At 37.7% G+C, this 54,046-nt stretch overlaps 1 protein-coding gene across 2 annotated transcripts; it reads left to right on the top strand.

Annotated features, from left to right (window-relative positions):
- The first annotated feature begins 21,054 nt into the window (after window positions 1-21,054).
- Window positions 21,055-49,879, top strand: HPGD (15-hydroxyprostaglandin dehydrogenase). Of its 2 annotated transcripts, XM_017498537.2 has the most exons (7): window positions 21,055-21,257; window positions 21,561-21,684; window positions 24,710-24,816; window positions 33,853-33,949; window positions 45,091-45,167; window positions 47,381-47,544; window positions 48,606-49,879. In XM_017498537.2, the coding sequence occupies exons 1-7, from the start codon at window positions 21,165-21,167 to the stop codon at window positions 48,742-48,744; spliced, it is 801 nt and encodes a 266-aa protein (XP_017354026.1). In that variant the 5' UTR covers window positions 21,055-21,164; the 3' UTR covers window positions 48,745-49,879. The 2 variants fall into 2 exon arrangements, with proteins under 2 accessions (XP_017354026.1, XP_037583813.1); XM_037727885.1 differs by lacking the exons at window positions 45,091-45,167; window positions 47,381-47,544; window positions 48,606-49,879 and adding an exon at window positions 34,465-35,955.
- The last annotated feature ends 4,167 nt before the right edge of the window (window positions 49,880-54,046 follow it).

Raw genomic sequence — 54,046 nt, 5'->3', positions numbered from 1 at the left:
GTGCTGGGATTACAGGCTTGAGCCACCGCGCCCGGCCCATGTGCGTTATTTTTTATCTTCCTTGTATACGTGAGGGAACTCACGTATACAAGGAAGAACTTTCCCTTCTGAAAGGTGAAATAACTTGCTTAAATTCACACAGTAAGAAGCAGTGCCAGTTTCTGAAACCAAGTTGATTCAGCAGCTTCAAAGCCCATAGATTTTCCTACCACATTCTGATAAATCATTAACGAAAACACTCATTAGAGGCTAAGCACAGTGGCTCACACCTATAATCCCAGGACTTTGGGAGGCCGAGGTGGGTGGATAATCTGAGGTCAAGAGTTCAAGACAAACTTGGCCAACATGGTGAAACCCTGTCTCTACTAAAGATACAACAATTATCTGGCTGTGGTCGCATGCACCTGTAATCCCAGCTACCCAGGAGGCTGAGGCAGGAGAGTCGCTGGAACCCTGGGCAAACAGCCTGCAGTGAGCCAAGATTATGCCACTGCACTCCAGCTTGGGCGACAGAGCAAGAGTCTCTCGAAAGAACGAAAGAAGGAAAGAAGAAAGGAAGAAAAGAAGGAAGAAAGGAAGGAAGAAAAGAAGGAAGGAAGGAGGGAGGGAGGGAAGGAAGGAAGGAAGGACGGAAGGACAGAAAAAAGAAAAAAGCAAGAAAGTGGGAGGGAGGAAGGGATGGAAAGAGGGAGGGAAGGAAGGAAAGAAAGTGGGGGAGGGAGGGAGGGAGGGAAGGAGGAAGGAAGGAGGAAATAGGGGGAGGGAGGAAGGAAGGAAGGAAGGAAGGAAGGAAGGAAGGAAGGAAGGAAGGAAGGAAGGAAAACACTCATTAGAAAATGGGCAAGAGATGGCCATATTCACTGGACACCTAGTCTGGCTCAAGGTGACAAGCGTGGAAAGGTGCATGGGGAGGCTTTCTTCCTACTGCAAAAACGCAAGTCTGAGAGCTGGCGCCACCCAGCAATGACTCTGCTTTCACTTTCGGGGTGCCAGGGGAGATGATTCCGGTTCCAGGATCCGCCTTCCTGGTCACCTGCAATTCTCGGCTCATTCCACCTACAGAAAGAGAAGCCATCTCAGTATGATTTTTATGGACATAGCTGACCTTTCATGACTTCCATGAGGAATGGAGTTTCTTTGATGAGCCTCAGAGAGAGCTGTGCCATGTGATGCCGGAGAACTTTGCATGTATAACCTTGCTCGTTGTTGTTGGGAAGCAGTGAGAGCAGGCACCCTCTGTGGAGCGTTTCAGTAGAAAGTGTCACAGCTAGGTCCATGCATCCAGAAGGTTCATCCCTGTGAGATGTGTGTTTTGGTCATGAGGGACATTTTGCACCTGGCTGAGCACCAAAAAATGCTGTCTGGGTAGAGATGGTACACTTGTGAGGCATGTGGGAAACAATTCTGGTTTAGTGCAAACCTGCACCAGTACCAGAAGGAACACAGTGGAACAGAGATGTGGACGATGCTTCCTCTGTGAAAGGCTGCAGATTGTGTCAGGAAGGCCCTTCACCTGTGGGAAAGTTGGGAAGGATTTTCCCGGCAGCTGTGCCTTCTCCAGCACAGGCTACTCAAAAACTGGATGGAAGCCACACAGCAGCACCAAATGTGGGGAGGCCTTTCACAGCAGAAAAAGTCATTAGAAGTGCAGTGAGCCAGGAAACCTTTCAGATACAAATCCAAACTTGTTCAGCATCAGGGATTTCACAAATGGAGAAAAGGCCTTAGGAGTGCGGCAACTACGGGAAATTCTTTAGCCAAAACTCTAGTCTCATTTGTCACTGGAGAAAGACTTATGAGTGTGGCGAATGTGGAGAATTTCTTTAGGCAAAGCTCTGGCATCATTGAACACTAGAGAATTCACACTAGAGCTAAGCCTCATGTGCATGGTGAATGTAGGATGTCTTTTAGCCAGAGCTCCATCGTTAGTAATCACAGAGAGTTCACACTGCAGCAAAGCCCTGAGAATGTGGTACATATGGGAAATCCTTTCAACAAAGACCTGGACTCATTCAGCACTATAGAGTTCATGCTGGAGAAAGGCTTCTATATTCAGTACAACAACTCAGGAGGGAGGCATCTACCTGATCAAACCCCATGCATCTGAACATCCACAGTGGAGAGGCTCCCTATAAATTCCAGGTAAGTGGGAAGCTTTCAGAAGCTGCATTGTACTTTCTAACCTGTGCAGGCCATGACCCTTGCCAGATTTAGTTCACTGCCAGTTTCTATGGCATAAGTCATTTCACCTCTACCACCTGACAGGTTCCCCATAGTGTATGTTAGTCACCCCAGTGTAATAAAGGAAAGCAGATGTTTCTGTTCTCTCCCTCTCATTCCCTGGAGAAAACCACGAATAGTCTGTGCCCTTAGGGGAGTGTCATTCCTTCCTCTCTGACTAGTTAAGGCATGATCCTGACCCAATCTTGTCTAAGAAGATTGATCCAGTCTGGGTATTACCGGCAATTTGCAAGTAACTTTTCCTTCTTCCAATTTTGGTCTAATTTATTTTGCTTGCAAAGACCACCTGGGAAGGAGTATCCCACTTGGTGATCCTAGTTTGTGGTCTAGATGCCAGGATTTCTTTGTAGGCTCTGAGGAGGGGGGATGTTGTTGTGACAGCTTGTAGGACTTTGGGGAGAAGGATGAATCCCTTTTTCTCAGGGGATGTCACATAACTCCTAGCACCATAGAGGGGACTCCAGGCACTGCACAGGAACCATGTGCCCAGAGGTCCAAAACTCAAGTTTCTGGTGTCAATTGTAAGAATATAGAGGCCAGGCTAAAACCATAATTGGTGCAGAAACACTGGGTGTGATTAGTGAGGTCTGGCAGAGACTGTGTCAACGTCGAGAATGGTGCCTCCTCTGCAGTGTCTCCGTAGGTGTTTCAACGACTATGGCTATGAGGATGAATGGGTGAACTCCATGCTGGTTTTTTCTTGGAACTGACTCATTGTCAAAGCCAATAAAGTTTTGTTTACTGCTGTAATGACCTCAAGGCTGTTGCTGCACAGCCATGAAAATGAAAATAGAGAAATGAGAGACCTCATAGTCCAGGGATGTGGCTTTTGTCACCCCTCTAGCATTTCTGTTGACTCATATGGGAATGCTGTTTATTGCTTACCGATATTTCCTGCCGCTGATGTGGGCTGCCTTTCCCAAGGCATGGGGGAGTCAATACTACAGGGTGGCAAAACCTTATGTGTTCCTTTAAAAAATAGATCCACACTTTTATTTAGATAATTTTTAACATTCTATTGAAGTATAACTGGCATGCTATAAACTACACATATTTAAGGTGGACAATTGAGTTGATTAACAGCTTGGATGATATACCAAGACCCCCAACTCTATTTCAAAACAATTAAAAATATTAGCTGCTCTTGGTGGAGCATGTCCTTGGTCCCAGCTGCTTGAGAGGCTTGAGGGGATGATCCGCTGGGCCTCACCATACCGAATTATGATCACAACCTTGCACTGCAGCCTGCACAACAGAGCAAGACACTGTCTCTCTAAAAAAACAACAAAAACAAAAACCAGTGTACAATTTACATAGTTTGAACGTATATAGAAACTCATGAAACTGTCACAATCATGCTAATGAACATATCCAAATATCTAATCCTGTATACCTACCTTTTTAATGATCTCTCTCTGCCCTCACTAGCCCTTCAGGCAACCTTTGATTTTTTTTTCAAAATAAATTAGTTAATATTTTCTGGAATTTTATTTGGCTGGAATCTTACAGGTTTTTATTATTATTCTTGTTTTCTTCGTGCTGCATAATTATTTTAATATTTATAAATGTTGCTTATGTGAATAGTTCATTCTTTTCTTGGTGAGTCGTAACCTGTTCTATGGAAGTTATCACTATTTGTTTACCTATTTATCTGTTAATGGACATTTGAGCTGTTTCTGGTTTTGGGTTATTACAAATAAAATGGCATATTTGAAGTATACAGTTTGATGTTTTGATATGCTTATGCTCTTGAAACTGAAAATTTCTTCCTGCACTTACAACATATAAAATTATGTATGTTTACAAAGACATACTTGACCTTTGTAATGGATATTTTATATGTAGACACAAATGGAGAGGGATGTATTAGGAAGCTTTAGGAGCCCTCCTTCAATCTTCTATCCTTATTTATCATTTCATAGCCATTCTTGTTTCATCTGCTTCCACACAGTACTAGGTGATTTTACTTACAATTCCAGATATCATGTCATTTAATGCATAATTTTTTCCGGATGCACTTCTATAACTTAAGTGTTCTTTCATAGCTCTAATAACTCTCATACAAAATAAACATATTTTGAAATATTAAAAATGGATAATCAAATGAGTTGATAACCAAATAAAAATACTATACGTGATCAGTAAGCATATGAAAAATATTCAACCTCACTAACAATAAAGATATACACATTTAAATAAAAACAACTATTTAATTTTTTCTTACCTGCATTTGGCAAAGATGTAAATGAGTGACACTACTTGATAGTTAGAAGGGATATGGTCACTTTCAAATTAATTGGTGGGAGAATACATTGGTATCTCATTTTTGATTTTTAGTTTTTGCTTTTACAGTCTGGGTCTCACTCTGTTGCCCAGGCTGGAGTGTAGTGGTGTGGTCACAGCTCATTGCAACCATGAACTCCTGGGATCAAGCAGATATCCTGTCTCAGCTTCCCAAGATGCTGGAACTAGAGGTAAACACCACCATGTCCAGCTAATTTTTAACATTTTTTTTGTAGACACAGAGTCTCACGATGCTACCCATGCCTGGTCTTTAACTCCAGGCCTCAAGGCTATCCTCACACCTCAGCCTCCCAAAGCACTGAGGTTACAAGCATGAGCCACTGCATCCCATCAGTATCACACTTTTGGAAGGTAATTTGGCAAATCCTTTTATCTCAGAAATTTTACTTTTAGGAATTTAATGTAAGGACATAACTAGAAAACTTCAAAAAAGTGTAAAAAATACAAATAATCTAAATGTCCAAAAATGGATATTGGTAAATTAGCTTATGAAATTTTGGTATACTGGAATACATATAGAATGCAGTTTTGTCATTTAAAATAATAATGTTAATACAATGGCAAATATATTTTAATTTATGTGCCAAATTTTAAAATATCTTCTTAATAACTTCACTTGTCATGAACAGAAATGATAAAATTAGAAAAATATGTATGGTTTATTATGCATCACATTAATTATTATATAAATGCAACTAAGATCAACTTGCATATTTAAATGTGAACATTTTGTATCATATGGTTAGCAAAGTCAGGAGTATTTTGGCAATATTCTATCAATCCCAATCAATATTTAATCAATTATGTTCTCTTTGTAGACCACATAATTATTTTGTTTTCTATTTTTTAATTGACACATTGTAATTGTACATATTTAGGGGATACAGTTTGATGTTCTGATACACGTATATGTTGTATAATAATCAAATTAGGGTAGCTAGCGTATCCATTACCTCATGCAATTTTCATTTCTTTATAGTGAGAACATCCAAAAAAACCTTTCTTTAAGCTATTTTGTAATATAGAATATCTTATGGTAAACTATCTTCACCCTATTGTGCAAAAGGACACCAGAACTTACTTCTATTTTTCTGTAACTTTGTACCTGTTGACCAACCTCTCTTCATCCTCCCCAATCTCGAATTTTCTCCCAGTGTCTTTAACCAGTATTCTCTCTACTTCTATGCGATCAACCTTTTTTTAGATTCCATTTCAAAATGTTCACTTTAAAAAGCAAGTTATTAAGCCCCATATTTTCTTCATATGCCTTCCTCAAATCCAGAATTGTTTTGCCTACTCGATTTTAAAGTCTGGAAATTATATCAAAAAAGAGGTTAGTTTGGCATGAGAAATTCTTATTGAACCTATGCTGGCTCACTAAGAATGGGAGAGGAAGAAGGTTGCCATTCATTATTGTTGAGCTCACTAAGAGCTCAGAAATAATTGGTTAAATATTGAAGCATAGAATTATGCTGCAGATGGATATCAACGTCACCTCAGTATGATTTCTGGAATTTATATATGATAACCACTTTCCTAGGCTTACTCCCCTTACCATCTTGACCTGTCTTTTGAAAACATAGCCATTTGTACATTTCTGGTGTCTGGTACCCATCACATTCTCCTCCAAATTTGTTCACAGCAGCTCTTTAATCACAAAAGAAAATGCTTTGACACTGAAGAATGTCATTCATTGGGATTAAGAATTATTACTCATTCTAAAAGTATCCAGATCATCTTTTTCATCCTTCTAAACCCCTTGTGGTTTCAGAGCATTTTTGCTTTGTTCTTTCTAGTTCAAATAATGTTCTCCTGGATAAAGAAGACTATAAATAAACTAGCACTGTGAAACACGGGTTCATCTGACTGGGTCTGCCAAATTTAGCCTGCCTGCTTGCTTTTGGTTACCTGCTTTTTTTTTTTTTTTTTTTTTTATGAGGCTGAAGGCCACAGTAGGTGAAGGCTGCACCACTGAACAGTGAAACTTAACCTTCATTAGCAACATTATAAATTGAAAATTTATAATGGTAATGGTCACCTCAGTTATTTTTCAGAAATGTGGAACAGCTCCTGACCAGTTCAAACTGGTTGACTCTTCAGCTGTGCCTGTGTAAAGGCTGGAGAGATGGCATTTTGATATCAAAGGACCAAAAATTCCACCCTCAGATCGTAATACCATCATTTTCTATAAATATGTCCTATGAAATGCCATAAACCCCAACTGTGTTTGCCTAGATCACTGATTGTCTCATTTTCCCCCCAACTGGCAATCATCTTTCCCACATCTTAGACGACCCTATTTCTATAACCTATTAATATCCCTAAGCCTTATCTTCAGGGAGGTGGAGTTGAGACCTGTTCCACCTCCTCACTGGCTGCCTCGTGAATAGTCCATCTCTTACGCAAAACTCATCATCTCAGTGATCGACTTGCTGCAATTGAGCAGAAAGAACCTGGTTGATGATCACTGTAGAAGCTGTAGACGCTGGATTATTCACTGTCATCTGCTGTATCAGCTATTCTGTCTCCTCTCCACCTTCATGTAGACATAGATACAGATATCTTGTTTAACATAAGAGCATTTTTAAAGAGCATTTTTTTATTTTTAAAGAGCATCTTTAATTTTAAAAAGCATTTTTATTACCCTCCCCATGATGTAGAAACCTCAGTTAACTGGAAGCCTTCACCTTCATAAACTCTTCTTCAAATCTTGTTCATTTATTTTCATCCTTCTACCAATCTCCAGGTAGATAGCTCTTTCTTATTCCCTTCTCAACTCTAGTGTTGGTTCCTTAGAAGCCTCCTTTCACAACTGATCTCATGGAATCCTTCTTCCTCCCCCATTCATGTCACTCTACGCCAATCTTGTGTTCCTAGTTTTGTTTCACTTACCACTACCTGCAATTATTACTTTTTCTATCTCCTTCAACTAGAAAGTGAGCACCATGAAGATAGGAATAGTACTGTCCCCTTAGAGCCCATTACTGATCCAATCACATACAAAATAACACATAGATATCTGTTGAATACAGTGCCGATATTCCAAACATTAACTGGTACAGCACAGGCAATAAAGAATCATAAGAGATGCCAGCTGTGAACAATAGGAGGTGCCCTACTGGTGAGTATAGACTGCAGAGTAGCCTTGGTCAAATGAATAGGTAAATTTAAGCATGTCTCATCTACTGCCTGACCAAGAATTATCCCTGTTTTTCTATTTGCTTCTTTAGAACACCTTTCATATTCTTATTTACAATATTGATCATTTTTAGTCGGAAAGCAGAACTTCATTTGAAGTCTCACAAATATTTTAATAGATTTTTTATATTGATATGTAGTCCTGATATATCTTTCATACTTTCTCTGAACTTTCCACAGTCTCAGGTTGGAAAGACTAATACTAATCCAAGCATTTCTCTCTTTGGTCAACAGGCATACTGAGATGCCAAAATTATTTTACAAATCAGTTCTTTTTTTGGATTAAAATTCAACACAGAGTCATACTTTTCATCTCATCTATCTTCAGACACTCAAAATGGACAATGTTTATCAGATTTTTTCATATGCTTTGTTCTTTCAGTAGAAAATAGACAAAATTTACCACCCCCATCACATAAAGCTTTCACTCTGTGCCACATGTTACTCGCTCTACTGACATTCACCAGATAATAAATTGTTTAAAGTCAGGGCTTATTTTTTCTTATGTTTCTTTTAATTCCACCATCAAGCACCAGATCTTGACTATAAGTGAGATCATTGCATTTAAGTTGAATTGAAATGAGTGTACTGATTTATCCAAGCTAGACTTTTTTTTTTTTTTTTTTTTTATGGACTCTCACACTGTTGCCCAGGCTGGAGTGCAATGGTGCAGTCTCAACTCAACTGCAGCCTCTGTCTCCCGGGTTCAAGCAATTCTCTTGCCTCACCCTCCAGAGTAGCTGGGATTATAGGTGCCCACCAGCAAACCTGGCTGATTTTTTGTATTTTTAGTAGAGATGGAGTTTCACTATGTTGGTCAGGCTGGTCTCAAACTCCTGGCCTCATGATCCACCCGCCGTGGCCTTTCAAAGTGCTGGGATTACAAGCGTGAGCCACCGCGCTTGGCTTAAGCTAGACTTTTATAGGTACTACAGATAAATAATAATTTCACATTTATTTTATCCTTTATCCTTTTTTTATTGGCCCACTTTGTCCTTTAGATTTGTGGCTTTCATTTGTACATATGCTTTCTACCTCCTTGTGCACTCTTTCAGATCTGTTTCCTTAATACAGCAAATAGGCTTACCCTGCCATATGCCAGTTCCAGCTGCCATCTCGCTAACTCAGTAATGTTGAGATCATGTTTACCTACTTATGGTTCAATCTAAATTTCATTGTATTCATTACTGACACTCATATTTTGTAATCCTTCTTCTTTTGCTTTCATTTAAGAGTTACAAGGAAACCCAAAGTATCTGGGTTTAAATCTTATCTAGTAATTTCCCCTTTCCTCTAAACATGTTGCTAAAGTCCAGTCTCTCAAAATGAGTTCTAGTTTTGCAGGAATTCACTGAGTTCAGCTAAGATTTGATGATCTTTCTAGTACTGTGCTATGTGCTTCACATACATCTTAACATTTAACTCTCGTGAGAATACTCTATAAAAACTATTATTGCTATCACAAGTTTTATACAACTGATCTGAAAAAGATTAAGAAACTCACCTCTGGTTACAAGTGGTAAGCTGGTATCCACGTTTCCTTCTTTATTTAGGAAGAGCTTATTTCCCATTCTTCATTCTGAAACTCAGTGCAGAAAGTCTTGTTGCTTAGCACCACCTAAACATATAGTTACATTATGTCCAAGATCTTATTCCTAGTATAAAAATTGTAAAATTTGCTTACAGATAGCAAATATTTCTTTTAGAAATATTATTCGTTTCCCCACAAATCACAAAAAGTTGGTAGTAGATAATGAGTGTAAGAAAATGTGGCAGTCTCTCAAATGTGTAGCAGAATAATACTGTGACAAGGCATAGGGTGGCATCATATTGGTCAGTTCTGGCATTTACTTACAGAGTGAAGTTGGAACAATTTACCAAATATCTCTAAGCTTCATTTTCTTCTCTTGTAGATTGGAAGAAATAATAGATCCAACCTCATGGCATCATTTTAGGAAATAAATGAGATAATGTGTGTAAACCTTTAGGTATAATGTCTATTGCAAAGTAAGCCTTTAAAAAATGAGAACTGTCATCATCATCATCATTGCCATCACCATTATCATTATTTTGGAGACACTGGGAGAGTAATATAGACCTGTTTAACTATATTAAGCCACAGTAACCCTGAACATCATAATACCTCTTCCTAGTGTAATGTGAGATTTCTGGCTAACTTCCAGTACCTATAAATCCTATTATTTTTCTCTTCACAAAGACAGCTATGTAGTACAAAATGTACCCCGTGGGAACACTTGATCTAGCTTGTAAGTATAACCCCATCAATAATAACTGTGTGACATAAGAAAAGATACTTACTTGTTTTAATCTACTTATCTATAAAATGAAGGAACTGAAACAGACCATAAACAGCAAAGTCTCTATCCAAACTAAAGTTCTGCGATTTCTTATTGCCCAGCTCTGTCATGTGGTAAATAATTAACATCTATGGTTGCAAAGAATAAATTATTCTCCAGTTCCAGTTCACCGAATTGATGTCTAGCTCTCTGAGAATATTACATTATTTTAACTCCAAAAACAACAAGATGCAGCAATTCTACCGTCTAGTAGAAATTAATAAGCTAGTGACCTGAAAAAAATCAACGTAATGCCAAGTAGACATACTGTAATAATACATTCTTGAAATAAGTATATTTACTTGTGACTGTTAACAGCCCCATTTGTCCTGACAAAAATCCCTACAAAGTATTTAAATAGTTTGGAGCAGAAACATTTTTTGTTTTAGCAGGAGAAAGAAAAACCTTATGCAAAAAGAGAAATTTGCATATTTTGCCTAAAATTACTCATAGCATTGAGGAGCAATCTAGAAGAAACTGGACCTGTGAACTTCCAGCTGAGTGTCTGTAAGGAGAAAGAAAGAAAGCAGTAAGATAAACAGATGGGGAATAAGGAAGGAGATGTTTTCTTCTTTCCTTCATTCATATCTGAACTCCCTACCAAAAAACAGATGAGGCCAATTCTCAAAGTGTCTTTTCTTTAAAAGAAGTTTCACAATAGTGCTATATTCTGTCCACACAGTGAAACTGTACAAAAACTGAACTTGGGTCACTGGGAAGATACCTGATCTTATCCCACTGCCAAGCCCATAGCTTTCTATTATTGGCATTACTTAGAGCTTCCCCTCCTGGACAATCTCTGTGCTTCTGGGCAGAGGAAGAACTGGATTTCTGGCATTAAGATGCCTATTCTTGGAAACTTATGCTATTGTTTTCTTTCTTCCTTCCTTTCTTTCTTCCCTCCTCCTCCCCTTCTCTGTCTCTCTCCTTCTTCCTCTCTTGGTCTTGGTCTCTACCTGTCTTTCTTTCTCTCTCTCTCTCTCTCTCTCTCTCTCTCTCTCTCTCTCTCTCTCTCCCCCCCCCCACTCTTTATAAACCAAACTATTGCCTCTAATTCCACAAGATACTTAGGTTACTTGCACAGTCACAGATAAAACTCATAGAGCTCACCAGTAGGAATTTTTCTATCAATAACTTGTGCAGTTACTCATACAGCATATTATATGCTCTCACTGTTGTAGATTCAAAAAGTTGACAGAAATTAGGGAAATTTAATTGCAGAGCAGAGTGCAAGTAAGCCAGGATATTTAAGCAAAAGTCAGTTTAAAAAGACAATTTCAGTGTCAAGATTCAATTGAAAAGCTTGAAAACCACTTGGTATGTCCAGATATATTTAAAAACAAAACTCTAAAACTTTTTTTTAAAAAAAGGAGGAATTTACACATGCACACACACATACACACACACACGCACACACGCACACACCAGAATGACTATAATGTTTATAAAACGGACACCAAGTGTTATCAAGTATATGGAGCAACCAGAGTCCTGACATGGTTTCCGGTAAAAGTGGGATTTAGTACAATATCTTTGGAAATCAGTCCAACATATTATATGCCAAAATTGAAGATACAGACATTCTAGAATCCAGCTATTGCTGTACTCCTAGGTATGTATGCAATAGAAAGGAATACATGTGTAAACCAAGAAACACATACAAGAATGATCTCCACAGTGTTATTCCTAATAGCCAGACAACCAAAAGTTTCTTCAGCAATAGGTTACTAAGTAATATGTGGTGTCATCACACCATGGAGCAGCTCAGAGCAATGAACATGAACAAACTCCTACTATATACAGTAATCTAGATAATCTCACCATACTGAACAAAAGAATAGAAAAAAAAAAAAAAGGAGTGTTCTAACTCTCAGAACCAAAAATATATTCACTGATTAATGTTTCATTGACCTTAGTTTATAAAGGATATTAAATTTAAAAAGTCTTAAGACTTTATGAAAGATGGAAAAAGGGTCTTCTCAAAGTTGTCTTTGAGAAGCTTCTGAAAATTGTCTTCTCTTAAAACCAGGTACTGAGAAATAGGGCCTGTTTTGACACCAACTGAAAAGACACTCAAATCACTAGTGAACCATTAGTAACATATTCCCATTCAAGACTCTACCTCGTTTCTCCACAGAGGACTTTGGTTGTTCATTTGAGTGTTTTGAGGTTTAGGTGTTTTGGTAGGACCTTTCAGAGGGCCTCAGACAGGAGTGTCTGATAAGACCTCCTATTGGATAATCACAGGATGAATAAAGTCATTTTCTCCACTATACATGGGAGGGTCCAAACAATATGTGGAATCACTTAAGTGCAGAAAACTTGCATTTCCTTCTCCCCATCATAATATGAAATTAGAAAATGCCAATCTGACTACTCATCTGTGACCAAGAGGGTTACACTATAAAAAGGGCCAGTCCTAAAGAATTTTCTAGGACTCATATGGTTTGGCAGTGTCCCCACCCAAATGTCATCTTGAATTGTAGCTCCCATAATTCCCATGTATTGTGAGAGGGACCCGGTGGGAGATAATTGAATCATGGGAGCGGTTTCCCCCATACTGTTCTCATGGTAGTGAATAAGTCTCACAAGAGCTGATGATTTCATAGGGGCTTTTCCCTTTCACTTGGCTCTTATTCTCTCTTATCTGCCACTATGTAAGACATGTCTTTTGACCTCTGCCATGATTGCAAGGCTTTCCCAGCCACGTGCAACTGTGAGCCCATTAAACCTCTTTTTCTGTCTAAACTACCCAGTCTTGGGTATGTCTTTATCAGCAGCGTGAAAACAGACGAATACAAGGACACTACCCAAAAGTTCAGAAAGAATAGATACATCCCAAAGACGAAACAGCTCAGTCAAGTAGAAAGAAGTTTCCTTCCCCAAATTTAAAAACCAAATGTATGAGCTGACATCCAGTATTATACACAACATGTTTTCTTTTCATTATTATGAAGAGTATGACAAAGGCAAAAATGGAAAATGCAGATAGGAGTGGGTGATTGTCACCGGAAGTTTTACTGATGTTCTTCCCCTTGAATCTGTCCTGTCAAGTCAGTTCTCGTGGTTAGCATATGATGGAGCATTCTACTCCCTTTCTTTTCTCAGGAGGGATGCCTGAATTTCTTTTAGATTCTATAATAGTCAAACAGGCAAAATACAGTTGCTGTGGTTCCATTGCCCCTGACTGCAATTCATTCTCCAAGTTAAACCGAGATAATCCTTCAAACACCCAAAGCTGAGTGATCTCTTTGGGTTTTAAAGCCGTTCAGTGACTTCCCATTGTCTGAGAATGAAATATGAGGTCCATTTCATGGCTTAAAATGTCCTTAGTGGTCTGCCTCCTTCCTTTTTCTCCAGCCTCATCTTCTGCCATTCTGTCATCCCTCATCAGCGTCTTATGTTCTAGCCTTTCTTTTAATTGTTCAGATACACAGTATTCTCCCTTTCTCCTAGATACTGGAATTTTCAGCTCCCTCTGTTTATAATACCCCTTCTATGCTTCTCCTAACTTCTGTTTTACCTGTAAACATTTTTCAGACTTCAGGAGAAATAGCACTTCCTATGGGAGACTTGCCTCTCCATCTCACCATGTTAAGCCCCTCTGACATGGGCTCCCATATAGCTGCCTGTGACCAAATTATTGTCTGCATCCCCAAAGGGGTTCCAGGCTCCAGGGAGGTAAGACCATTTGTTTTATTTACTGCATGTACTCATGGCCTAATGCAGGACATATCTTTGTTGAATAAATTGTACAAATTATATGAGCACAACATATTAAATAAAAGTTACTTTAAAGCAGTTGTTTGCAATCCAAGCTGGCTAGTGTCCTTATTAGAAGAGGAAATTCGGACACTCACACAGGCGCACATTCGCAGAGGAAAAGCCGTGTGAGGACACAGCAAGAAGGTGGCCATCTGAAAGCCAAGGAGAGAGGCTTAAAGAAACCAAACCTGCCAACACTTTGATCTTGGACTTCCAGTCTCAGGAACTGTGAGAAAATATATTTCTGTTGTTGAAGCCACCAAATCTATGGTGTTTTGTTATGGCAGCCCTTGGTATTTCTAACACCAAGAAAAGTTAGAAATATCTCACCGGTATTCTGGAGCTGAAAATCTATCTGTATCATCATTCTTTCTCCATTTTCAACTAAGTATCTCTTAATCCAGAAATAAATATGAATATTAAGGAAGAAACATAATAAGAATATTACATTGATTGCCAAATTTGTGCCAGGCATTGTACTGGGTGCTTCAAGGAATGTCAATTTGTTCTCCTTTTAACAGCTCAGGATCAGAGAGGTTAAGTAATCACCCCAAGATCATACAATCAGCAAAGGGGATGAGACAGCATTTGAATATAGGTCTGTCTAAGAGAATTGAGTGGAATAGACAGAGCAAAGGCTTTGGAGCCATGTGACTTGGGTGTGTACCCAAGTTTGTTGCTTATTTTCAGAATCAATTATTTGTCTTCCATGAGGCTCAATTTCTTCATCTGTAAAATGAGGATAATACTACTTACCTTACAGGGTTAGTAAAAAGACTAAATGAAATAACATAGAAAAGAGCAAAAAACAGCCAAGCGGCAGCTCGTGCCTGTCACCCCAGCACTTTGGGAGGCCGAGGCTGTCGGATCATGAGGTCAGGAGATCGAGACCATCCTAGCCATGGTGAAACCCCGTCTCTACTAAAATACAAAAAATTAGCCGGGCATGGTGGCACGTGCCTGTAATCCCAGCTAGTCAGCGGGCTGAGGCAGGAGAATCGCTTGAACCCAGGAGACGAAGTTTGCAGTGAGCTGAGATCTCGCCACTGCACTCCAGCCTGGCAACAGACCAAGACAAGACCCTAGACTCTAGGACTCACAGTAACTGCCTTATACCAGCAGTGTTTTTGTTTATTTCAATAAAGAAAACGCTTATTTTTGTATTTATTTATATGTGATTATTCCAAAATTCAGTAAAGATGTCTATCAAGTGAGTGGCTGGGCTCTCTCCGAGCCGGGGCCTGTGAGTGAGTACATCTTGGAATGTGTGTGCTCAACACTATGCATGTGGTAAAGGAGAAATCGATTTAAGACTAGGCTGGCCCAGTGGGTCAGAACTGAGCTGACAGACACTGGAGTATGTGAAAATATATATTTGCTCAAAGAGTGATGATTTCAGTCTATTTTCAACTTGTATTTCTTAAATAAATCACTATTCAAACAGGACTAAAAGTACTGCTCAGCTACAGTTATCTCACAATGCAAAGTTTAAAAAAGAAGTAATACTCAGGAATCAGCCACACCTTGAGTCAAAGCCTCCTCCTTCATTTTCTAGATAAGTGACCTTGACCAGACTTCCCAAACTCCTTAAACCTGTTTTTCTTATCTGTAAAATGACCACAATAACTACCTGCCAGCTTGGCTGTAAATAATAAATGTAATTATATATGTATAGTGCTTCATGATAATAGCATTTATATAACGTTTGCTCTGTGCCCATCACTGGTCTAAGCACTTGATTTGTATTTAACTTAGTATAGTCTTTACAACAACTTTATGAAATAGGTGCTGTTATTATCCTCATTTTACTGATGAGGAAGCTGAGATTCAGAGAAATTAACTAACTCTCCAAAGATCACACAGTTAGTAAATGGCAGAGCTGGATTCAGGCCTAAGCGGTCTGATTCCAGAGGCTGTGCTTGCAGATAGTAAGAGAGGTCTGCTTCTCAGTAAATGTTCAATACTCAATACTTATAATTGCATTAAAGGAATAATCAACCCTCTTAACTTTGCATCATTGTATTGTATTTGTTTTTGTTTTAAGACAACTTTGTGTGAAAAGCAAATACAGCTCTCTGCATGCTGGGAAGCCATGTGTCGGTTAAAACATACCCACTCTCCAAGCCTTCAGGCCTTTGCCATACAATACCTGCTCCTCTGCGTATCCTTGCCCTCTCACTTTCTTCAACTGTTTTCCTATGCAGCTATCAAATATCTATCATGGAAACACCAACCACAGGATCATAAGGAGCTTACTGTCTCTGGGTGTCTTCAAAGAGGGCTGTGTCTTTTTCTCTGGATCCCTTCCAGCTGAGGCAGTGCAGGGCCACTCAAAGTATATGCGCAATACATGCTGACTGAAGAAAAGTATAGATAAATATGAGATATGTGTTCAAGAGAAGATGGAAAATTTTAATAGGATGCTGAGATTTCCCATGTGCTATGATTATCTTTTCATATAATGTGATAAGCGAACAAAAGTATAGATAAATATGAGATATGTGTTCAAGAGAAGTTGGAAAATTTTAATAGGATGCTGAGATTTCCCATGTGTTGTGATTATCTTTTTATATAACAGTAAGAAATATAATGGGCTTTTGGAGAAGAGTGTTCTCATATGTTATACTAAAAGTGCATTTTGGATTTAAAATATCTATGGAATATTATATGCAGTATATTCTAAAACCAAAAAAGAACTGCTTACCCAGTCCACATATACCCACTCCTCTGATTTTTGATATGCATTTCTCAGCTTCTATGCTCAGGGTATTATTTACTTTCACTTACATTCGCCATATATTTCTATCATCACAGTGATCTGTGTTATTAAAAACCTAATTCTTGGCCAAAACAAAGTTAAATTTGAGATAGACCATCATTTATATAATTTTCTGAAAACATTCTTACTATAGGCTATACAGATTGAGTGTCCCTTATCAAAGTGCTTAGGACTAGAAGTATTTCAGATTTCAGATTTTTTTTGGACTTCGCAATATATACATGTACATAATGAGATATCTTAGTGATGAGACCTAAGTCTAACCACAAAATTTATGTTTCATCTACATATTATACATATAGCCTGAAAAAATCTTAGAGGTTTCAGTAATTTTGTACATGAAACAAAGTTTGTATTATGTGTTTACATGTGGAATTTTCTTTTTGTCATGTTTCAGATTTTTGGAGCACTTTCTAACAGAAACTTTCATTTAAAAAAGATTATTGCATAGGAGTGGGAGCCAGGGAAGCAGCGTATAATGACACTATCTTTATTTTGCTAGATAAGTAAGTAATTTATATCTATTTGCAGACTTTATGGTAATAAGTAATCGAGTAGGTTAGCCAATTTGGTTGGCCTAACTGCCATCTACCAAAAAAGGATTTAATTTGCTTAGTGTCTCATATGATTTTGTCATCAGGGACATTTGGGAGGATTTTTCTGTTGGGGGATACATTAGGTTAGGCTGTGATAGCAAATAGAAGCAAACATGTAAAGGCCCAGCAAGTTAGAAGTTTATAGCTTGCTTACATCACAGTCCAGGAAGGCTCAGGTTTTGGAGCATTTTGGATTTCAAATTTGTAGATTAAAGATGCCACACCTGTGACTGATGCAAGGTTTCCTGGCATGTAAACAAGAGCCACAAGTAAGACATGGGGCATGGAACACCTCAGATGCAATGCCCAGAAGTTTAGATATTTTAAGGATTTTAAACATGAGACTATCTAAACATGATCAGATCCATTTTAGAACTTTTCCAAGGAGAAGTGCAGAAGCTGAATTGAATTTTTAAAATGTGGATCAATGAAATGAAGTAAGTCAGGCACAGAAAGATAAACACTGTATGATCTCAGTCATATGGAAAAGATAAAAAAATAGCTTACAGAAGTAGAGAGTAGAATTGTGGTTATTAGAGGCTGGGAAGGGTATGGGGATGTGTGTATGGGGAGAGATTGGTTAATGGATACAAAGTAACAGCTAGATTAGAGGATAAGTTCTAGTGTTTTCTAACACTGTAGGGTGAATATGATTAACAGCAATTTAGCGTATATGTTCTAAAAGCTAGAAGAGAGGACTTTGAATGTATACAACACAAAGCAATGGTAAATACTTGAGGTTATAAACTTGCTAATGATCAAATATCCTGATTTTATTAGTATACTTCATATACATGTATTGATATATCACTTTGTACATATATACATCTATCTCTCTGTACATATATATCACATAAATATGTACAGTTATTAAATGTCAACTAAAAAGGGAAAAAAATCCTTCCTTACAAGGATCACGGTTTGGTAAACAGTTTAATTCACTGTAATAAAGTGCCTCACAATGCAAAAAGAACAAATAAAGGGAATTTGGAGGCAATGAGAAGCTGATTTTGCTGACACAGGAGAAAATAGGAACCTGGTCAGTGGCAGTGGAAATTGAGAGGCAGGAAAGGGATGAAAGGGTATGAATTCTTCTCTAGGTCTCAGTCCTTCCTATCTACTAAAAAAAAACCTATTCCTCACATTTTTCTCTATTTCACATATATTATTCATAAATATTTCAGAAGTAATACGTTGGGACTAATATTAATGTATTATTACTTTGTGCCAGGCTCTGTAATAGTGTTTCATATGCTTTTTTCATACCTAATTTAATTTTTTTTCTTTTTTTAGGAATGCTTACTTTATAATAAGGAATCTGAGACAAAGAGTTGAAGCAACTTGCCCAAGGTTACACAGCTGGTCAGTAGCAGACACGAGATCCAAACCCGGTTTGTCTGAATCCAATGCTGGTGCCCTTGTGCCTCACCCAGCCAGCCCCAAACTGCTTCCTGTTCTTCCAGTTGTCACTCTCCTTGACTCCTTACACTTGGACCTCAATCCATCTTTTCTTAAAAGAAAAACTTATTTGCTGTGTAATCTTTTCAACTACTGCCCAGTCCATTTCTCTTTCCATGCAATCTTGGTCTTCAGTCCATGACAATATCGATCTTCTCACAGGCCATTTTCTCCTTTAATTTCAGCTGTTCAGTTTTTGCACCTTCTAAATTTACTCACACTAAATATTGTCCTGAAAAATTCAAAATACTTCTCCATCCTTTATTCCCTGGTGCTCACCTGAGTACTTTGCATTATTAACCACTTCTTTCTCCTTGAAGCTGCTTCTTCCCACAAGGGCTGCAAACCTGTGCTCTCCCAACATGTCCCTGTGTTTTCTTCTGCCTCAACCTCCTGAGTAGCTCAGATTACAGGCACCTGCCACCATGCCCAGCTCATTTTTGTATCGTTAGTAGAGACGGGGTTTCACCATGTTGGCAGGCTGGTCTTAAACTCCTGACCTCAGGTGATCCACCTGCATCAGCCTCCCAAAGTGTTGGGATTACAGGCCTGAGCCACCGGGAGAGTTCCTTCATCAGAAACTTCTATGTTCTGTGCAAGTCATTAGAGGAGCTGAAGTTTTGTTTGGTTCCTTTTCTTTTTGTCTTCTACTATTATTTTCTTTCAATATGAACCCTCAATTTACTCTTCATATTACATTTTTTTTTTCTTAAAACGGAGTTTCACTGTTGTCAGGCTGGAGTGCAGTGGCCCTATCCCAGCTCACTGCAACCTCCGCCTCCGGGTTCAAGCGATTCTCCTGCCTTAGCTTCCCGAGTAGCTGAGACTGCAGGCTCGCGCCACCATACCCAGCTATTTTTTGTATTTTTAGTAGAGAGAGGGTTTCATCATGTTGGCCAGGATGGTCTCGATCTCTTGACCTCATGATCCTCTCACCTCCACCTCCCGAAGTGCTGGGACTACAGGTGTGAGCCACTGCACTTGGTCCATATTACAATTTTAATTATCATGCTAGAATACAAATACCTATCTTCTGTCTTAATTTCTCAACATTTTGTCAAGACCTAATCTAAAATCAATGCTAAAGACATTTGCTTAGCAGCTTACCGACCACACAACAACACACATTTTAGGCAGCTTCCTCATATACTCCCTCCCAGCTGAGCCAGCCACCTTTCCCAGTGTCTCCCTTGGAAACAGGCAAAGAAGATACAAACAGGATTCATTCTACTGTTAGTCTCAATCTTTTGCTCATCTCCCATTTCCCTCAAGTATTTAGATTTTACTTTTCTTTAAGAAAATAGATGGCAGCTGGGCACAGTGGCTCGTGCCTTAATCTCAGCACTTTGGGAATCCACGGCGGGAGGATCGCTTGAGCCCTGGAGACTGAGATTGCAGCGAGCTGGGATTGCGCAACCGCATTCTAGTTAGGAAGACAGAGCCAGAACCTATCTGAAGAAAAAAAAAAAAAAAAAAAAAAAAAAAAAGTCAACCAATTAAGTTTACAAAATTAAAATTGCAGCCTGCCGCTGACAACATGAGAAAAAGAGACAAAGTCAGTGGAATCGCTTTGCTGAATGCAAATCAGCAAACGGCTAGTACTGGAGTTCCTGGAGAGCAAGGAACCTCGGTCCCAACCAAACTTGACTCAGAGCTTCCAAAATTGGTTGCATTCGATTGAGCCAACAATTTGCTAGGCTTCTAGCGACGCTGGAGGGCATATGCAAGTAGAGGATGGCAGATCTTGTGGGGGCATCTCAAGGTGACACAAAATTGATACTGATCAGAAACACAGCGCCAAGGAGACTCTTCAGCCCTCGCCTTGAAATGTTATGATTCCAGGTTTTCAGGACAGAGCAGAGTCCACTTCTCATCTCCAGTATCCGTAAAAATCTGTCCAAATCGCAACTAAGAAAAAAACAATGGTGTTATTACTTCTGCTCCCCATCACCCTCAACCCCAGTTATTATGAGATGGGAACTCACACACAACTTTGAGACAAAAGAGCAGCAAGTTTGCTTTATGGTTTGCTTGTCTGGTTCCGGGTGCGGGGCGGGGGTGGGGCAGGGTGGGGTGCAGGAATCCAAGCTTCCAAGCCTGTGCTCCGCTCTCCTGCTATCGGGTTGGTCTTTAGGGCACTGAAGGAAACTCCTTTTCAGAAATAACCTTTTAACTTTTCTTGTGTCAGCGATCTGCCAATCACGGAGCGGGAGGCTAAGTGGAGGCTCTGCGCCGGGCTGCGAGTCGCGAAGGCAAAGATCGCGAAGCTTGGCGCTCAGCGCGCTCCGGGGCCAGGTGACACAGCCGTGGATTCCCCGGCGGGCGCCGGCCTGACAGTTTCCTCCCCGCCCACTGGCAGGAGCGCCCCGCCAGGCTACAAGCGCGCGCGCAGGGGGGTGACATAAAAGCCGCGGCCGCGCGGAGACGCGGAGTTCGCCCACCGCGCGCCCCAGCAGCGGCTGCACCATGCACGTGAACGGCAAAGTGGCGCTGGTGACCGGCGCGGCGCAGGGCATAGGCAGAGCCTTTGCAGAGGCGCTGCTGCTCAAGGGCTCCAAGGTAAGTCCGGCGCCTGGCCGCGGACACTCCTGCCCACCCACCCGCTGGGAGACTCGCCCCGCCGCGTCGCGTAGCCGGGGGTGCGCCGCGGAGACTGGGGGACCGACCCCCGAGTGCCCGCTCTGCCACTTGCAAAATTTGCCGAAGCCGAGGCTGTGTGCAGACCTCGAAAAGTCGCTGGGAGGGAACCCGAACCTAATTGCCACAGTTGAGGTCCAGGAGGGGAGCCTCTTGTGTGTTTCTTGTTTGTCCGTCTCTTTCACGGGCTGCGCAGACCCGCGATTCCTCTCCTCTTGTCTATAGGTAGCGCTGGTGGATTGGAATCTCGAAGCAGGTGTACAGTGTAAAGCTGCCCTGGATGAGCAGTTTGAACCTCAGAAGACTCTGTTCATCCAGTGCGATGTGGCTGACCAGCAGCAGCTGAGAGGTAAGACAGGAGAATCAACCTATCAACTGGGAACAGGCCCTGAGCAAGCGACAACCTGAAGGCCGCCGGGCCAGGGGGCCCTGGGTGCCGCCTCCGTTGCCTCTTCGAAGGCAGCTACCTTGAAGCTCCAAAAGACAGTTTGGACTGATAGGTTTCTCCCTGACAGCCCAACAACTGTAAAACCGAACAGAAAGGCAAGACTGCTGGAGAAGTCCTTTTAATGTAGTCATTTGGCAGCACTTAATGTAATCAAAATTCCTTTATGTATTCCAAGACAGTGCTGCTGCAGTAATTATTAAATGGTGGAAATTGCAGACAAAATGTGGAAAGTTAGGGTAGGTTGAGGGACTGTGACAAACAGCTTCTCCCAGAAAGCCGGAGTCCAGTGACAATCCAATGTGGCAGTGTTTTTCTTTTAAACATATCAGAATACAAGTCCAAGGATATCATCATCACGGAAGTGCTCGATGCTTTTGACCAGATGTTTAATCTGGCTTTTCCTCCAACGAGATGATACTTTAAAATAATAATAGTAATCATAATAAACTGTACAGTGTTAGAACTGTAGTGGAAACGTCTCTATCAGCCTTTCCTCATGCTTTCCTGTTTCCAGCTACTCACTTAAAATAGACCAATCTACTTGTGAAATATCAGGGACAATGTTGGCATACACAATAAACAACTTTGATTATAAAGCTGTTTATTTTTTTGTAAACCTGTTGGAGAACTTGAGAGTGCCCCCAATAAACTTACAGAAAACAAAAATTCTGGAGAAAAACCAGAAAAGTAAAATATTTGTATTTCACAAGTTTTATTCAAAGAGACTGAGTAAATTGTTAGGCACTTTTAAATCAAGGTGACCAAAAACTGTTGTAAATCTTATTCCAGTGCCCCTGTTCTTAAAGGGACATCAAATGTAAATTTATTTTTTAATTTTAAAATATTCTGCAAGAGAATGAAAATGAATTGATGTGTTAGAAGGAAGTGGTGCACCTACAGTTAAGAGAAATTGCTTTAAAGGAAATTACATCATTGAAATCTGAAAATGCTCATGAAGACCTATAACGCAGGTGACAAGTATGAGCAGAACAGATTTGTAAACACAATGCAAGAGGAACATATTGTGCCAGAGGATAATTACGTTGATTGCACGTGATATTTTGGATCAAGGATAGAGCCAGGTCAAATCTCAACATTCATGTTAATGGAATAAGGAACAGTATAGATAACCTGAAAGCCATTTCTGTCTCATATAGTTTCACAAATGACATTTAACCACAATTGTTTTTTCCCGGTATTTAAAATTAGTACCTTGGCTATAAACACATTCCTTAAGAATAAATGATTGTGGAGGAGGAAAAAAACTCAGACACATAATGAGTGACTAGGGAAGGCATGTTGGTCATGAGAAATCCACATGCTGTCTGGACATCAGCATTTGTTTGCATCTGAGGAAAACATGACATTGATTCTTCCAATTTCAGGATTTAATGATGCCTACAACTTTTACAACTGTTTAAACATATGGAAACCATAAAAATATGAGGAGAAAAGTTTCTTGGAGATGATCTAGACATAACTTATTTTACGAATCAACAAATTGCAGCCAAGAGAGTTTAGATAAATTGTAAAGAGTATCTAGCATATAAATGTCAGCAAGAGCTAGACTATAAGTTGCTTCAGGCTGGAATTCAATGGGATGTCAGAAAACAAGATGGTATACTATACATTGGTAAGGCCAGAGTATAAGAAATACATTGGACAACAGCATGAGGAAAGAAAATTGAAGAGGCAATTAGACATACATATTTAACACCCTCATTTTCCAAAAGGTGGAGGTTAACATTCTAAGAATGGAAGGAGAAAAACAAATACTGGGGGACCTTTTCTGGACCCAATTTGAGATCTTAAGAAACAGTTTTAAAATTCCATGAAAAAGTAAAGAGTTTGTATGTTGTTGTCCTTCCATTCCAGTACAGAGAGTGTAAAAGGTGCATATTAGAAATTCTTGAAAATGTTTTTAGCAATTAACTAGCGTAGTAATTTATCCACATGGGAACTGATTAATCCATGGCTTCCCCAATATGTCTGGTGGATGTTAATGATTGTATGAATTTATTTCAATCAAAATAAAGTTTATGCTGATCTACTTTTTTTAAAGGACTGCATATGTTGGCCTGGAGATCTGAGAATACATTTCCGTCGTATAGAAAAACAACCACAATTTTTATCCAAAGTGTAAAGTAATAGAAATAGAATGAATGATCAAAGGCCCAGGGAAAGAGTTTAAATCAATTAGAACTATGTCAAAGGCTGCTTTGAGAAACAATAGACATGTGATTTGATAGTGTACTGAAAGACATTCATGCCTCAGAATCCATGCCAACTTTATCCTGTTTGAGCATAGTTTTATACAAACCAGAAATTTGAAGTAGTAATAATAATGAGAAAGAAGAAAAGAAGGAAATGGTAAACATCGAAGTTTCAGTCATCAAAATCAACTGAATGAAAAGTAGAATTTTACTAAGGTATAAACCCCCCCAAAATATGCATAACAGATCTAAATACACCAGAATGCTTATATTTATATAATACTTTATGAATTTAATATGGCTTATAGAAAAGGATATTTACCATAGTCTAAACTACAGAGCTCCAGTAACTTCTCAGAAACTAAAAGATGTTGTTTGCCCTAATTGACTTCAAGGAGTTCTTAGCTTAGGATGCTCAGTTTCTAAAAGTTATCGCTTATAGAACTTCAGTGTGCATACAGATCATCTAAGGATATGTTAAAGTTAAGATTCTTATTCAGTTCATCTGTAGTGTCTGCAAAATTCTGCACTCTTACCAAGCTGCTAGTCCACAAACCACACATTGAGAAGCAAGGAATTAAGACATAGCTCATGAGTATAATGTTTACTATGAGGGTAAATAAACTAAAATTCCTCCCATGGCACAGGACATGATTTAAATGTATACATGGAAAATAAGAATGTATCAATAATATATATTTTTTTTAAATCAGACACTTTTAGAAAAGTTGTAGACCACTTTGGAAGATTGGACATTTTGGTGAATAATGCTGGAGTGAATAATGAGAAAAACTGGGAAAAAACTCTGCAAATAAATTTGGTGAGTTATCTTAACTATGTTTTTTTGCCTACAATTATTTAATAACATGATGTTTATAAAGAAAAAAAAAGGTTCTTGGTGTCACAGAAACCAAATGGCCTACAATGTAGAAAAAAAGGAAGTTACAGACAGCTAGAGAAAAGCATTTCCTTTTATAAAAAGGAAGAAATTCAATTATGAGAGTAACTCTGTCTTAAAATATTAGAAAGAGGCATGAATAAAATATCATTGATTGCTTAACTCAGGGCTTGGCAGACTATGACCTGCAGGATGAAGTGCCCTGCCAACTGTTTTGGTGTGACCTGCAGGCTAAAAATACCTTTTATATTTTTAAATAGTTGAGACATTCAAAAGAAGAATAACATGAATATATGAAATTCAAATTTCAGTGTCTATAAAGTTTTATTGGAACGCAGTCACTCATTTAAGTACTGTTAATGGCTATTTTCATGCTACAGGGGCAAAGTTGAATAGCTGTAACAAAGATCCTATGGCATTCAATGACTAAAATATTTACAATCTGGCCCTTTACAGAAAAAGCTTGTCAACTGTTGACTATTTTAAAATAAATCTTAATTAAATGCCAATAATGTAACAGAAGAGAAGATTAAAGTGACAGTTGCATTTATCCTGAAAGTTTGTGGTTCGTGTGTGTGTGTGTGTGTGTGTGTATTTGTGTGTGTATGTGAAGGTGTGATTTCCACAATGTTTGATAATTATTTAGCTCTTAAAAATGGTGGAATTAAAAAACAAAAAAAATAAAATTTTCTGTTTTAGCCATTGAATCATGATTTTGTTGGTTATCTCATTCTATAAATACCCTTGACCTAAGATATTGGAGTTTAGTAAAAATCAAACTTTAACTAAAACAAAATGTCAGATAGGCTGTGCCTGGGGTCACCCTACCCTTGCTAAGGTCATCCTTACCAATCTTGCAAGGCAGGTAACTGCAAAGTACAATGTGCCCACTGTGTGTGTATAAAGGTACAGGGAGTGGCCTCCTACTTCATGATATCTTCCTAGTAGATTATGAACTCCATAAAAACAAGAACTGGGTTATGTTTTTCTTTGTTTCCCTCCCAGTAATCAATACAGTATCTTGAAGATAGTGTTTAGTCAATAAATTTTTGGCTTAAATTGAAATGCCCATGAGTAATTACCTAACTGCTATAATAACCTGATAGAGGCAATGAGGATGACACTACTTCATGAAAGAGCTAACTCTGGCAGTCCTACCTTGAGAAGAATACAAAATTGCTCCCTAAACTTGACAGATACCTAAAATCCATTTTTCTTTTATTTAAAATTATATTTGTTGGTTTTTCTTTTTCAACTTTTAGGTTCAAGGTGTACATGTGCAGATTTGTTACACTGGTAAATTGTGTGTCATTGGGGTTTGGTGTACAGAGGACTTCATCACCCAGATAGTGGTCACAGCACCCCATAGTTTTCCCACTATCACTCTCCTCCCACCCTCCATCCCCAAGTAGACCTTGGTGATGGTTGTTCCCCGATTTGTATCCATATGTGCTCAATGTTTAGTTCCCATGTGTAACTGAGAACATGAGTTATTTGGGTTTCTGTTCCTGCAGTAATATGCTTTGGATAATGGCGTCCAGCTGCATCCATGCTGCTGCAACGAATATGATTTCCTTTTTACGGCTGCTTCGTGTTCCATGCTGTATATGCACCCATTTTCTTTATCCAGTCCACCACTGATGGGCATCTAGATTGATGCTATGTTTTTGCTGCTGTGAATAGTGTTGTGATGAACATATGAGTGCTGTGCCTTTTTGGTAGAATGATCTGTAATCATTCTACCAACCCGGTAATGGGGTTGCTGGGTTGAATGGTGGTTCTGTTTTAAGTTCTTTGAGAAAGCTCCAAAATGTACACCTGTTACTTTTATTTTTTACTTTTTAATGATAGCCTTTCTGACTGGTGTGAAATTGTATTTCTTTTTGATTCTGATTTGCATTTCTCTGATGATTAGTGATACTGAGCATTTTTTATGTTGTTGGCCATGTGTCTGTCTTCTGAGAAGTATTCACAAAAGTGTGTGAATACTTTTGTGAATTTTTTCATTATTTAATGGGTTGTTTGGTTTTTGCTTTGTTAAAGTTCCTTATATATTCTGTATATTAGACCTTTATCAGGTTCATAGTTTGCAAATATTTTCTTTGCCCATTATTTAATGGGTTGTTTGGTTTTTGCTTTGTTAAAGTTCCTTATATATTCTGTATATTAGACCTTTATCAGGTTCATAGTTTGCAAATATTTTCACCAGTTCTGTAGGTTATCTGTTTACTGCTTTGATGGTTTCTTTTGCTGTGCAGGAACTCTTTATAAAGTTCAATTAGCTCCTATCTATTTTTGGTTTTGTCACAATTGCTTTTAGAGACTTCATCACGAGATCTTTGCCATGGCCTGTGTTCAGAATGGTTTTTTTGTGTGTGTGTGTGATTTCTTCTTGGATTTTTATAGTTTTAGATTTTACATTTAAGTCTTTAATTCATCTTGAGTTGATTTTTTTAGATGATGTAAGGAAGGGGTCCAGTTTCAATCTTCTGCATATGGCTACCTGCTTATCTCAACACCATTTATTGAAACAAGCATCCTTTCCTCATGCTTGTTTTTGTCAATTTTGTCAAAGATCAGATGATTGTAGGTATACAGCTTTATTTCTGGCTTCCCCATTCTGTTCCATTGGTCTGTGTATCTGCTTTTGAACCAGTACCATGCTATTTTGGTTACTGTAGCCTTGTATAGTTTAAAGTCAAGTAGTGGAATGCCTCCGGCTTTGTTCATTTTACTTAGGATTGCTTTGGCTATTCTGACTAATTTTGGATTCCATATGAATTTTAGAATAGTTTTTTTTTTTAATTCTGTGGGAATGATGATGGTAGTTTGATAGGAATGGCATTGAATCTGTAAATTGCTTTGGACAGTATGGCCATTTTAACAATATTGATTCTTCCTATCCATGAACATGGAATGTTTCTTCATTTAACAATGTCATCTCTGATTCCTTTCAGCAGTGTTTTATAATTCTTATTGTAGAGATCTTTCCTCACTGGTCAGCTGTATTCATAGGTATTTTATTTTCTTTTTTGTGGCTATTGTAAATGGCATTCTTGATTTGCCTCTCAGCTTGGACATTATTGGTGTTTGGAAATATTGCTGATATTTGTACATTAGTTTTATATCCTGAAACTTAACTAAAATTGTTTGCCAGTTCTAAGAACTTTTTGGGCACAGACTATGGGGTTTTGTAGATATCGAATCATATCGTTTGAAAAAAAAGAGTTTGACTCCCTCTCTTCCTATTTAGATGCCCTTTATTTCTTTCTCTTGCCAGATTGCTCTGGCTTGAAGTTCCAGTACTATGTTGAATAGGAGTGGTGAGAGTGGGCACCCTTGTCTTGTTTCAGCTGTCAAAGGGAATGCTTCCAGCTTTTTCCTACTCAGTATGATGTTGGCTTTATGTTACTTCGATGTTCGAATGTTACATCATTCAGGACTTTCTAACATGAAAGGATGTAGAGTTTTACCTAAAATCTTTTAATCAAGAAAGAATATTCTATTTTACAGTATGAATACCCTCCTTGCAGTTCTTTTAAAACTTTTTATCTAGTGTATCTGGTTCATTGTATTTGAAAACAACTTGAAACTGTCAAGTTTGCCTCAAAATCTTTTTGGGATTCTAATTGCAAATATACACACATGTGTTTGGAGAGACCCGATAGCTGATTTTCCTAATTTGAGACAGTTCTGTGATCTTCTTCTACTTTAGGAGAAATGTGGTGAAATGAAATATTCTGACTGTGAATATGTGCAAATAGGAAAGTCTGGAAGACCAGGGGAATTTTATTGTGATCCTTTAGTTTTAACTAACAGTCCTAGTTCCTTCTCCATTGAAATTTAGCCAGCCTTTATTTTTCTTGGGACACTCCTGATCTAGGCTACTTTTTAGCTTACCATCAGAAACTAATGACATATGTTTTCATGGAGAAAACACCAATGTGTTTTGTTTGTAACACGTTTTTAAGTAAAATTGTCACCAATGTCTTACTCAAAAATGTGCTACTTCCCCTCCTCCCTAAACCCATTGCAAGAGTAGAGTCTGACCAATTATTGTCCTTCCAACTTGATTATCTCTGTCACTGTAATGGAAATATTTGTGTTTAGTTTATATAATCATTTTTTAAAACTTTTTTCTGGATTTAATTTGTCTCCTTGGGTCTTATACAATTGCATGCTTTTCCTTATGCGTGTTTTTCTTGTATTACTGCCCATGTCAGATAGTAACCTCTTAAAGGACGTTACCATATATCTCTCCCTCTTCTGAAATATTATACAATATACTTATACCATACTCATAGGGCTTACCAGTTTTTTTTTAATTTTACTAGAATTGTTTTAATATATACGTAATTCATGCTAGTAAACCACAAATTCTTTCAAGGCAGAAAACTATTGTTTTGTGTCCTTATAGATGTTAGTTAATAGTAATTAGGTCAACTGCCATTACCTGTATATGATATATTGCATACATGAGATTAGTCACTTCTATGTTTCAGTACATTGCTTTCCAAATACATTAGCGCTTCCAAACAGTATCATCTGTCCTTCCACTTTTACTCCTTATCAAATTTACTCCTTTTCACTTTGCTTATCTCATCCCTCTTCCCATACAAGGAATACACTAAACCTCTTCCTAGTGCTTTGTTTCCGTTAGGCTATTTTATACTTCCTCCTTAGTTTGAAGCCAACAACAGCAGCATTATTTATAGCTGTTCAGAACACGTAAGAAATGTTCAGGAAAGAATGAGTCTTTGCAAAACTATCAACAATTAGTCTTTGCCAACTATCAATGCTGGCAATTGGGCAGATGTAAACTTAACTTTGACTATTGGTATGGTAATTCTGTCATGTACTTTTGTAACTTTCTGAAGTTTCAATAAACCTAAATGTATTCATCCCAACTGATGTGAAACTTATACTCTAATTTTGACATTTAACTAATATATGTTGAATCCCTTAACCCATTTATGCCAGAGGTTGCAATTTTTGGGGGGTCTAAAAATTTTCAGGGTCTGAAAAATCAGACCCTGGTGATGACCTTGAGCAAGAGGATCTAAATAACTTTCACATGCTTAGCATTCCAATAATGGAACACTAGGCATAAGTGGGTTAATATAGTCAAATAAGATTTAAACAAAATAGATGACTATTGCTGGTCATTTTGTTTCAGAAATGTACTTATTGACTAGATTTGCATTGGGAAAGATATTTATTTGGGATTAGTCAAAATCAGAATCCAGTTCTAAATCTATAGTTTATGAACTGTTATTTAATTTCTATCATCTTGAATTTCCAAGGGGGGAAGGTGAACACCCTATCTCTAATGACTGTTAAACTTAAATAAACCATAGTGTATGTGAAGCATCCAGCACAGTGCCACTGTATATAATGCATTCAGTAAATTGCACTTCCCTTACAGAGCATCAAAATCATTTTCTGGCCAGGCACGGTGGTTCATGCCTGTAATCCCAACACTTTGGGAAGCTCAGGAAGGCGGATCAGTTGCTGTCAGGAGTTTGAGACCACCTGGCCAACATGGTGAAACCCCGTCTCCACTAAACATACACACACACACACACACGCACGCACGCGCACACACACACACACAGATTAGCCCAGCCTGGTGGTACGCACCTATAGTCCCAGCTACAACAGGAGGCTGATGCAGGAGAATCACTTTAGCCCAGGAGGTGGAGGTTGCACTGAGCTAAGATTGTGCCACTGCAGTCCATCCTGGGCAACAGAGGATAACCCTGTCTCAAAAAATAATAATAAATGAAAAAACTACATTATCTCACTCTCTTATTTTATTCCATATACATTCCTCTGCCCTCCTTTAGCTCTAATGATGAGTTGAAGAAGTGGATAGAGCCTTGTTATCAAATATGTTCTCTTTTCTTGGCCCCTAAGGATGTCAATTAGAAATTGCATTAGTACTAGTTGCTGCAACTGGTACATTATAATTGAAAGATCCAGTTACCTATGCATAGTTAGGCAGAGTTTGCCAAATTGTAAGTTGCTCCAGTAAAGGGAAGACTATAATATTAACACCCAAAACATGCAAAAATGGGAAAATTTTGAACATGAAAAAATGACGGATGAAAAGGAATTTAGAAAAAATCATCAGGTATATTAGTATTTCTTGAAAGCTGGGCTGAAGAAAACACAGGGAACCTGAAAAGCAAAGTTGCATGATTTATGTACCAGAAGTTGTTGTTTTTTTTTTTTTTTTTTAAACTACAGTGTGGTGCAAGAACCATAAATAAACTAAGAGGAATGCCAGTATGGAGGAAGTTGAGATAGAGGAAATGGAGAAATCACAGCTTGGAAATGTCAGTAGTGAAAAAATTGAGAGAGAGAAGGGGAGAGAGACAGAGAGAGAGAATGTGTGTGTTATAGGAAGACATGGTGCCTGATAAGATAAACAAGTAGGCTATTACCATTTATTCATTTATCTTTATTACTAGAGAATTGTTCCCAATATAGGATAATTTATGAAAGTGATTTTAAGTTAGAGCATGCTTTAATTAGTAAAAGAAAAAAAAAGTTAAGATTCGGAATACAACACAATAGCAATTTCATTTCATTGTTACTTATAAAAGCTGTCTTTTCGTAACCAAAAATATCAACTAATCATGTGTTAATTAGACCATTTTGTCAATAATTGAATTTTTAAAATTCTCTGGGTGAAATTAGACGTAAGATTTTCTTTTCCTTAGGAGTGAATTACAAAATTTAACTACCTTCACAGAATGGCTAAAATGATACTACAGATTTCAGTTATTTTTTGTTTGCATCTAGAAATGTCTGTAACTTTAATTTTTTCTATGTGCTTGATATTATAATGACAATCTATAAGATACACAAACATTGCTAAGAACAAAAAAATTTAAGATAGAATAGGAAACATTTTACTCTATGGTTTTCTAGCAATTTTTCTAATATGTTTTATAGATACACATGCATATATAATCCAGAATAGGGAATAAATTGTTATCGTAATGGAGGAAAAGTGAAAAATATCATTTGTACACAGCCAAAGCCTTAGACCCTGTTATGTAGATTCATCCTTTGAACTCTGTCATTTGAAAAATTGTCCAGTTCTTAACCTGATAATGGATAAGAAAAATAATCCCTTGCTTTCCTCCACCAAAGACTTAAAGATAAATATTGCTTTTTTGAAAAAATTAAAAATAAACATTAAACATTCCCAAGTTTTCTATCTGGCTTCCTCTTGTTCATGTTGAAAACACAACAGTGGGGTGTCAGCAAAGCTGTAAATACCTGAGAATAAAAGCATAGCGCCAATATGCATGAACAGAAATTCTGTTCAGACATGCTGGAGACTTCTGCAGAAACTAACAGAATCTAACCGGCTTCAGTAATTTCAGCCATCTGCAATTTTTTCTGCTTATATAAACAATTAATATTTTGGTTTTCTTTTGTAAAGGAAATCATGCAGAGATTTTATGCATTCTCCTTAAGCCTACTTAATATCAGACTGACACATGGCTTAAGTGAATAGAATCTCCAATTTACTTTTTTATTCTAGAGCTACTATTAGGTAGAAGTATATCGGAATGCTTGTCAAAAAAAAAAAACTTCAAGAGGAATTTTTTGAAATAAAAAGAAGGTAAACACGTATCTACCCTCTGTTTCAGACTCATTGTATCATTTTCTTTACAGTACTGTAAAGCATAAAAAAAAATAGGAATTAAGATGTCAAAAAAAGAATTTTTCTTTTTAAAAAGGCTGAGCTGGAAGGGATAGGAATGTTTAAATCCAAAAGGAAAACTAAAGTTTGAAATATCAATTTGATCTCACAAGGGTTTTTTTTTCTTTCTTTCTTTCTTTTAGCAGTCATTAGAATAAAAACAGGAAAAGTGCTTACACATGGATATGAGTGGCAAAACGGTAAACTATCAAAAGAATAGCTGTAAGCAGTGATTAATACAATTTAGTGATAGACACTACTAAAGACCAGATGCCGAACTAACTGAAAATCACTTCTTAAACTGGATAAAACATTTATGTGATTTCACACAACACAGAGTTCAGGATTGCTTGATCTTACCGGTCAATGGTATTATCAGGGCCCAGGGTCCTGTCCTTCCTCCCACCTGCCATTCTTTATGTTGGTTTCATCTTCAGGATACTCGGAAATATGGAATGTCCATTTAAGTTACAGCATTCGTGTAGAGCAGGCAGTGTAACCATTTCTTCTGGTTTAAGAGCAACGAAAAGTTTCTCAGCAGCAACCATCCTGTTCCCATTTCTAGCTGATTGCCTCCCAGGTCTCACTGACCAAAACTGGGTCACCTGCTGGCTCTTAAACCAGCCACTGTCAAAAAGAATGAGATTTCTATGACTGAATGAAGTTAATTAATCGGTGTCTGTGTCTGCATTATATTTGAGGAGATCATCTTCCTCTGTATTATATAGAATTTTTATTAGAAAGAAAAAAGGAAAAAATAAAAACTTACTCTTGTAAGAAACCAAGAGTAAGCACAACTCTATATTCCAAGATCCAAGAGAATTAAACAGAGTAGATAAGTGTGGAACACTGAGACATGAGAACCATATGCAGAGAAGATGGGTAAATAAGTTTTGTGTCCAAAATTTAGCAAACAAGAATAATGTATGGAATTATTGAAGATACTGAGAATTGAATGGAAGTAACAAACATTGTTGAAATACAACTTGTAGCATAAAATCTCACATTTGGCAACTAAGTGAAGTTTCACAGATATATGACAAGCTCCACAATGATTAGGCAAGCAGAATCCAGGGTTAATGACTAGCTTTAGAAACAAAGCTCTTTTAAAATATTTCATTGATAATATTTGCAGAAATCTCCCTAGGTATCTGGAATAGCTATAAAAACTTTGGTGTGTGAAAATATGGTAAAGGATAATGACTACATTTCTTTTCTCCCCTGTGCCTCTGGATTAGGTTTCTGTTATCAGTGGAACCTATCTTGGCTTGGATTACATGAGTAAGCAAAATGGAGGTGAAGGAGGCATCATCATCAATATGTCATCTTTAGCAGGTAAGGGTAATTATTAGATTAAATGTAACATTTTCTTACTGGTAATTCGGACCACAAAAACAAATCTTCAAAGTATATTTATTATCAACTCAAGTTTGAAATGGAAAATCTGATTTTTTATAGTTCCACAGAATTTTCTATTGCATAATATCACAAGTTTGAAAAACAAGTTTATATTATTTTAACTTGTGGCTTTTAAAATTATCTTACTGCAGTACTGTTTGAAAATATATGTATATATTTTTTCAGAGTTACTGTTTTTCAAAAGTTGTTGTGAGATGCCTAAGGAATAATGTATGTGAAAGCACTTCTGGCAAAGTAAAAAGCACTAATATGAAGTTAAGTTGTCTCTGCTCCCATGTGATTTTAGTGAGAGTGTGTAATTGTAAAATATGGTATAAATCATAGTTAAGATATGTTAAACTAATAAATAAAGCCAAACATGCTATGACTTACATATAATATAAGCATATTCCTTACTTGTACATCAGTCCAAGGCAAGGTCCTTGTTGCAGTTACCTCTTCTGTATGCAGACACTTGAAATCCTGGCTGGCAGAAGTTCAGCTATCTTTAGCAGGGAGCTCCCAAAAATACTCTAGAATTGGTGGATTCCTTTCCGTCTAGAAGAGAGAGAAAAGAAACATGGAGGAGGCATGGCTACTCTTTTAAAAACCCCAACTGAATAATGGCAGACATTATTCTGCTCACATTTCAGTATAGAACTTGAGCTCACATTTTACCTGACTGTAAAAGAATCTGTCTGGGAAATGCAGTCTAGCTGTGTGCCTAAGGGAAGAATGGATTTCAGAGGGCAGCTAATCATCTTTCCCACAGTATGCAATTCTAAACTATATTGTTTTCAGGGCAGCATGATTTAGAGCTGATATCTTCTCCTTCAATACAAGCTTTAAACCTGTGACTGGATGTTTTGGAGCAGCCGAGTCAAGTGACTTTACTTTTTCAAACTCTAGGAAAAAAATCATCAACGGCTCTTGAATAGTTCAAATGAAATTGTGAAGTTTAGAAAGTCTGATCAATATGGACAGCAAATCTAAGCTGTGTCCAAAAACAGTGAGGCTTTTTTAAATTATCTTCTTGGTTTTAGTTCGTGTGGTGATTTGAAAATAGGAATTTCAGCCCCATGTCCCACCCCAACTTGGCATCCCAGCTCCACTGATTTGGGAAGTTGGGTTTGGAGGTAACTGTGGCTGAACCGCTGTCTGATTCTCAGTATTTTTCTCATCCCTCTAGGAATGATTGTCAGATATCCCTTTTACATCACTGTAAAGCTGCCACCAGAGGAGATTTAGAAGTCTCCTTTAGAAGTTCTCAAAAATAAACTAGCATCTCATTTTCTGGGTTGCTTAAAGTCAAAATCATGTCCCTAAAGCTATTACAAACCTAATTCTATACATTTTTCAGGGTAATAAGGTTATTTTTCCTAGTAGTACAACGACTTATAAATGATAACATTTTAATTCTAATGATACTTTAAAAGGTGAGAACATGGGCAATATGTGAAAGGGATATGTGTTCCGGAGAGGGCCACATGTTAAGCTGTGGGAGACTGAAACCCTAAAGCAAATTGGCAAAGTTAAATCTATACTATTTTGAAATAAAATTATAAGAAAAAAACAAGTGACTGGAGAATTAAAAAGAGATATTTAAAATTTCCTTAAAAGCTTAAATCTTTAAAAACCTGCTGGGGCTGTGATCAAGATTGATACTTCTGTGTATTCTTCCTATAAAGCTAAGAGGACCAGCGAAGCTTGGAGTACCTTGAATATCATACAGGGAGCCCCTGTATGATATATCACCAGAGGCGCTGATTTCATTCTTTGAAAGGCTGAAAGCCTCGGGGTTGGATCAATTTAGGACGATCTGGGAGAAATTCTGTACAATACTAGGGTGCTTACATGCCCCAGAGAGCATGAATAAAGAAATGCAATGTAGTATTGCTGCCTTTTATCTGATTAAAATATTTCAATATATAGTTATTTATTGAGCACTGTTTACCTGGTATCATTTTACACTGTGCAGTATCTCATTTAATCCTCACAACAACCCTGTGAGGTAAATTCTATAATTTCCATTTTGAAAATGAGGAAACTAAGGTAGGAGAAGTGTGAAATATCTTGCCTACGCTTACACATCAAGTAAGCCTCAGAGCTGGAATTCACATGCAAATAGCCTGGTACAAGTCTTCTTAGAATTTTAACCCCTAGATTATCTATCTATCTCTAATGTCTATGAGTTTATTTGTTAATCTACCTGTATTTATCTCAGCCTTACAGAAAAGTAAAAGAAACTGAAATCTTTTGACTTAAATAAACCCTTGCAAAATAAACTTAAATAAAATCCTTCAGGCCTCATGGGCACAGCTCTAATCTCACGGCTACATTACTAAACCTTCAGTGAAATCTTAAGCTTTTGCCCTATTTGACACTTCCAGCAAAGTCCTAAAAATATTTGGGGAGCTTACCAGTGTCACAAGTCAAAACAGGCCATTAGGAAGAGCAGTTTAAGGCTTGCAATTCGATGTTCCCTTTGCTTTGTTGGCTAGGAGCTTCCTTTACCATCCTGCTCACCCCCACCCCAGGGTATTAATCTTCTTACCTATGTCAGATACAATATTTGCAATCATGTGTGGGGATTTCTCTATTCATGCAGATAAAACAATGACTTCATATAAATTCAGTGAAAAAGTTTTCTTTGGTTTTAAATTACTTTCCTGGCACTGGTACAATTTAATGAATAACATTGCATTACACACTGCTTCTCCCTCTGACTTTGCTTCCTATGTGCAAGGCAACACTATATAAAATGGTTAAGTAGCTTAAGTTTATCATTGTGCCCTCTGTTTGGTTTATTATGCCCGCCCCCCCCCTTCCAGGCAGTTCCCACAAGCAATCGACCAGGGGCCCCAGGGAGAGACAACCTAGTTCCCCCCCCCCCCCCCCCCCCCCCCATTTTTAGATGTTGTCCTTGGCACCCTCCCTTCGCAATTCCAACCTCCACACCTCTTGTGTTTACACTGTTTCCATACTGGCCATGTGGACAGTCCCTGCTACTTCCTTTTCCATCCACTAACATGCCTCATCTCACAGTCTTAAAATGAATTGCCTTGTATTTTGTCAACCAACCAAGAGCCTCCAATTCTTCCCATAATGAAAATCATTTGATAACAATTCAGGATATTGTAATATGGGACAAGGCAAAAGAGGCCTCCTCTGTCTTCTTCATTCCCTCAGAAATGGTATCAACAATTTTATGCCCTTGAGACATAGCATGTAGAAAGAGGTGAGAGGACCAAAAAAATCTTTAAGGAGTTATCAGAGTACTTCTAATATTTGCCTACCTGTGTTTTCCAAACCTTCCTTCCTCACAGATTATTTTTTCCTGTTTTTCTCCATACTGCTTACTCTATTGAAGGAGTATTCAACCCAACACATCTATCCTCACGATCTCTGGCATGGATGCAGCTGAGTCCTTCATTGTCACAGTAAAACCTTAAGTTGGCACACTGGTTTGGGTAGAGAAGTTAATGAGTAATGACCATTGACTCAGACAGAGTATCAAATACAATTAATAGGCTCAACAAACAGGAGTAGTTAAGTAGGCAGTGATTCCTCAGCAGATTGTGGGATGGGTATGTTCTAGTCTAGAGTTCCAGAAGTTACTCTGACTGTTGTTAACCCACATGGACTTTGCAACATGAGTTTCTGTTTATAAACACAATACACAAACAGACACTAACGTTGCCACATCCATCCTGAACCATTAAAACAAAGTTGGAAGGAACAATAGAAGAACAAAGTCTGGTTCAATGCAGATAATCAAACAGCTGTGCTGCATAAAACATCTCATAAAAGTCAAATGCACTTCTTACATATTTAATTGCCTCAAACTGTGGGAAAGGAAACGTAATTGTCACAGGGAAAGGAGCCTCTGCTGACCCTGCTACGTATTTGGTTAGTGAGGCTGTGGGGTTCACCTGGGAAATTCTCTGTCACTCGGTAGCATTTTGTGAAAGATACCATGTGGATCTTATTTACTCAGAAGTGAAAACGTTGGAGTATCAATAAAATACTTGAAAATCATAGAAAATTTTCAGCATGTCTTAAGTGACAACCCAGTGACATATCCACTCGTGCTGTTAAGTTTTATTTATGTTAAGGTAGAAGTGCTAAAATAACTACCTTAAATAGAAAATTAAAATTAATCAAACATATGTTGAGCATTTGCAGAAGAGAAATGGAGATGTTAAAGTAATGAGGCAAAGCTTCTTCCCCAAGAGCTGTATATCAGCGTCTCTTAGCAAGATGACAGAACCAAATAATTTCCATGGCATAGACTATTTAAACAGAAGCATTGGCCAGGTGTGGTGGCTCACACCTATAAACACAATGCTTTGGGAGGCCAAGGCAGGAGGATCACTTGAGGCCAGGAATTAGACACCAGCATGGGCAACAAAGCAAGACCTCATTACTGTAAAAAATGTTATAAATTAACTGGGTGTGGTGGTGTGCACTTGTGGTCCTAGCTACTCAGGAGACTGAGGTGGGAGAATTTCTTCAGCCCAAAAGTTCACAGCTGCAGTGAGCTATGATTGTGCTACTGCACTCCAGCCTAGGCAACATAGTGAGAACTTGTCTCTCAAAAAAACATTTTTTTTCAAAAATCCCAGAACCATGATATTTAAGTTGCAAGGCCTTGGGACTCCAATGGCCTGAAGAATGGACTAGAATATCCAGAAATTTCAGGTGAAATAAAACACTGATGGTCTTCTTCTATCTCCTGGCCAAAAGTAAAAAAATGACATGGTACCACTGTCTACTACTGCTCTTGTGATAAGGAAGGGGACCTAACAGATATTTAGCAACTGCTAAGCTCCAGGTATTGTGGCAAACTGTTGGCTTTATGGCCTCCACATTTAAGTTTACAAGTCTCTACAATGTAGGTCAATTTAATTATCTCCAAGTTATAGTTGAACAATGCATCTCAAACACTTGAAAAATGTGGGAATTAGCAGTGGTAATAAAAGCAATTTTATTTTGCTCCATTTTAGCCTGTGTCATAGAATGGATGAACTGTTGCTGTGTGGTGAATCTTAAGTGCTTAGATGCCAACTGTAATGAGTATGGGAGCCACCCTTCCTGCTTAGTGCTGGCAAAGTTCTCCATGTCTGTCCACAGAGACTGCTGTCCATTTTGCTGTCTTTGGGCTTAAAATAGTTAAAAAGACATATATCAGAAGCAATCAGTAGGAATGGTTACATATTTGTAAATGAGACATTCTGAAGGATAGATGAGAATTTCAGGGTTTCTTAACATAGGAATGAGAGGGCTAGTGAGAAATGAATAGTCTCCTGGAATGGTGCTTCTCAGACTTTCGTGTATCTAGGGACTTTGTCAGGTGCAGATTCTGATTTCAGTAGGACAGAGATGGGTCCTGAAATTGTGCTTCCAGGTAATACCACTCTGTGGACCACACTTAAGAAACCAGCCACTGGTGTGGATCAGGATGGTTATTCTTTGACGGGTAAGGAAGCTTCTCAGTTTCCTCTGACCACTGCGTGGTCAACGACTGAACGCTAGTAGCAACTCTGAGTCACTGGGAAGTTCTATGAGACTTATCGTTCTGGAAAGATTTTTGTTATAGAACATATAATGGTTTTATGAAAGCTTGTGTCATTTTTTAATGGCATGTCACACTGTAATGCATAACTTAATGGCAACCATAAGGACGAGGAAGAAAAGCCATCAGATAAGGTGTTCCATTATGTAGAAAAATCACAAATGAGGAAGTTTACCAGTTACTTTGGTCAGCTTTATGCACGAACCTTAGATAAATATATTCTCACTAGTTCTCCCTTTTTTCCTCATGTTGGAGAAGATGGATATACGGGTTTTTTGTTGGTGGTGGTTGTAAAGAAAATGTGACAGCTTTAGGTTCCTGCTTTTTTAGCAGTTACAGAACTCCAGGTCGGCACACGAGGATCAGCATCCTTAGATTCACAATTTATTTTCCTAAGCTGAATTTTCAGCCTTTTTATATAACCCATTTTACATGGTTTCTCTCCCTTAAAAACAAACCATGTTTGTGGATTCAGTCTGACTGCCCTATCTGAGGAGATTTCTGTTTTTGCAAAAAAATCTTTTTGAGCCTTTTACCTTCTGTGAAATAAAGACATTAAAATTGGCTTTTGTAAATATGGGTAGAAAGATTATGAAGAATAGAAGAATAATGTAGAGATGGAATTTAAATTCTATTTTTCTAAGTGACTTTCTTTGTTCTGTGAGTACACATGTAATTTTCAGATATTTTAAATGCTTTCAGGTATTTTAAATGCTATATACAATTATCTCATCAGACTAATTGTTCAGTGTTATTATCCTGAGTGGTTTTAGAAAACGTTTCTTTGTTTTGTGGGTAGAATTTCTCCCTCTACTGATATATTTTTTTTTTTTTTCTGTGACTTCACAGTTGTGACAGACATAGATCTGGTACGAATTATACTTGGTATATTTTAGAAAGAGCCATTTTGCATTTCTATAAATAAACTTGCACAATGGTGGGCCGATCTTAAGTACTGAAAAATACTATCCTTAACTATTTTAATATAAGGATTCATTTTTAAGCACAAAGACAATATTTCTCACAATGTTAAACAAAATGCCATTTCTTTAAAAGCAGAGACCACTCTCTCATGGTTACAATCCTTTGTTTTATTGTTGCTATTCTTAAATCCCTTAACATTGTGACAAAATAATTTCCATGTGCCCCTCATTTTGGGAATGAATGCACAAGATAAAACAAAAACAAAAATATATTCATTACAGCAACTGGTCCTATAGTCATTATATTGGTATTTGGTTATTCAAGGTGGAATTCAACTGGCTATTACACCTTCGCCCTGCAGCGAAGGTCCTCCCACTGGTGTCACACATTTCCATTGAATATATTTAAAATATTACTTTATTATATATTGCACTTACAAGGAACTGAACACATAGTTCTTAAGTGATTTTACTTCTATAAATCCTGTTGGTTTAGGAATGGAAACTGTCTAGTTTGCCAAGATTCAGAAATCAAACCAAATTAGGACACTAGACAAGACTTCTGGCATTTTAGTGCAAAAGATACATTTTATTAAAAAGTACAGTGTGGATGAACAGATAAGTCAATACAATAATTTGAGGTGTTTCATCTGGTTCACTCTTGATGTTGTATAGTCTATAGGTTTGGATAAAGGTATAATAACATATATCCACCATTATAACATCAACCAGAATGGTTTACTACCCTAGAATCCCTGTTATCCACCTGTTCTTCCCTTTCTCCCACCAGCTCCTGGTAACCACTGATCTTTCAACTGTCTCCATAGTTTTGCCTTTTCCAGATGTCATATAGTTAGAATCATACAATATGTAGCCTTTTCAGATTGGCTTCTTTCACTTAGTAATATGCATTGAGGTTTCCTCCATATCTTTTCATGGCTTGATAGCCCTTTGCTAGTGTTGAATATTATTTCATTATCTGAATATGCGACAGCTTATTTCTTCATTCAACTACTAAGGGACACCCAATGCTTCCAAGTTTGGGCATTTATAAATAAAGCTGCTATAAACATCCACACACAGGTTTTTGTGGAAGCATGTTTTCAATTATTTGGGTAAGTGCCAAGGAACTGAATGTTGCATTGTATTATAAGAGTATGTTTACTTTGAAAGAAATTGCCAAATTATCTTCCAAAGTGGCTGTACCATTTTGCATTCACACCAGCAATGAATTAGACTTCCTGCTGCTTTACATATTCATCAATATTTGGTGTTTTCATCATTTAAATTTTAGCCATTCTAATGTGTGTAGTAGAACCTCATTGCTGTTTTAATTTGAAATTTCCTAAAATATCTGATATTATCATATTTTCTTTTTTGTTTGTGTGGTTTGTTTTTGTTTTGTTTTTGAGATGGAGTCTCACTCTATTGCCCAGGCTAAGCATCCACTATAATTTAAGGAGAGGAAACAGCTAGGAAATATTACAAAAAAATAACCCAAGGCTCCCTTTCTAGAGTTCAAGGCATAGTAACAACTCTTGGCTGGAGATAACTATTTTAAATTTGAGAGAGAAAAACACACAGAGAGAAAGGGGGAGAGAGAGAGAGAAAGAGAGAGAGAGAGAGAGAGAGAGAGAGAGAGAGAGAGAGAAAGTCACGCAGTCACACAAAGAAAGAGACAAATTGATAGCATTAATTTTTATCCTCAGGAGTGAATAAAATTCCATAGGGAAAGAGTGTTCACAGAAAAGCAAGGAGGACCAGGGATATCTCTGGAGTTTTCCATCATGTTTATGGGTCTGGTCAAGGAAGAGAACCTGCAAAGGACATGGAGAAGAGGCAGCCAGTGAATGTGAGGTAGGAGACCAGTCAGGAGAAAGAAATATTTCAAGGAAAGCATGGTTGTGCTAGTTGGTATAGGGGAAGGGATTGAACAAAATGAGATGGAGAGTTAGCCTTGGCAAGCTATTGCACATTGGCAACCTCCACAAGATCTGTTTGACTGGAGTGAGCAGATGAAAGCCTGATTTGAGTGAGTTGTAGAGCAAATGGGAGGTCAGCAAAGTAGAGACATGCAAGGCATATAATAACTCTTCTGAGGACTTTCCATTGGAAACGGAAACAGGGGGATGGTAGCTGGAGAAATGCTAAAAAGGTATTATGTTTTAGATGGGTAATACTGAGATATGTTTATTTCTTAGAGTGATTCTGATTTGTTTCTGTACTTGATACCAGTGACCACCGTCTGAAATTCATTTGTGTAGGCTTTGATCTAATATTAAAAAGTAAAGGGCTGGTGCTGTGGCTCAAGCCTGAAATCCCAGCACTTTGGGAGGCCAAGGCATGTGGATTGCTTGGGCTCAGGAGTTCAAGATCGGCCTAGGCAACATGGTGAAACCCCATCTCTACCAAACATACAAAAATTAGCCAGGCATGGTGGCGAATGCCTGTGGTGCCAGCTATGCAGGAGGCTGAGATGGGAGGATTGTTTTAACCCAGGACGTGAAGGCAGCAGTGAGCCATGGTTTTGCCACTGCACTCCAGCCTGGGCAACAGAGCTAGACTCTATCTCAGAAAAGAGAAGGGGGCAGGGAAGAAGGGAGGGAAGGAAAGAGAGGGAGGGAGGAGGAGGGAGAAAGAGTGAGAGAGAGGAAGAAAGAAAGTGAAAGCAATGCAAGGATAAACATTTTGCAGGATAGCAGTGAAAATATCATTAGAATGTTACAAGATTCATAAAACCAAGTACCATTTAAAAATTGCAAATTCTTGCACCTTCCAGTTGCATTTACAATTCTAACTTTAAGGAAAGTATGTATGTTGTCCTTGCTTGTTACCAGAACCCACTAAGCAGTATTTTATTTCTCTCACCTCTGTGATACCTTGAATTTTCTGGGGTCTCAGAGTTCATCACCTCTGCATATGTAACAAAAATTCATTTCAAATTCATCTTTGACAACCCTTATAAACAATGTCTTTGCATTTCTTGTGGCTGTGTCAACTCGTTTATCTCTGATTAAGGTTCATGCTGCATTTCCTTCTGTATATGAACATTGTCCTATAACCACTGCCTTTGTCTCATAAACATTTAAGGACTGGGTAAAGCAGGGACTAACAAGAACCAGAAACAGCAACTCCTGGTTATACTTATTTATTCCCTTTATCTTCCACTCCTGGTATACCTATGTAGCCTGTGAAAACATAAATTCTTGTTGACTGATACTGACAAACTTAATTAACTTACACATTTTACTTAACAACAATAACAACAAGAGAACCAACAAATTAACAATACTTTGAGATCACTGGGTGGACACACTAGGTGTGATCTACCATCCTCAGGGATTTAAACTGCCCTTGTGCAAACATACTTTATAAATTGAGACCTGGCAGGCACCCAGGGAGTGGTTAAGGTCTGCATTTATTGCTGAACTTTGGCCCAACACCCTCAACTGATTGGTGGCATTCTGGGAATAGTTAGCTGGGTGGAGATGAGCATGTCTCAGCAGAATAATTTGGTATTATTAGCATGACATTTGATATTAAATATAGTATTATAGTAATCAGGGATCATGGTTTCTTGACTCAGAGAAGTCACAAACTTAAAAACCATTCAAACAAGTTAATCCAAATTACCTAAAAACAAATACAAGAATGACTCTGGTTCCATTTTGACTGTTGGTTAGAGAATTAACAATTATGAGAAATATGCTTGATAGTAATAGTTACTACAGTAAAATAGATTTTTCTTGTTGTTTTGTTTCTTTGTGGAGAGATGAGCTAGGCTGGAATTGGGGGAGAAGAGATGTGATAGGTATACGCTTAATGCTGCTTTTTCTCTCCAGACCATGAATTTAATCGGTTACTACTATTGTGCATATGTGGGAAATTAAAAATTAAAACATTCTGTAATTGACCGAATTTCACAGTTGACTACATAATTACGAAAGGAAATAAAATAGGACCACAAAGGTTTATTTCTGTTCTCCTAAGTCATAGGGCAAAAAGATGTAGGCATCTACAACAGATCAAATAAAAATAAATTAACTTTTAATTTTCTTAAACTTTTGGAGGCATTATTCAAGACAGATTGGTGACAGGAAATTGTATGCTAATTTATAGTGAAGACTAATAATCTCCAAGATTCTCTGAAGTTTGAAATTCCCTCGGCCATTTGGAAGCCTTAAAAATGTAGAATATACACTTTTTAAAATCCACGCTTAAAAATTGAAAAGTAGATGGTAATTTACTGAGTTTTAAGATGATTTTCTTTGCGTTTTAGATACCATTTACTTTCCTTGGCTTTCCAAAAGGCCCGAAGAGGCAGAAAAACACATATCACTCTTGGCTATATCTCTTGATGTAACTTACCTACTATAAATTCTGGACAGTGTGGGTCAGGGAGTGAATAAACTACGCTTAGGTTACTGAGTTTTACAAAGTGATCTGGCTTTATGTTAGTGTGTTATTCAGATTCATCTTAAGTTTAAATCATCACAAAATATTCGTTTGCATTGTCATTTTTGGGTAGTTTGCTTATTTTTTTAATCAAAGCATTTAAAGGTTGTATTTGTTTGTTTCAGGGCTCATACCTGTTGCACAGCAGCCAGTTTACTGTGCTTCAAAGCATGGCATAGTTGGATTCACACGCTCAGCAGCGGTAAGGCTACAACAACCATCACATCTCACTTTATCTGTGTATACATTTATAAAACATGAATTCTGTAGAGAGCAATCACTTGAGAAATCAATACATCTGGATAAAAGGTGGAAAAAAAGCATACCTCCATCTTTATTACAAAAAATAGTTTTCAGATCATATAAAGGACCAAATAAATAACAGACTCATTTTCCAATGAAGTAGATTCTAAATACAGATGTGTTATTAAAAAAATGTATTAAGGATAAATAATGGGGAGATAATACTTATTTCCAAAACTAACTCCAAATTTAAATATTATTAACTTCAGGTTTTCTGAAATAGAAGATGCATAGGCCCCAGACATTATTTGTCACCAGTGATGTGATGAAAATGAGTGAGAACATGGAGCTGGAAGGAGGGGTGGGGCCACACATTTACTTGATAGAGTGGTCAAGGATAATGTCTCCATGAGGCCTAGCGTGAAAGGTGTACAGAGCTTAGAAAAATACTTTGGACCTAATTGATCACATGCATTGATGATATGAGGTGAGAATGCCTGCCTTTCTATAACTCACAAAAGGGCATCTTGAATGGGGTCTGGTAAGCAAGGGGAAAGTAGGAAGAGGTATGACTCAAGACAGCAGCAGAACCCAGACCAAAGGTGGCTGTGGGCCACGGATGTGAGCTCGGATTTTATTCTCAGTGTAACCATCCATGGGGCTTTTACACACAGGAATGATAAGATCAGATTTACTTTTTGAGACTATTCTACCTGCTGTCTGGAAATTGTATTACAAATGGCAAGTGTAAAAGCAGAAAGAAGAATTGTACATGGTCTCTGGGTGGTTCATCTAGGTGAGACAGAGAGGAGTCAGTGAGATGAAGAGAAAAATATAATCAAAAAACTACTAGGACACAGAAAAAACAGATGCACAAATGTTACATGTTCAGCCAAAATGGAAGATAAGTAGTTCTCACACTTAATTTGAGTGTACATTATTACCTAATTTGCAAAGACTTAATCTTCAGATAGACTTCGTATAAAGCTCTCTTATAAAGTAAAGTAAATCTTAAAGACCAGAAATTATATTTAAAATTACAAGACTGGAAACTTCTAAAGTCAGTTCACATTATTCAGGGTAGTTATGTTCCATGAAGTCACTTGCAAACACTACGTTAGTGACTACTGAACCATTGCTTTTAGGGGAAATACTGGGTTAAGTTCCTGAAAGCCTCTGGCCACAAAACTCCAATCAACCAGTCAACACATAACCTTGTTTTATGTGTATCCCTGTTTAAAGACACTTTATTTATTATATATTGTATGAACATTGAATTCATTACTAAAGCACTAATTACTCATGCCTGACCAAAGCTTATCTAACACAAATATTTTCTATAAGACACATCAATCTTCTTGCACTAAAGAACACTCCACAGTACTTCTACAGTGGGTTTGGTAGCCATTTTAAACAGCAGAATTACCAACAAAAAAGCCCAAAAATTAGAGAAACATGGTAAGGCAGAGTCTAGTCTTAACATGACCTCAGCAGGAACATGCACATTAGTGACTCAGATTTCTCAGTGCTCTGTGCGTGTCCACAAACAACCACAAATGCTCCACAAGTATTGATTTCCAGGGTCACAAGTAAATTTTAGCAAGCAAATTTGGCAAATTTGTTCATATGTAATCCATGAATAATGAAAATTGACTAATTTTTTAATAATTGCAAATAAAATCAGCAGTTTGTACATTAAGCCAAATAATATTAGTCTGAAAATACTTAAATTGTCAGATAGGGCAGAATGTTAAGAGTCTATAGAATCAAAGTTCTAAACATTTTCACCAAAATTATTTTTTAAGTATTATTTGTTATACAACTGCAATATCTGAAAGAAAACTTGGGATATCAATTCTAAGTCTCCGCTGCTTAGTTTCAGGTTCCTGCAGAGTTCAGTACATAAGAGAAGCTTACATAATTGTTTCCAAAAGTTGTCCAATAAAACTGATTTTTAAAAAAATTAATTAGGTAAGACTTTCAGGAATTAATACAATACTGTAGGTATGTGTTCTTTTCCTGTCTTTCTATTTACCAGTCATTGTTATATAGCTGAAAGGATATCTGACTAGTATTTTTTACATGAGAGTATTGTAAGACACTTTAATTATCAGTTTGTCCTGTGCTATATGTTTATGAAACTGCTGAAACCTACAACCTTCTCATTGGCAGTTGGCTGCTAATCTTATGAACAGTGGTGTGAGACTGAACGCCATTTGCCCAGGCTTTGTTAACACGCCCATCCTTGAATCAATTGAAAAAGAAGAAAACATGGGACAATATATAGAATATAAGGATCATATCAAGGATATGATGAAATACTATGGAATTTTGGAGTAAGTGAAACTATACTATTTTCTTTTAAATGATGAAGCAAATTATTATTTAGACAAGCAATAAAAAGGGAAAAAATAAGCTTATACATTTGAAAAATTAACACAAGTGTCAAACTTTTGGTTTAGCAAACTCTCTGGAAGAAAATATTTTTTTCTGGGTTTAGGAATATATTACAAGTTTATACATTATGAATATTACCTTGAAATATGGAAAATGCTTCATTACTACCTTCAGCTATAAAGTTGATATTTAGTCACCATTGAAGGCAATGATACCTTCTCTGCCTAAATTCCAAGCAATATTAAAGCATGCTCTTTGTTAAATATTGTAAGGTTCCATAACTTCAACCACTTTCTTAAGAAATAGTTGATACACATGCATACATGCACACATACTTACTCAGTGAATTATGTCTGAGTTAGAGTAGTTGGGGATTTCATAGCACAGAAACATAGTTATCATGTTTAAGGAATCAGACTTGAGGCCAAATCTTGGCTGTACCACTAACCATGAACTTATCCATCATAGCTCTAAATGCTTCAATTGTCTCACATATAAAATAGAGATAATATTATAACACTTAGGGACTTTGTAAAACTTAAATAAAATGATACATGTAAGGTACTTAAAACAGCAATTGGCAAAAAATAAGATGTTCAGTAAATGCTAGCTGTTATATTTCGACAGACATAATAACATTTATATCTGGTAAGTCTAAGATCAACTGATATGATAAAGATGAGAAAAGTGATCATTTGCTCAGTGAAAATAATGAGTATAAATTCCTCCTGCCAAAATGTTAGAAGGTTACAGCTAAATTTATCAAATAATTTAGTTAATATCCAATTGAAAAAAATCTAATTGAATAAATCAGATAAATGGGATATCTAATCTAGATATCTAATACGTAATTAAATAAAAATTGGAAGTAGCAATAGCTTAATGACATACATTTCCCTATAACATGTTCAACATAATAGATGCTTCAGAAATTAATTCAAAATGAAGTGATAATATGCCTCAATCTTTAGTTTCAAAATACTGTTTTCTCTATTTTTAGCCCACCATTGATTGCCAGTGGACTGATAACACTCATTGAAGATGATGCTTTAAATGGTGCTATTATGAAGATCACAGCTTCTAAGGGAATTCATTTTCAGGACTATGATACAACTCCATTTCAAGCAAAAACTCAGTGAACAGCTTATATATCAGCCATAAGTGAAAATAAGCACAAATGACTTATATTCAGACCCTATCTTCATTTGAATATAACTTTTAATGAAATATAATAGTTTGAAGTTTTCCTTCATGCGTTTGATGATAAATGTTTTCTAAAATTTTAGTTAAGTATATGGATAAAAATTATGAACTATTAAAAATGTGATGTGGACCAAAGCTAGGTTGTAATCTCAATAGTCTAAAAAATGATGAAAACAAAGGATATTCAAGTAATATTCTGCCTTTAAAAAATGTATTTATATCTGTGCTTCATAAATATTAATATTTTTCAGAACATCATTTTAAAAGAGATACTTGAATTGTTATTTAAATCAAACCAGAGGTAAAACACTCACATATATAAAGTTCATGCTTTAAAAGAGGAAAGCTACTTAACAATGACAAATATTTCATAATAATTTCTACTTACGTACCATCTTTCAGCTGAACAATTTCAGTTCTTTCAAGAGCTTCTTAAAGTAGCATACTTGGGATCAGTAGTTAAGTAATAACCTACGGTGTAAACATATCCCAGATGAAAACTGATGCATGAAAAAAATGACAGAACGTAACTGATTGACACTGTTGATTCACAGTTCAGCCTCCCATCTGGGAAAGACATTTCTTTCCTCTGCTCACTTTAAGAACTTTAACTGACTCCAAAAATCTCAGGAATTAAACTTTTAACAGTTAAAGCAATAAAGGACAGTTAGTACTCCAAAAATGTTATATTTAAGATATGCTTAACAAGAAAAAAATGCAAATGTAATTTTTTTTGAAATTACTTTTTTGTTGACTTGTACCAATTTCCAAAGTGCCTACCCTTAAATAAAACTTTTTTATTCTTATCTCCATACATTACTGGTTTTTTTATGTATAGCTGTCAACGAAATGAAACCACTTTTGCCACAGCCACAGCTGTAAATGTTTTTGTACCTATGCTGAAATTTATAATAACACTGATGTAAAAATAGCTGTGGTGTTTTGCTTTTTTGCTGTCAGCTATCTTAAGAAAGAATCATTAAATACACCCCCTTTGTGTAACACTCTTTGCAAGAAGTAAGTAATGCTAATAACAGTGAAAGCACAAAATTTCCAATTCAGTCGTTTTCTAAAAAAAAAAAAAAAAAAAAAAAATCGCAAAAGTGACTCACCCTGTCTGCTAACTCCAGACCTCCCAGCTTGAAGCAAAATCTAACTATGTGAGATTGATGTGGATTTCCTTGAAATATTGAAATGTTATCATATCTTGCCTTGTTTTAATTCTGCTATAGAAAACTATTGCCTTCACTTTTAAGGAGTAATTCAAATATGAATAACTGCAGTCTAGATTTTCATTTAATGTATTAAAGACAAAGTAATGAACATCAATGAACATCTGATAGAGATAAATTTTAAATAGGCACAAGCTTGTTTGTATGTTCTGGCAGTGACCAATCAGCAAATGATGTAGGTATGCCCAGTATCACTTATGTTATATATTTTTCCTCTGTAATGTAAATAATATAAACTTTTCACTTATGGACAATGTTTTGGACTAGTAGCCTTCAATATACATTTTGCTTTGAATTATTTTCTTTTCAAATCAATAAACTATGTAGACATTTAAAATCAAATATCAAATAGAACTGGAAAAATGTGAGTTATATAAAACTGACTTTAAATCTTATCTTCTATAGGTAGCTCTAAATAAATTCATACTGTTACATGATATCTCCGTATACTGGTTGAGAAAATAATTAAATTGAAGTGTGGGGAAGGGAGACCTTGGTTTATTGTATTTTTCAGTGAAAATCCTAATGTAAATGGTACATATATTTTTCAAATGTGTTTTTCTTAGTAAAATGAAGTTGGTACTCTCAGAACAGCAAAACTAGAAATACATAGACATGGAGAAAAAGGTCGAGATTTGATAATGACATTGAAATGTCCTACAAATTTTATTTTCTCATATAAATACAAATTTAGATACTTGTAATATCATTTAACATAGAAGTGATTATATGACAATTTCTGCTTACTTTTGCTCTTTTTATAAATTTAGCATACTGAAGAGGTCTGAGAATACAAATTTTGAAAAAAGTTCAAGGTATTTCACATACTACATGTCATCTGATGCATAGTTTTTCTTAAATTAGAATTTCAAAGGAAAATTGGTGCATAGGAAACGTGATTGGATCCAGGGTCACAGTTGCTGTCATAGGGTCTCCATCTCCTTTCCTCTTGTTAGCTTTCCTCCTGGGCAGCTCTTTCACATGATGACTTCCTGGATCTACAGGCCTGATTCCCAGCAGCTTTCAGTCCACCAAAACAAGGACTGATTTGGCCTTGCCCAGGCTATGTGCCCACTACTGAGACAGTCCTTGTGGTCAGAGAGATGGCTAATCTGCCTGCCCAGAAGGAGATGGTGTGCCTCCTCAGAGCTGGTAAAATTAGGGAGTGGGAGGGAGACAGGAGAGGTGGGCAGGACATTGACCTGAGTCCTATGGACTAAGATAAGCAGAAGGAAAATTTCCAAAAGGAAAATTATGCTGTCATTACCAGAAAGTAGGTGAATGCATGTTGAGGTGGCAAAAACAAGATAGCGCTGAAGAGGAAGACAGAGTGAGTAAAAGATTAGTTACATCTTTTTATTTATTTATTTATTTATTTTGAGTTTTGCTCTTGTTGCCCTGGCTGGAGTGCAATATGGAGATCTCAGCTCACTGCAATCTCTGCCTCCCGGTTTCAAGTGATTCTCCTGTCTCAGCCTCCCGAGTAGCTGGGATTACAGGCATGTGCCATGACACCGGGCTAATTTTTGTGTTTTTAGTAGAAATGGAGGTTTCTTCATGTTGGTCAGGCTGATCTCAAATTCCCAACCTCAGGTGATCCACCTGCCTCGGCTCCCCAAAGTGCTGGGATTACAGGCATGAGCCACCGTGCCCGGCCAATTAGTTATATCTTAATACTTTGGATAAGTTTGCATGCTATTTTAGTTGCTGTAACATGTCTAGACCCATGTTTTCCAAAGTGTGTGAAAAACTGGATCACACTGGATAGGATATGACAAAAGAAAAGATAATGAATAGAAAATACAGGAGGCATCTCATGCATATATGATTGCACTCATTCTTAATATAAAATACATTTATCATGGTGAATCACAGTGAAAAAGTTTAAAAGCTACTTGCTTTAATATTGACTGCAAAAATGCAATCATTGCCTCTAGATTTTCTTTGTTTTTGAGTTTCTGAATATATGACCATCTTAATTTTACCATTACATTAGAGGTTATTAGCCTTTTCTCTTTTCTTTTTATTTTTTATTTTTTTATATATTTTTATTGTATTTTAGGTTCTGGGGTACATGTTCAGATTAGGAAGGATTGTTGCATAGGTACATACATGGCAATGTGGTTTGCTGCCTCTATCCCCCCATCACCTATATCTGGCATTTCTCCCCATGTTGTCCCTCCCCAACCTCCCTACCCCCCACTGTCCCTCCCCTAGTCTTCCGCAACAGACCCCAGTGTGTGATGCTGCCTTCCCTGTGTCCATGTGTTCTCATTGTTCAACACCCACCTATGAGTGAGAACATGTGGTGTTTGATTTTCTGTTCTTGTGTCAGTTTGCTGAGAATGATAGTTTCCAGATTCATCCATGTCCCTACAAAGGACATGAACTCATTATTTTTTATGGTGGCATAGTATTCCATGGTGTGTATGTGCCACATTTTCCTTGTTCAATCTATCATCATTGGGCATTTCTTCCAGGTCTTTGCAATTGCAAAGAAACAATCATTAGAGTGAACTGGCAACCAACAGAATGGGAAAAAATTTTGGCAGTCTACACATCTGACAAAGGGCTAATCTCCAGAATCTACAAAGAACTAAAACAGATTGATCCGGGATCCAAGATGGCCATTTAGGAACAGCTCAGGATTGCAGCTCCCAGTGAAAGTGCAGAGGGTGAGTGGATGCCGCATTTTTATTGCCCACAGACTAGGAAATTCCCAGGTGGAGGTGCCCCAAGGGTTGGCAGTGTAGCTGTGTCGGCCAGCACCACTGCTTTGCCCCACTCGGATACTTTGTCAGCATCCCTGAGCAGCGGTTCTCCCTACGAAATACACTGGTCCGGGTGCCGTTTTGGCTGGTGATTGGAGTCACAGGAAGTCACCCATTCATCTGTTTAAAAACAGGACTGAACAGGTAACCAGGACAGTAGATTCCAGGGCAAAAAAAGCACCACGAATCTCAGTGCTGCTGTTTAAGCCAGCACAGTGAGTCGCCACTAGGGAAAATACACAGATCCCAGCGCCTCTTCCACAGGTGACCGGAACACCAACTTAAAAAAAAAAAAAGGCTCTGAGGCAGGGATCCAGGCGATCAGGCTTGGCTGGTCCCACCCCCACGAAAGAACAGCAATCAGAAACTCTCTGGATTGAGAGTTTCACAGCAAGTGCAGCTGAACCCTGAATGGTCCAGCTCTGTGGGGGAGGGGTGTCCGCCATTACCGAGGCAGCCCACCACTACGGAGGTAGTCAGCCAATGCTGAGGCAGCCCGCCGTTGCCAAGGCAACTCACCATTGCTGAGGCAGCCCGCCGTTGCCAGGGCAACCCACCACTACAGAGAGACTCCACCTTAACAGAGGTGGGCCACCATTGCCAAGGCAGTTCTAACTACAACCATACAAACAGGACTGCAGGGAAGTTCACTCGGCAGCTGGGTGGAGCCCACAGCAGCTCAGCAAAGCCTCTACAGGCAGACAGTGACTAGGCTGTCTCCTTGCTGGGCAGGGCAGCTCTGAAGGAAAAAAAAAGAAGGCAGCAGCATAACGGAAACTCATAAATAAAGCCCTAAATCCCTGGGACAGAGCACCTGGGAACAAAAAGCGGTTTATGAGTTCTGCTGCAGGAGACCTAAGTGTACCTGCCCAGCATCTCTGAATGAACAACGGAGCTCACAGCTCAGCATCTGAGCTCCTACAAAGAACAGACTGTATCCTCAAGCAGCTCCCTGACCCCTGTGTATCCAAAGAGCCACCTAATAAAGGAGAGATCAGACTGACACTTGGCGGGAATCCTTCTGGGACAAAGATAGCACAAGAAGAAAACTGGTAACAACCCTTATTGATCTGCAGCTGCTGCAGGTGATCCCCGGCAAGCAGGGCCTATAGTGGACCTCAGCAGACCTACAGAAAGGGGCCAGACCGTCAGAAGGAAAACCAAGAAACAGAAATAACCTCATCATCAACAAACAGAATGTCCACTCAGAGACCCAATCTGAAAGCCAGCAACTA

Source organism: Cebus imitator, unplaced genomic scaffold, assembly GCF_001604975.1.
Source record: "Cebus imitator isolate Cc_AM_T3 unplaced genomic scaffold, Cebus_imitator-1.0 Scaffold243, whole genome shotgun sequence".
Taxonomy (NCBI): Eukaryota; Metazoa; Chordata; class Mammalia; order Primates; family Cebidae; genus Cebus; species Cebus imitator.
This window is presented reverse-complemented; position numbering and strand designations above follow the sequence as displayed.

Bases quoted from the DNA above. Each gene is read 5' to 3' on its own strand.
- HPGD (XM_017498537.2), top strand. From the start codon at position 21,165: ATGCACGTGAACGGCAAAGTGGCGCTGGTGACCGGCGCGGCGCAGGGC. The intron at 21,685-24,709 runs GTAAGACAGGAG...TTTTTAAATCAG, and splicing joins TGACCAGCAGCAGCTGAGAG to ACACTTTTAGAAAAGTTGTA. The intron at 33,950-45,090 runs GTAAGGGTAATT...TGTTTGTTTCAG, and splicing joins CAATATGTCATCTTTAGCAG to GGCTCATACCTGTTGCACAG.